At 36.3% G+C, this 55,375-nt stretch overlaps 2 protein-coding genes and 2 pseudogenes across 2 annotated transcripts; 3 read left to right on the plus strand and 1 right to left on the minus strand.

Annotated features, from left to right (window-relative positions):
* The window catches only part of LOC146947046 (uncharacterized), a 1,065-nt pseudogene extending 648 nt beyond the window's left edge, over positions 1 to 417 (minus strand).
* Positions 418 to 27,784: 27,367 nt separating this feature from the next.
* LOC146947047 (uncharacterized) lies at positions 27,785 to 28,348 on the plus strand. The gene has a single exon (XM_085748368.1). It carries the CDS (start codon positions 27,785 to 27,787, stop codon positions 28,346 to 28,348), a length of 564 nt encoding a protein of 187 aa, XP_085604494.1.
* A 14,346-nt stretch (positions 28,349 to 42,694) lies between these two features.
* Positions 42,695 to 45,846, plus strand: LOC146947048 (cytochrome P450 72A68-like). Its single transcript, XM_085744767.1, has 5 exons — positions 42,695 to 43,036; positions 43,864 to 44,078; positions 44,373 to 44,617; positions 44,707 to 45,094; positions 45,193 to 45,846. The coding sequence occupies exons 1-5, from the start codon at positions 42,754 to 42,756 to the stop codon at positions 45,622 to 45,624; spliced, it is 1,563 nt and encodes a 520-aa protein (XP_085600893.1). The 5' UTR covers positions 42,695 to 42,753; the 3' UTR covers positions 45,625 to 45,846.
* Positions 45,847 to 51,547: 5,701 nt separating this feature from the next.
* LOC146947049 (uncharacterized) lies at positions 51,548 to 54,365 on the plus strand (annotated as a pseudogene).
* Positions 54,366 to 55,375: the final 1,010 nt, after the last annotated feature.

A 55,375-nucleotide genomic window follows, 5' to 3' on the forward strand; every position in this document is an offset into this window, starting at 1 on the left:
CAAAGTCCAAGGCTGATTTTCCACATAACTTTGTGTTGCTTCGACCAAAGAATGATCGACTATGAAGTCGGCAACAATTTGCCCTTCGACAACTTTCAAAGGCTGATAAGTTAGTGAATATTTAGATAAAGCTAAAGCCCATTTCCCAACTCTACTGTGTAAAATTGGCTTTGACAACATATGTTTAATAACATCGTAATGCGAATAAACATAAACAACTACCGACTTTATATATTGCTTAAGTTTAGAACATGAAAAATACAGACATATACACAATTTCTCAACAGGACTATATCTAGTTTCGGCATCATTCAAAACTCTACTAAGGTAGTAGATGGATCTTTCGACACCATTTTCATCCTCTTGGGCTAACATGCACTCTATTGTTAAGTCAGATACTGAAATGTATAACTTCATGCTTTTATTCCTAATTGGAGGTAACAAAATTAGAGATTTCGTCAAGTAATCCTTGATCGCATCAAAAGCTTTTTGATGTTCCTGCCCCAGTTAAAACTGTCCACTTTCTTCAGTCGGGGTAGTGGTGAAAATGCTTGTGGTTTTCCACTTAAGTTAGAAATAAATCTTCTTAAGAAGTTGATTTTTCCCAACAAAGACTGAAGTTCCTTCTTTGTCAAAGGAGGCTTAGTTTCCAAAATAGCCTTAGTTTTATTTTGATTGATTTCAATGCCTTTTTTGTGCACAACAAAACCTAAGAAGTCGCTTGCACACACGCCAAAGGAACATTTCATTGGATTCATTTTCAATCCATATTTTCTAATTCTTTCGAATGATAACCGAAGGTGTTCCAAATGATCATCTTCTGACGAAGATTTTACCAAAATATCATCAATGTAAATCTGCACGAATTTATCAATGAAATCATGGAACATTAAATTCATTGCTCTTTGGTATGTAGCACCAGCGTTCTTTAGGCCAAAAGGCATTACTACCCATTCGTAAGTACCTAAAGCTCTTGGGCATCAAAATGCCATTTTTGACACATCTTCGTCAACAATGAAGATTTGATTGTAACCGGTATAGCCGTCGAGCATACTCAAGTATTCAAATCCTGCTGCATAATCAACTAGGATTTCTGCCACCGGAATAGGATATTCATCCTTTGGTGCAGCATTGTTCAGGTGTCTAAAGTCTATACAAACTCTAAGAGTTCCATTTTTCTTAATTACAGGAACTATGTTTGCTAACCATTCGACATACCTTGCAGTTCTGATGAATTTTCTTTTGAGGAGTCTTTCGATTTCCTCTTTAATCTTCGACATGATCTGTGGTGCAAACCTTCTTGGAAATTGTTTTACTGGTTTCTTCAATGGTCGAATCGGTAACTTCAACTCTACTACGTTTCTGCTTAATCCAGGCATTTCGTTATAATCCCAAGCAAAACAGTTTTTGTACTTCTTTAGAAGTGCAACTACTCGAACCTTGAACTCTGGGCCAATTTTAGAACTTATGTAAATTGGCCTTTTTATTGATCCATCTCCCAAATCAATATCCTCCAATGGATCTTGAGCCAGGATCTTTTTGGCTTCAAGAGAAGGGTCTTTCTCAAAACCTAACGGTTCATCATCAAATATGCAATCAAGTTTTTGGCCTTCATCCATTATTTCTTGTGGTTCGTCACCAAATGTTTCGATTGCATCTTTTCCAATGGTTCCTATGACCATCTTTTGTTTTAATTTAGCCTCTAAGGCTTTCTTGATCTTATTCTAGGCCAAGTAAGTCGTAATCCTATTCCAAGCATCTTGCTCGGACATGATCATCATTTAATCATTCTGCCTAGTAAAGGGAATTGAATCTTTCGCCAAGGATTCTGTGTTAGGGACCTCCTTTTCCCATATGAAGCCATGGATTGGGTCGAGCCTTACAGAACTCGTATCTATTTGGTCATTACAACCATCTTTAGCAAAAGAACATGGCACTATTTTTGCCAAGTTTTTTTCAAAGGTCTTTCCTGTTACATGATTAACTTTAGTAAGAAAGTAACTTTGATATGCCTCGACATTTTCAACCGAGCCATCATCCTTCCGTATTACAACTCTCTGGTGCAAAGATGAAGGAACAACACCTTTTACATGTATCCATTCTCTTCCTAAGAGCAAGTTTAAGTTTGCTTTTTGATATAGTAAATCCGCAAGTGCACGGTTTACCGATGTAGTAATAAAAAGAGTATCGTTCTGTTTTATCTTGGTTTTCGGGTGTCAAACATTGATTACGTTTGAACCTTTTTAACCTTTGATATCTCATTTTTTCTTGGGAAGGGAAAAATAAGAAAAACCCTTGAGAATCGAGGTCCGGGAGTTGTTTTCGCTACGGGAAGGTGTTAGGCACCCATAACGACTATAGTATCCTATAGGAACCGTCTTTACTTTCTACGCGCGCGCTTTATTTTTAAATGCTATTTGAAAGTGTTTATTTAAGCCTAAGAGTTTGCTAAGTGAAGAATTGGAGGGAGAAGAAGATGTTTGAATTTTGTTTTATTGGACTTGGAGAGGTTTTGGCCTCTTGCCTACATACCCTTTTAAGGGATCAAACTCCATGTAGTTCTCTTCAAAAAAATGTTTTTGTTTTTGTTGGTTGATTTTAAGTTTGAAAATTGGAATTTTGAAGAATGGAGATTGAGAGGCCTTAAAGGCATGAGATTTTAAGAAAAAGTGAGGTTTGATTAGTTATTTTGAAATAAAGTCAAGTATGATTAATTTTCATTGAAATTTGATTAAGAAAATAAAAGAGAAAATGCAAAGGAGTTTTGACTCCTATATCTTTTGGAAAAAGGTTTTCAAGTGATGTTGTTCAAGTTTTTTTGGAAAATTGATTTTTTCTAAGTGTAAATCCTAAGCATTCATCTAAACATGCAATCCTAAACATACATCTAAACATGCATAACCTAAGCATATATCTAAAGTAACCATATGAGGTGTGTGCTAGTGTCGGTGTGAGTGTTGGTGTACATATTTAGAGTCCATAGTCCATATTACATCATTTCCCTACATAAACACTACTTTGTGAGAACTTAGTCTCACATAAATGAATTAAAAGCAAAATAAAAGTAAAGAAGTAAGATGAGAAAGTGTGATGGAGAGTATGCTTATGATGTATGAAACATGAAACAAGAAAATGTTAGTAGCATAGGGTAATATCAAGGAAAATAAAGCAAGTAAAATATCATGACAAAAGCATGGAAAACTTTCACAAAATAAGGCCAAAAAAGTGCAAAATATAACTAAAATTTACTCATAATATGCAAGAATCCTATTGCCTAAAATTCTCACATTCTAATACATTTTTCAAAGGTTTAGAATCAGGTTTTAGAATGAGAATCAAGGCAACATGATGAACTTGACATTTATAAAGTAAACTAAGGCATTTTGGCATTTATTTATTCACAAATGTAACTTGTAATCTAAGCAATTAACCAAAAATCACACACATGCATCAAAGTCAAACACAAACAGTAGTAATAAACTCACAAAATCATATTATGTAAACCACGAACATTTATCAAGTCATTGGAATGGAATTTGAGCAATTTTTCATAGATTTTTATCATGAAAGTAAGTAATAAAGCAAAAAAATATATCAATATTTTTCATCTGGATTTTTAGTAAACAAAATGTATAAAAACATTACAAAAATGACAAGAAACACATACAAATTTTTATAGAATTTTTCCAGTAATTTTGAGCATGATCAGCGGTGTAAATAATGAAACAGTGTTAGGAAATAGCAAAAAATATAGCCAAAAACGCAGGAAACAAAGCTTGCAGGCCCAAGCCCAAGGTTAGACATGGGTATGGACTATCCATTGGCTTCACAGCCATTGGATTGATCCAGGTCCAAGCTTGACCTAGATCTAAAGGCTTGCAGACATGAGGCGCATGGTAACACAAGCAGGCACACAGGAACAAGTCATCAGGACCAAACACGTGGCAAGCCGGTGATCAGACGGTGGAAACGAAGGGAAAGCCGAGCCGGCTATGAACCAGACCGGTCCAGTGCTTATAAAAGCACAAGGACACCGGTTCAGTCCATTTCCTTCTCTTCTTTCTCTCTCTACGTTGTTGTTTAGTGAGAGAAGCTCTCACTTCTCTCTTCGTGAGCTTCATCTTCAACCTCTGGTTTTCTGGAAAAAATGAAGGACACCGATGAAGTTTTCGGCGACAGTTAGGTTTCCGGTGACGGAACCACCGCGTCGGAACTCCATACTTGAATGTTTTTGAAAGCTTTTTACACCGGTGTGTTCGTTTTTCCTTCCTGAGTTTGAAAATCTACTCCGTTTATTCTAAAACTCACTGAATCAGTGTAGATCTACATGTGAACCTTTCGGTTTTAATGTTTTTCAAAAGTTTTCTTCAAATCTTGTTCGATCTACACCGGTTTAATGATGAACACTACACATATTGTTGAAAACTGGAAAATAACAGTGAGTTTGAGGAATTACCTCTTTGAATTTTTGGAGATTCGAACGAAAGATCCAGAGAAAGCTTTTGAATCCAAAAATGAATTGGTGTTCTTCTTGTTCCTTTTCACCAGTTCAGAATTCACTTCGTTCTTTCTTCTTCTCTTCGTACGATCAAGTCTTCGTGATCGTGTTTGGATTCGTCACCGTAGGTGATGAATTCGCAAGGGAATTGCAAAGCGATGGTTCAGTGATGAGAATCCAGCAATGGATCGCTGAGAATCGTGAGGAATTTCATGAATTTGTCTTGAATTGTTGATCCTGGAAAATTAGGGTTTATATGTGATTTTGCGAATTTCTTGTGTTTTCTGTGAAATTGAAACGATTTTGATGATTGTGATGATTCTGTGATGTTGAATTTTGTGCGAATTGAAGTATTTGATGGAGAATTGAAAGGATTAGGGTTCGGAGAAGATGAAGTTCTGCGAAGTTCTTGATGAACTTCAAAGAAATTCTTCAGATCCTTGAACCTTGATCTAACCGTCAAGAGAGAGAAAATTGTGATGTGTTTGTGTGAGTTGGCAGAGAATGAATGGCATTGGTCTGTTGCATTGATGACACAGCCTTATATATGCTGACATGTGGACTTGCTGGCCAATTGAAACTGGACACGTAATCTTGGACTGATGATTTGGACAAAAGGACTTTGAGGACTTCTCTGCAATTTTTAAGAACTTGGGACTAATCTGCAATTATTTAGAAACAAAGGACCAAAATGCAAAAGACAAAAGGGACTAAAAAGCAAAAAACAGAATTATTAAAAAGGACCAAAATGGAAATAACTAAAATTGAATTAAAATTGAATTAAAAATGAATAAAATGGAAAAAACTTAGAGTGAAATGAAATAAAAAACACCAAAAGGACTAAAATGAACCAATTACTTAAATGAGGTACTTCAAAGTAACCTCTCTCTGCCAAAATTTCGTGTGAAAAGACCAAAATGCCCCTAGGGACTAAAACGACTCAAAATGACTCTGATGCAATTTTAAAGTGGTTTTTAACAGGGAATTAAAGCAAGAGTTTATACAAACTAAATGAAAAGACTCAGAGACAAGTTTTTTTTTTAGGGATTAAACAGAGTTCTAATACTGGAAATGACTAAAATGCCCCTAGGGGCTAAACTGACTCAAAATGACTTCAAATGCAATTTTTGAAATGGATTTTGATATGAGATTGAAACATGGACTTATACAAACCAATTGAAAAGACCCAACAATTTTCAAGGACTAAAATGAGTTTGAATGCAGGAAATGACTAAAATACCCTTTTCCATGAATTTTGCAAACAATATTGAAATAAAATGCAGAGAAAGATGCAATTGATCAGAGACAAATTCAAATGACTTGAAATGCAAGAAAAAGTTTTGGATGACTTGAAATGCAAGAAAACATGGACAAATACATAGTTGAAAAGATTTGTAAAGCTAAGTTGAGAGATAAAGCAGAGTAAAATGTCAGTGTAAACAATAGCAAATTGGCAATTCTTCAAGAATAATAGACATATATCAAAGATGAAAGAAAATTTTGAACAAGTATTTTTAGGTCCAAAATTAGGGTATAACAGCTGCCCCTATTTAAGTTTCTTTGTCCGGAGAGTCAAGAGACGAAGTCTTTGATTTGACGGGACGAAGATACTTAAATATTAACATTTGCACTGTTTTTGGACATAAAAATACGCTTCTCACATTTTCAAAAAAAACATGAATGCCATGCAACCTTTTGATTATGAATGCAAGACAAACAAATTGGAGTCTATAGAGCATGTCATATCACTGGGGATTTAGGTAGACATTGACAGGGTAGACAAACCAGGAAACAAAAGATAGGTACAAGCTGTTCTTTGGATCGAACTTGCCACTTGACCAAGAGATACAAACAAGAGATGGGTACAAGCTGTTCTTTGGATCGAACTTGCTACTTGACCGGGAATAGAAGTACAAGACAGGTACAAGCTGTTCTTTGGATCGAACTTGGCACTTGACCGGAGACATAGTCATATAGGAAGATACAAGCTGTTCTTTGAATCGAACTTGTCGCTTGATTGAAAACACAAACAGATAGGCAGGTACAAACTGTTCTTTGGATCGAACTTGCTATTTGACCTGGAGGCATACACAAAAGGATGATACAAGCTGTTCTTTGGATCGAACTTGCTGCTTGATCAATATCACAACATGTAGATAGGTGCAAACTGTTCTTTGGATCGAACTTGTCGTTTGACCGTTAACAAAACATAAGCAAGGGTACAAACTGTTCTTTGGATCGAACTTGTCGTTTGTCCGGAAGTATAGGCATATAAGCAGGTACAAGCTGTTCTTTGGATCGAACTAGCCACTTGACCCATAACAAGATACAAATTGGAAGTTTGATTTGAAAAGATACAAATTGAGAGTAAGTTGATATTGACTTGATTTGAAGATAGACATGACCATTTTGTTGGCCCAAAAGCAAATTGAGAGTGGATTAACATTGATTGAGGCATTTAATTGAATTGAAAGTTGACATTGAAAGAGACATTGAAAGTTGAAAATAAACAGAGACATAGACGTAGACATTGAATTGAGAGCTGAAATTGAATTGAATTGGAAATTGAGACTGAGTTGAGTTGGAAATTGAAATTGAGTTGAATTGGAATTGAGATTGAGTTGAGTTGGAAATTGAAATTGAGTTGGATTGAAAGTGGAGATTGAATTGAATTGAAAGTTGAAATTGGAAATGCAACGTATGTATGGTATAACAAGATTATCAAATGTATGAGCACATAGAATGCATGATTATGCATGTATGAATGCTTGAAATGCATGATTGGTTTGTAGTTTGACAGAGACGTTTCACAGAGACAGACGAAACATTGGAAGATTGGGCACGTAGTGGCTCGCCCTATAACATATTCACATGGAAATCCTCTTTGGAGAGACCGTCGTTGAAAGACGTATCAAAACCATGGCTGAGGGCAACAAAAACTTGTAGAGGAGGGACCTTTGGAAGATTCTTTGATACAGGTCGCCGTTGTTAGGCGTGTCAGTGCTGGGTAAATATTGGATATTCGCATCTGTGGTCAATGCTTTTATATCACTTTCATTCTTTCATTTTTCAATCCCATTTTTGCCTGAACCGCCCTTTCGGGTTTTCGATACACCGGGAATAAATTCTTTTCACTGCCCCATTTTTGCCTGAATTGCCTTCATAGGTTGTCAATCAGCGGGGTGCTCATTTTTGCCTAAGCCGCCCTTTCGGGTTTTCAACTTAGCGAGCTTTTATTTTCATTTTCATTTCATTTTTTTTTTTACTTTCATTCTGTTTTTTCATTCTTGCCATTGACCACAGATCATCTTGGGGAGTAACCTGCTCGTAACATGTATTGAAGTAGACATTAACACCCATTTATTCATGCATGTTTCACTGGAATGTACCCTATTACTCAGGTTTGCTTTCAAAATAGACAAAAAGATTTTTCAATTTTCAAAAATGTTTGTTTCAGACATTGACATTATCAAATAGAAAGGAAATATTTTGTATATAGCAAAAAATAGAAAGAAAAATGGAGTTTCAAACAATAGCATAGGCTCAAATTGATGTAGAAGAGTGAGAGTCAGCCAAAGGCATGACTCCACGGATTTACAATGCTTGGAAAATGGTAATTTTATTGGTTGGTGATACATTGAACACGATGACCGCTACATTTCATGGAAATTTTGAATTCACAAGTACAGAAGCTTCTGATGAAGACCATCATTGACAGCTGCAGATGCCCCAAGGGGTGATGGTGGTTTGCCAGATATAGTTACTTGTCTTCTATTATCAATCTCATTTTTGCATGAACCGCCCTTTCGGGTTTTCGGCTCATCGAGACGCTCATTCTTGCCTGAGTTGCTTACAATCTCAGCGAGCTTTTTCATATTCATTTTTTTGTCCCTAACTTTTGCCTGGATCGCCCTTTCGGGTTTTCGATCCACCGGGAAGCGCATTTTTGCCTAGGCCGCCCTTTCGGGTTTTCGACCTACCACGCTGTTCTTTTCTTTTTAGACAAGGTATTTCTTGACTATATCGGCATTTACAGGATTCGGAAGTTCAACACCATCCATGTGTGTAAGGATCAAAGCACCACCAGAGAAAGCCTTCTTGACAACATAAGGACCTTCATAGTTAGGTGTCCACTTGCCCCTTGGGTCGGGTTGCTGGCTTATCCTTCTTTTCAATACAAGTTCGCCTTCCTTGAATTCACGAGGTCAGACTTTCTTGTCAAAAGCATTCTTCATTCGCACTTGATACAACTGTCTGTGAGCCATAGCATCCATACGTTTCTCTTCAATCAAATTCAACTGATCGTACCGACTCTGACACCATTCAGCCTCAGTTAGTTTTGCTTCCATGATCACTCGAAGAGATGGAATCTCCACTTTCAGGGGGAGAACTGCTTCCATACCATACACCAAAGAGAAAGGAGTTGCCCCGGTTGAACTGCGCACTGTAGTACGGTAACCATGCAAGGCAAACGGTAGCATCTCATGCCAGTCTTTGTAAGTAGTGACCATCTTCTGAACAATCTTCTTGATATTCTTGTTAGCGGCCTCAACTGCACCATTCATCTGGGGCCTATAAGGAGAAGAGTTGTGATGTTCGATTTTGAATTCTTCACATAAAGCCTGCATCATGCTATTGTTCAGATTGGAACCATTGTCAGTGATGATCTTGTTAGGAACACCATATCGACAGATGATGTTATTCTTGATAAACTTCACTACCACTTGCTTGGTCACATTTGCATAGGAAGCAGATTCAACCCACTTGGTGAAGTAATCAATTGCCACTAGAATGAAACGATGTCCATTGGAAGCCTTTGGTTCAATTCTCCCGATCATGTCAATACCCCACATAGAGAAAGGCCATGGGGAAGAAATAACATTGAGGGCATGTGGAGGCACATGAATCTTGTCAGCATAAATTTGACACTTGTGGCACCTCTTGGCGTGCCTGTGGCAGTCACGCTCCATAGTTATCCAGTAATAGCCAGCTCTTAACAGTTTTCTTGACATGGTGTAACCTGTAGCATGGGTCCCAAAAGTACCATCATGTACATCATGCATCAATTTCTCAGCTTCCTATTCATCAACACATCTCAACAGGACCATGTCGTAATTCCTCTTGTATAGGATTTCTCCGTCCAGAAGGAACCTACTAGCCCATCTCCTCAAAGTCTTCTTATCCCTGTTGGAAGCACCAGGTGGATATTCATGATTCTGCAAGAACGGTTTGATGTTATAATACCGAGGTTTTCTATCATTCACACCTTCATCAGCTTGATCTGGCATATTTTCAATAACAAACACATGAGCGGGTCTATCAAGACGCTGCACTTTGATTACGGGCACATCATTCCAGTGGTTCACACGAAACATGGAAGACAAAGTAGCAAGAGCGTCAGCCATCTGGTTTTCATCCCGAGGGATATGGTGCAGCTCAACCTTGGTAAAGTATGTGGACAGACGTCTTGCATAGTCACGGTAAGGGATCAGCTTCTCATGATGAGTCTCCCATTCACCCTTTATCTGATTAATAACAAGTGCGGAATCTCCATAGATGTCAAGGTGCTTAATTCTCATATCAATGGCTTCTTCAATGCCCAAGATGCATGCTTCATATTCAGCTATGTTGTTCGTGCATTCAAAAGTTATTCGTGCAGTGAAAGGAATGTGGTGCCCCTGCGGAGTTACAATAATGGCCCCAATCCCTTTACCATAAGCATTGACAGCACCATCAAATACTAATCCCCACTTGCTATTGGGATCTGGCCCCTCATTGATCAATGGCTCTTCACAGTCTTTTGCTTTCAGATACATAATCTCTTCATCAGGGAAATCAAACTTAATTGGCTGGTAATCATCAAGAGGTTGACAAGCAAGATGCTCGGCAAGGATACTTCCTTTGATTGCTTTCTGAGCTTTGTACATAATATCATATTCAGACAACAACATTTGCCAACGTGCAATCTTTCCAGTAACAGCAGGCTTCTCAAAGATGTACTTGATTGGATCCATTCGGGATATCAACCAAGTTGTATGATTCACCATATAATGACGCAGGCGTTTGGCAGCCCAAGCTAAAGCACAACAAGTCTTTTCAAGTATTGTATACCGAGTCTCACAGTCAGTGAATTTCTTGCTCAGATAGTAGATAGCGTGTTCTTTCTTTCCAGTCTCGTCTTGTTGACCGAGAACACAACCTACGGAATCATCTAACACTGACAGGTACATAATCAAAGGCCTTCCTTCCACTGGCGGGACAAGGATAGGTGGTTCCAACAAGTATTCTTTAACGCTATCAAAAGCTTCTTGGTATTCATCATTCCATACAACAGGCTGATTCATTCTGAGCAATTTGAAAATTGGTCCGCAGGTAGTAGTCATGTGAGATATGAATCTTGAAATATAATTCAAACGCCCGAGGAAACCTTTGACCTGCTTTTCAGTTTGAGGGGCCGGCATCTCTTTGATGGCTCGGACTTTGTCAGGATCCTTTTCAATGCCTCTTTGGCTGACAATGAAGCCTAGCAACTTTTCAGATCTTACACCAAATGTGCACTTGTTAGGATTCAACCGCAGCTTGTACTTTCTTAGTCTTTCAAACATCTTTTTCAAATACACCACATGCTGCTCTTCATCACTTGATTTCACAATCATATCATCAACATATACTTCAATTTCTTTGTGAATCATATCATGAAATAGAGTTGTCATACCCCTTTGATAGGTAGCACCAGCATTTATCAAGCCAAACGGCATCACTTTATAACGGAACGTTCCCCATGGAGTGATGAAGGACGTCTTTTCTCTATCTTCAGGAGACATCTGTATTTGGTTATAGCCAGAGAAACCATCCATAAAGGAGAACACCTTGGATTGAGCAGTACTGTCAACGAGCACATCAATATGAGGCAATGGGAAGTTATCTTTTGGACTGGCTTTGTTCAGATCTCTATAATCGACGCACATTCAAACTTTCCCATCTTTCATCGGTACTGGTACAATGTTTGCAATCCACTCAGGATATTCAGCTGTCATGAGAAAACCCGCATCAATTTGCTTCTGCACCTCAGCCTTGATCTTAAGAGCCATGTCTGGACGAGACCTTCTTAATTTCTGTTTGACAGGAGGACATTCAGGTTTTTTCGGTATCCGATGTTCCACAATCTTGGGATCTAGACCCGGCATATCTTCATAGGACCATGCAAAGACATCTGGATAATCATGGAGAAGCTGAGTAATCTTCTGTTTCACCTCAGGCTCAAGTGCAGCACCAATCTTTATCTCTCGCTTGTTCTCTTCAGTACCCAGGTTGATGAGCTCAATCTCTTCCTGGTGAGGCTGAATGGCTCTTCTTTCTTGCTCAAGCAGTCGAGTGATCTCATATGGTATCTCTTCATCATCTTCCTCATATTCAGCTTCATACACAGGGAATTCAAAATTTGGAGGAACCATAGGGTCACTGTGTTCAACTGGTTTATTGTGGTTCAATCTGCATAATATGATTGGGATGATTTTTAGATAAATGTTTTTCATGCAGATTTTTGAAATTAATAAGAAAATACGGATGTTTTGGTTTTTTCTGGCATTACCATTATTTCCAAGAAAAAGGCACTAAAAAGTATAAAAACAAAGAGTCGCGAAAAAGACGACAACTTTTATTGATAACGGCAATGCCGAAACAAACATGCCCTTACAAGGATATCACTTTCGCCTTGGGCAGAGCGAAAGGATTGTTATTTTGAAAACAAACAAAAAAAAACATGAGCAACAAGACACGTTACATGGAAGCATGCATGACTAAAGGAACATCAATGGCCTCCCAATTTCTCACGGTGCCTCCTGGTACCACAAACGTAGGCATGCAGCTACTTTCAGCAGCATCTTCAGCAATAGCATTGATAAACCCAGCACTGTAGAAAGTTCCTGTTGAAATACCCGAGGTCGGGGAGAACCCAAGGCCTTCTTTGCGCTTGTTTTCCAAAATCTGTATCACTTTGCCCCAGCCAGCAGCTTGCCCTTCTTGAACGGCTTTCTGGGCGTCTTTCAATGAGGCCATAGTAGCACTAGCTCTCCGGGGTTCTGCACCTTCAACAGTCAAGCCTTGAAATGACGTCCCTTCAGCGGACCCCGCTTCTACACAAGAGAAAGATGACACTTGGCTAACCAGATACGCTTCTTCACCATGTACAGTGACAAGCTTACCATTCCTCACAAACTTGAGTTTCTGATGTAGAGTAGAGGTTACTGCCCCAGCATCGTGAATCCATGGTCTTCCGAGGAGACAACTGTAGAAAGCATTGATATCCATGACCTGGAAAGTGATCTGAAATGTCTCAGGACCAATGGTAATTGGTAGATCTACCTCCCCAAGAACATCCTTGCGAGATCCGTCGAAAGCCTTAACTAAATAGCTACTTCCCCTTAGAGAGAGTCCATGATGACTCAACTGTCTCAGTGTAGACTCAGGCATTACATTTAAGGACGATCCAGTGTCCACCAGCACATTGGATATCATGTCAGACTTACAGTGTACTGAGATATGCAAAGCTAAGTTGTGGTATTTCCCTGCTTCGGGGAGCTCATCATCACCAAATCCCAAGTTATTGCAAGCAGTAATGTTACCCACTATTCCATTGAACTGATCCACGGAGACTTCATGATCAACATAGGCCTGTTCCAGTACCTTCATTAACACTTTCCTGTGCGCTTCTGAGCTCAAGAGCAGAGACAAGATGGATATCTTTGACGGAGTTTGCAGCAGTTGGTCTACAATCTTATAATCGCTCTTTTTAATAAGCCTCAGAATTTCGTCCATATTAGATTCTTCAATGAACTGGCCTGATGGGCCGCCGTTCTTGTCAATAGGAGGAGCAACTGGTGGAGTTATTGTAGCAACATGTGTAACCATCTTCTTTTGGAACAAGGGTGGACGGACTTTTCCGCTTCTCAGAGCTGTAATTTCTCCGGCGACGTTATCAACTGTAGCTGGGGATACCAGAGGTACTTCCACCCCGTTCTCAATCATAGTTGCATCATACTTGTAAGGGATTGCCTTCGTAGAGGCATAAGACACCGGGCCAGGTAGCCTGATCACCAAAGGTTCAACATTCCTTGTCTGAGATGCCCTTTCAGCCGGAGAATCATGAAACACTGGCACAATCACGCAAACATCACTGGCAATCAAGTGCTTGTCATCCATCAGGCTCTGTATATCATCTTGCACCACACCGCAACCCATAGGATTTTGAAGACATTCTGAACAAGAAGCATGATCGTGATTAAACAAAGAAGCTTGGCAAAGCTTGACATGTAGCAGTATCAAAGGAGTAGCAACATTAGGGACATCTAAAGTGGGAGCCTCTCTAGGAACACGAACTCCTTCGAAAGCCTCGATCATGTTAACAGCAGCATGGTTTGGAAGTGGGTTGTCAAGAACATGAGGAACACTATTTTCAAAAGTCAACCGTCCTCGGTCTATCAGGTCTTTCACCACATATTTCAGAGCATAGAAACCCTCAACATCGTGGCCCTGAGCGCCCTGATGGAATTCACATGTGAGGTCCTGTCGGAACCTGGGAGGCAACGGTGTAGGCGGAGGCTTGCCTGGTCTGGTGACGCAGTGGCCTTTGGCGATTAGGGTTGGGAGCAGATCAACATACTGCACAGGTGCTTTAGAATGGGGAACAAAAGCTTTCCCTCGACCATTCTTATAAAAATAATTAGTGGTCGAAGAGTTATTGATGAAAGGAATATAATTCTTAGTAAAAGAGAACTTTTGTCTATGATCTGCAGACCGTTTTCCTATTTTCTTGGATTTTGTAATAAAACCCTGAAGGCTTTTGGTAGCCACTTTGTTGAACACAAAGCTACACATGGGGCACAGCATGAGCTCAGAGTTTTTTAACCTGCACCGATCGAGAAAATTGACTAGTTCCTCTTCAGCCATGGGATAGGCCACTCTCGCCTTCTCGTCAAACTGAGATTCTGCGATGACTTCGTTGGCACTTTTGGGGCCTCCATAAGCTTCTACTATCTGGTATTCAACAACATCAACTTTTGCTTCAACAGATATCTTTTCGACAGCGTCCATAATGGCTTCCACTACGTTACAACTTGCAACTTCAGTGTACATTGCATCGACGGGTCGTAAATGTGAGGTCTTATGTCCCAAGTCCCTGAAAAGTACACAATGTGAGATCTTATGTCCCAAAAAATTATGACACTTACAAAACCCTCTCTTTTTACGATGCTCTAGTGGTGGAATTTTTAGACTGTTGGGTACCGCCACTTGACCATCAGCAACTAAGAGATCAAAAATCTAATCGCATTTGGTTACGTCGAACGTATAAATTTTGGGAGTGCACTTATCATTTTGTGTCTCGACGAGATTTTTCCCATCCGACGGCCTCAACATTTTGCATGTATAAGGAGGCCCGTGTTTCAGTTCAGCAACATTAACCTCACCGTCTTTGACATCTTCATAAGCTATGTCGAATTCTTGATCACTTTCATTTGTGTCTATGTAAGCAACCTTTTCTCTTCTATATTTGTGAGTTTTGGCTTTTTTAGCCCTCAGTCTTTTGACCTGTTGAACTCTATCGGCCAATTAGGCTTGCCGCGTCATTTTTCAGAGGTCAAGCTATTTGATTAGCTTTTGACTCACTTTTTTATTTCACGACTGAGCATTTAATTTTTTTTAAGAAAAGGGGAAAAAAGTTCAAACCACCCCATATTGAAAAGATTAAGGGCTCGGGGGTTGGTTATATTTAGGGAAGGTATTAGCACCCTAAATATTCGTAGTACTCTACGAGAACCTCTTGATTTTATTTAACTTTTTGTGCTTAAACTTGCTTGCTTTTTTTAAAAGAATTTAGAAAATGGAATTAAAGGGGTAGTGATTAATTAAAAGAAAGAAAGAATGGTTTTTTATTTACACTAGATTTTGGACCCGTGCGATGCACGGGAAGTTGATTATCTCATTGACAAATAAATGTGATAGTTGATCATGAAAAGGATAATAGTTGTTGTTGAGCATGAGTTAATGCTTCGAAAAGATGATGACAACAACAACAACAACAACAACCAAACATTATCCCATTAGGTGGGCTTGACTACACGGATTGAAGTAAGTCATATTGTTCTATCATAAACCATATTTAAATTCAACTCCTTAATCTATAAACCTTTCATGATAGTTTCTCTTATAGTTCTTCTAGGTCTTCCTATACCTCTTGTAATATGACTATACTTTATTTGATCTACTCTTCTTACTATAGAATCTACAGGTTTTCTCTATACATGTCCAAACTACCTAAACCTATTTTCCACAATATTTATACTATAGGTGCTACCCCAACTATCCCTACAATGTTGCCATTTCCACACACTTACTTTATTCTCGTGTTGGTTCTTAACCGCCAATATTTTGTTCCATAAAACATCTTTGTTCTGACAACTGTCTGGTATTTTTTCATTTCAACTTAAACGACACGTTTGTATAACAAAAAACACATGAGGCTCTTCTACATTTCAACCATCCAACTTGAATACAATGAATTACATCTGATTTTATTTCTCCATTATTTTGTACTATGAACCCAAGATTTTTTTGTTGAAAGAATAAACCCAAGATATCTAAACTGTGTAACTTCTATCATATGATCTCCAAAAAAGTCTTACGCTTCTAAGACTTGACTCCAGGTCTCCTACATCCCATTCAATTCCTGCCTCGACTCTCCAACTAAGACTACATCATCTACGAAACCCATACATCTTAGTGCTAGCTATTGAATGTGTTTTATAAGTACATCCAAAACTAATGTAAAAAGATAAGGGATTAAGGTTGACCCTTGGTCCAATCCTTGTTATGAAAAAAAAAATCACTGATAATAGTTCCAATAGACAAATCCTAAAACCCCCGAAGTAATTTAGACTTCAAGAACATTTTTGGGTCCAAAAAGATGTCTAAAAGACTTCAGAACTTTTATAAATAAGATAAGATATGTGAATTATAAAGAAACAACAAAAAATTAGAAAAGAACTGCGGATCAACTTTTTCGGCTGCAAAAAGTTGTCTAAGAGACTTAAGACCTTTTATAAATAAGATAAGATACTCGATCATTTTCTAAAAATATAAAGAAACAACAAAAAAATTAAGAAGGAAATGTGCAACAACTTTTTTGGCTACAAAAAGTTGTCTAAGAGACTTAAGACCTTTTATAAATAAGATACGATACATGATCATTTTGCTAAAAATATAAATAAACAGCAAAAAAAATAGGAAGGAAAGTGCAACAACTTTTTCGGCTCCATAAAGTTGTCTAAGAGACTTAAGACCTTTTATAACTAAGATAAGATACAAGATCATTTTCTAAAAATATAAAGAAACAACAAAAAATTAGGAAGGAAAAGTGCAACAATATTTTTTGCTCCAAAAAGTTGTTCAAAAGACTTAAGACCTTTTATAAATAAGATACACGATCATTTTCTAAAAATATAAATAAACAGCAAAAAATTAGGAATGAAAAGTGCAACAACATTTTTGGCTCCAAAAGGTTGTCCAAAAGACTTAAGACCTTTTATAAATAAGATTTTTTATTGATTTGGAAGGACATGGTCCTTTGCCTACGTACCCGTTTAGGGATCAAAACCTCGTAGTTCGGGGTAGAAATCGACGTTTGATTTGTTTTTGTGTTTTTTATTAGTTTTGAAAAAGTTTTAAAACAAAAAGCCAAGTGGCAAATAAGAATTGTTTTGTATTTTTTATATTGAAAGAAAAATGACTCAAAGTAGAATTAAAATTGATTTTAAATTTGATTAAGAAAGAAAATAAAAAGAACGATCACTTGATTGAAAATCAAGATTTATTATGAAAATATTTTTGTGTATTTTGGTATTTGCATGTTTTTGTTGTTTTTGAATGATGAATGAAAATTAAACTAACGGAGCAATAAAAAATAAAAGCGTGAGAATTTTGTAATGACGTTGAATCACCACAAAATCTCCTAACCTAAATCTAATTTTTTGTATTTTTCAATATATATAAAGCACAAAAAAAAGGACACAGACACGCACGCTTTTCGCATTTATATTTGTACAATTGACCTAGATACATTCTAATTCTGTGCAGCAAAATAAATTACAAAATTTTAATATGCATATGATAATAGTAACTAATAAAATGTGATGCAAAATAAAATAAAAAATGCATGGAGGGCATAAAGTAAAATAGAATAGAAAATAAAAGGAAAGGGTGTAGGCAGTAATATGGGGGGTGCAGAATTAAAGAAAAGATTAAATTGGGCTTAAAACAGGCTGAAGGGCATATGGGCCTTAGGAGGGTGGATCAAGGCCGTTTGGCGGGGGAAGATAAGGAGGCGGCCAACGATTGGTTTTCTGAAGGGGTGGTGAGGGTGGTTGGGGACGGGCGCTCGACTCATTTTTGGCATGACCCGTGGTGTGGGCCGACTATCCTCAGAGTTAGGTTTAGAAGGTTGTTTCATCTCTCCCTACAGGTAGACGGCAAAGTGGGGGAGTTAGGTCACTGGGAGGGGGGTACTTGGGTTTGGGATCTTTCCTGGAGGAGACCCCTCTTCGTCTGGGAATTGGACCTCTTTGCTGAGCTTCTCGTGGTAGCGGCTAGATTCCCGACAGTTGTGCGGGAGGATAGGTGGTCTTGGGCTAGTAATCCTGATGGTCGTTATTCGGTGAAGTCGGCTTACTCTAATCTTATTCAGGGTCTTCCGGTGGACGGCGCCCCTGAGGGGGTGGTTTTGCACGCGGTCTCCTCGGTTTGGAAATCCTTGGCTCCGTCAAAGGTGATTGTTTTCTCGTGGCAGCTTCTCCTAGATAGGATCCCGTCTCGTCGTAATCTCTCTAGGCGTAGTGTGCCGCTTCCTATCGGTGGGGTGGGGTGTGCTTTCTGCGACTGTCCGTCTGAGTCTGCGGTGCATCTGTTCCTTTCCTGTCCTGCCTTCTTTCCAGTTTGGTACCAAGTTTCTAGGTGGCTGGGTTGGGAGTTTGTGTCGCCTCTGGGGCTACCCCAGCAGTTTCAGGCGTTTACTGGGTTAGGAGGGGGGAGGAAAGTTAGGTTAGGTCTGCTTCTTGTTTGGCATGCTATTATTTGGACCATTTGGGCATCCCGGAACGATCGGATTTTTGCTGGTGGTTTACTCCGTGAGGAGCCTGTGGTGGATAGAGTTAAACTCTTAGCTTGGAAGTGGTTCCAGGCTAAGTGCCCTGCTAGTCCCTGTTCTCTCTTTGAGTGGGAGGTGCAGCCCATCCTGTGTTTGAGTCGGTAGGGTTTTGTGGTGGTTGGTTGCTTGGGGCTGCCGATTGGGTTGGGTGGGGTTGTATCTCCCCTTCCTTTCTGGTGTGGCCTTGGGCTCTTTCTTGCTGTTCTTTGTGCTTACAGGTGTTTGCTTGGCTTGCTGCTTTGGTGGGCGCTTGGCTTTTGGTGTTTTTGGTCCTTTTGGTGCTTTTATTATTTTTGGGGCTTTCTCCCTGTGGGTTCGGCCTGGCCCCGCCTGTGGGGTTTTGCGCTGTTGCCTTTGTGGAGGTTGGGTGTAGAGTCATTTGTTGGCTCCCCTTGTGTATATTGTTACATTCTATTGCGGTTGTTTCTATCGCTTTATATATATATATTGCCATTCAAAAAACAAAAAAAAATCTAAATCAGGTGGCCAAGGAGGTGAGGGTGCACGTTATGGCGTGAACCCACACACACCAGATCCAGAGACGCCTATAAATAGGCTATGGTTTGCAAAAACTTCATTTTTCAAGTTAATTTCTCTCTCTTCCTCCCTTCTCTCACTGAAATCGCTTTCTCCTCTCCCTACTCATCTTCCCCGATGGAAAAGGCGGCGGCAGGTAAGTTTTCCAGCGGTGGTTGGCAGGTAAGTTTCCTTTTTTTTTAATTTTTTCGAATCCGATTTCCTCCCTCTCTTCTTCTTTTTTTCGATTTTTTTTTATGTTAAACAAAACAAAAAATAAAATAAAATCCTAAATCTAAAACTACCTTTTGAAAATGGATCGGTTTAGAGGCTTTGAGTTTGTTGTGTTGGCTGGAAGATATGGGTCGATGATGATGTTGGTTTGATGCTAGGTTCGGTTTTGTTGAGGTTTATGTTGTGTGGTTTTTTGTTTTTGTCGATGCAGGTTCCTGATGTTGAGATGTTGTGTTAATTTCGATTGCAGATTGTTGATAGGAAATTGGGTTTTGAGAATCTGTATTTGGATGTGTTGTGTGTTTGGCTGTGTAAAATTGTTTGTGTTGAATGGTTCACCGACTTCACGACTGTGATTTGTGTTTAGATTGAATTTTTTTGCAGGTTGTGATTTGGTTTTTTGTAGGTTATTAGTATTGAAAAACGGTTGTATAAAATTAGGGTTCTTTCTGGTGTCCTTTCTGTCTGACGTTTGTGCAGGTTATATAGCATTAGGGTTGTGTTGAAGATGGAAAGAACTTCTCCAGGAAGTAAGCGTTTGACCCTGATCTCATACCTTGGATTGTGGCGAACCTTGGAGACAAAAGAACAGACCTTGGAAATTTTTTTTGACACTATTGGACAAGTTGTTTTTTGGATAATTTTTGGACAATACGTAAAAAAAAACTAAAATAGAAAGTAATAAAATAAATAAGACTAAATAAAAATAAAATTTAAAATTAAAATTGAAATTAAAAATGGAAATTAAAATTAAAAGAAAAATTAAAAGATGGAAATTAATTAAAAGACTAAAAGATAAAAATAAAATAAAAATAGAGAGAAGAGGGCCCGACTCAGAACCAAAAAAACGCTCAATTTTTCATTGAAAAGTCAAGTGAACATGGGATGTTAGGTCAAAAATTGGGGTATGACAGATGCACCTATTTAAGTTTCATCGTCTGGAGATTTGAAGATGGAATCTTTGATTCGATCGGACCGAAGAGACTTAAATAAAAAGTACACCAATTTTGGACCTCAGATGCTATTTATGCTCGTGAAATGCTTGTATGAATGCAGGACGACAAAGATGACTTGACTGGGAATAGCAACAACAACGGGATACCCAAATTCGTTGAAGAAAAGGGGTCCGACTCCGCTAGGGGGTAATGTAGTTTCACTGGGGAAAAGATTGTATACTACCGTATTGGTTTGGGACGATAGCTTAATGAAGACTAAACTTTTTAGCGACATCTCTTTAACAGTTATGTTGGGGATGACACTTTTGATAAAAGGGTTCAAGTTGTCCTTTTGTTGGAACTAGCCACTTGAAATTGATTAGCGACTTCTCTGGAATAGAAAAACTGGGGACGACACCATTGAAATTGACTTGATTAGTGACACCTCTAGAACAGCTATGCTGGGGATGACACCATTGAAATTGACTTGATTTGTGACATCACTTGAACAGCTACGCTGGGGATGACACCATTGAAATTGACTTGATTAGTGATATCACTTGAACAGCTATGCTGGGGATGCCACTTTTGAAATTGACTTGATTAGTGACATCACTTGAACAGCAACGCTGGGGATGCCACTTTTGAAATTGACTTGATTAGTGACATCACTTGAACAGCTACGCTGGGGATGACACCATTGAAATTGACTTGATTAGTGACGTCACTTGAATAGCTAAGCTGGAGATGACACTTTGGAAATTGAAATTGATTAGTGACATCACTGGAACAGCTAAGCTGGGGATGACACTTTTGAAATTGAAATTGATTAGTGACATCACTTGAACAACTATGCTGGGGATGACACCATTGACATTGACTTGATTAGTGACATCACTTGAACAGCTAAGCTAGGGATGACACCATTGAAATTGAAATTGATTAGTGACATCACTAGAACAGCTAAGCTGGGGATGACTCTTTTGAAATTGACTTGATTAGTAACATCACTTGAACAACTACGATGGGGATGACACCATTGAAATTGACTTGATTAGTGACATGACTTGAACAGATAAGCTGGGGATGACACTTTTGAAATTGAAATTGATTAGTGACATCACTTGAACAACTATGTTGGGGATGACACCATTGAAATTAACTTGATTAGTGACATCACTTGAACAACTAAGCTGGGGATGACACTTTTGAAATTGAAATTGATTAGTTACATCACTAGAATAGCTAAGCTAGGGATGACACTTTTGAAATTGAAATTGATTAATGCCATCACTGGAATAGCTAAGCTGGGAATGACACTTTTGAAATTGAAATTGATTAGTGACATCACTGGAACAGCTAAGCTGGGGATGCCACCATTTGAAATAAACGACAATTGCCAACTGTTCATTTACAGAACTTGCCGCTTGGCACAATGATAAGTGAGGACCAGACTGAAGGGACAAAACAAAGTTCTAGATGACAAACGCAACCTTGCATGAATGATGTTGTGTATATGTTGTGTATGAATGAAAGTAATAATGCACGAATGTATGAATGGATGTTTGGATGTATGAGTGTATAGACTGGATTGTGATAGGTGAACTCGATGAAACGAGACAAGGACAGGTAAGATGGGAAGCGGATTGACGTTGCAGTACAAACACTTGGAAAACTTCCTTGGAGATGATATTATTGTGAATAAATCGAGCCGTTGACGGGGTGACACCTGGCACAAGGTAGCAGCTGATTCCCCTGGGGTTAAAGCCCATTGTTGACCAGAAGTCTGGGAGAAGTCGCCATTTGTAAACCGGCACAGAGTGCTCTTCCACTGCCTCATCAATTTTTTTTTCTTTTTGAAAATCCCTAACTTTTGCCTGGACCGCCCTATTCGGTTTTCAGTCCACCGGGAATATATTCCTTTTTTGTGCCCCTAATATTTGCCTGGACCGCCCTTTCGGGTTTTCAGTCCACCGGGACGCTCTCTATTGCCTAAGCCGCCTTCTCAGGTTTTTAGCTTAGCGAGCTCTTTTTTGTATATTTTTTTATGGACCGTGACAGCATCTTGTTCGAAGCAGAGGTCCTCTCCATAGTGCTTAGCCATGTTTCTCTTCCAGAATGTAACCGTTCTCGAGGCGGATGTTGATGTACGCTTCATCTACTCACAAGTTCAAAGAGAGTGTGTTTGTTGTTTACACTTTTCAAAAGATGTAAAAAAAGTTTTGTATTTTGAAAAAAAATTGCTTCAAGTATTGTCATCGAAAATAGAAGAAATTTTGCAAATAGAATAAATGAAAGTTCCAAATAAATGGGCACAGGCTCTAATTTGATGAATTGAGTGGTGGCCTACCAATGGCGTGGCTCCACGGATCTTTGAAAATTTTGGAAAATGGTAAATATATGGGAAAGGTACATTGAACACAATAACTGTTATTCTCCCTAACAACTTTGAATGCCCTTGTTCTTAGTCTTTGATTTGCAAATGCTTCGAATCGGAGGTCTTTTGATAGCTGGATGCCCCAAGTGGACTGTGTTAACTGATGCAGTTACTTGTCATGATCCTTAAATTTTGCATAGATTGCCTTTTCAGGTTTTCAATCTATCAGGATAATCATTTTTGTTCATGTCTCTAATTTTTGCCTGGACCGCCCTTTTTGGGTTTTCAGTCCACCGAGACGCTCATCTTTGCCTAAGCCGCCTTTTCAGGTTTGCCACTTATCGAGCTCTTATTATTGACAGAGTATTTCTTGACTCCACCGGCATTCATAGGACGTGCGAGTTTGTCACCATCCATAGCTGTAAGAGTCATTGCATGTGAGCCTTCATAGTTAGGCGTGCACTTGCCCCTGGAGTCTAGTTAGAAAGATAGTACCTTTTTGGGCACAATGTCTCCTTCTTTAAATTCATGAGGACGAACCTTCTTGTTGGAAGTTTGTTTCAACCTCTTTTAATATAGTTGTATAAGGTTGTCATGTATTTTAAGTTCCATCAAGCTTGGACTTTAGCAGAACTCATATTTACGGGACTTTCGACCTCCACGGGAAGCATGGCCTCCATGTTGTATACTGAAGAAAAAGGGGGTTGCCCCTGCTGAAGTGTGTACTTGGAGTACAATACTCATGAAGTGTAGACGATAGCATCTCAGGACAGTCTTTGTAAGCGACTGCCATCTTTTGGACAATCTTCTTGATTTTTGTTTGCAACTTCGACGGCTAAGATGCCCCAGTATGCAAGAGATCTTGTCGGGAGTCTCTTCATTCTCCTCTTCTTCAGTTTCAGACAAAGGGAACTCAAAGTTGGAAGAGAGTGCATGGTTAATGTGTTCAATGGGTTTTATCAATGCTTAATCTGCACATATGATTGATTTTAGAAAGTGAGTGTATGCAAACATTTGGAAAAGATTATTCATTTAGGTTCTTTGTATTACCATTTTTGGAAAAACACAAAATAAAACAAAGTCGAGATCAAAACGACCTTTTTATTAATGATGACAATACTTAAAGCAAAAAGCCCTACACAAGTTCACTTTCATCTCGGGCGGGACGAAAGGATTTTTTTGAAAAAACAGCAAACAAACAAAACAAACACATTATTTAAACTATTAAGTAGTAGAAGGAACATCAAAAGCGACCCAATTACGGCTATCCACTCAATGTGTCACAATACTAGGTAATATAATCTGACAGTGGATTAACTTGCACGTCCGAATTCAATTTTTGAAAAGCAAGATATTGGCTTCAATCAGCTTCTGGACCTCAATCTTCAAAGAGAAATAGTGCTCGATGTCATGGCTGGGTGCTCCTTGATGGAAGGCACAGGAGAGGTCAGATTGATCCCAAACCGACAAATCGTTAGGCACCCGAGGAGGCGTTCTAGTTTGGACAAGGTTCTCCTGGAGCAATATGGGAAGCGGCTCCACATATGTCATTGGGATTGGGTCAAACTGCATCCTTGGAGCCTGTTGTCAAGGCTGCTATTGATGTTGGTGTTCTGGCCCTTACTGGAACTGCGGCTGATCCTACGAAGCTACAAGTGAAACCACAGGGTACTTAGTCTCTCTAACTCAGCCTAGAGTGTTATGATCTCTTGTTCAAACTGATATGTTCTCTCTTTTTGTTTGCACAAGTGTTGTAGGTGCGATTTGGGTTTGGACGAGGAAAGTCGGACCACTTTTGAAACGAGTGTTGGTGTAAGCCCTAGAGGCCAATAGTTTATGTTAAACATTATCTTATGTATCATGACTTTTATTATTGAATAATATATGGCACTCTTTATTATATTTGTGTAATGATAATAAAGTCCTTAGAATAGATAGTTCGTGTAATAATATATTAAGTGTGACTTAATCATGAGATTACATTATCATGAAGAACGCTATTCTTAAATGTATCCATAGTCAAAGCTTTAATATGAATAAAGGATAATAATAAAACGTCGAGACTATTATGTACGTATGGGTCATAGATATGAGATATTAAGTCTATACATAGGTATAAATATTAGGAGTAATATTTATACTGGATTGACCCACCGTGAGAATACTACATAGTAAGTTATGCAATTGTCATAAGATATTCTCACAGTGATAATAGTGTATATCTCTCTTAGACCTGAAACCACTATGATCCCTAGATGTGGACTCAAGTGCTTTGTTGCCATTCTAACGTTCTCTGTAAAAGGATAACCATAACGTTGGTTGATGGGTACTTGATGAAGCATGCTGAGGGACATGAGTGTCCTAGATGGGATTTGTCCCTCCTCATAAACAGGAGATATATCTTTAGGCCTCTTGATGAAATATGACTGTAAAACTGCATGGCCATGCCGAACTAAGTCAATATAAGATATTGGACTTTTTTGTTATTCAGTATATTTTGGAATCAAGAAATATAAATATTGATCTATACAAGGGTGACAATATCTATGCCTTGGGATCAATAAAGATATCGAGACAAAGGAGTAATTGTACACATGAGTATTATCATGGAAAGGTTTCGTCAGATCACTTGACATTCTTGTCACTTGGGTAGCAATGATGTGTTACTAGATACCGCTCATTGTTTATGATATTAAATATTAGATTTAATATTATTGCCAACGTGACTAGAACCTATAGGGTCACACACAAAGAACAGTCAAAAGAGAAATATATAAGTATGACTTATATAAGAGGTGCGTTTAGTAAATAATGCTAATTAGTTAGCAAAATTACTAAACTCGTTGTTGGGCTTACTGAAGCCCAATAGTGGCTTCTGACTTGCAGAGCACACTAGAAGTTCTATAAATAGAACTCTAGTGCTGAAGTTTTTGGTTACACGTTTTGGAGCAACCCTTCTTCTCTGCACTTCCCATTCATTGGCTAGCACCGAGTTTTGGAGGAGCACTATTCGTGTAGACTTGCTAGAGGCTTTGCTGCTTGCTGCTTGCTTAGCTGTGATCGAGATTCCAGTTTCCAGTTTCCAACGTTCAGATTCCAAACTTCGAGGTAACAATCGAATCACTGATTCATGTTTGAATTTTGTAATGATCCCAGGAAAGAAAATCGAAATTATTCCGCTGCTTCTACTCCTTTCTTCCATTAGATTTTCCTTCAACGAGTTGACCTTTATTGAGGAAAACAATGTGTGAGACATGGACTTGAAACTATGAATACAAAATGATGCATGATGTGTATGCAAAAATGGACAATTTTTTTTTTATCGAAGGATTTGTCAAAGTAATTGTAAACATCATAAGGAACATTGTTTCACTTGATAATTGAAAATATTACAAACAGTTCCTTTTTAAGAACAAAAGCAAAGCCAAGGAAAAAGACCCTAACAAACCTAAGGTCTAATTAAGACTTTTGAAGATGTGTTTATTGTGTCCCTCTTTACGAGGTCCATACCTTTGATATTTACAAGACGACTTATCTAAGTCCTTCGATGTTTTAATGAGAAGAAAGTTTTTTTTTTTTTTCTGAATGAATGCATGTATGCATAATTTATGTTACACAAACAGTGAAAACATGGTGAGGTTAAATTCCATGATGTTGGAGCTTAGGGGTAACAACGCCATTTGGTAAGGACTATGTTTTCATTTGCACTTGAAACAAGGGTTCTACCAAGTTCCCAAAGTTCTCAACCACTTCCGAATATTATCGGATTAGCGGAACCACCGTCTAATCTGCGTAGGGTGATCATATGTCGAATTTTAATTTAATTTATTTAATTATAAGGTATAATTAATAATAATAAAAGTGTGTTTGTTATTATTGTCATGTGAATGATTATGGCCTTAGTCCTTTTTATTGCTTTTGGATATTGAAATACGGCCTGCGTGTCGTGCCTCTCTCTTATATCTCTATTGTACATTCTCTTCTCATCCACTCCCTCGTATGTAAAACGAGTTTCTTTCATATGTAATGTAAATAGAATACAAGGAGGTAATAGGGCTCAAGACGTTAGGATAGTCCTGGAAGTCAAGCTTGGAGAAGCAAGGTCGTTTCTAGGATTTGTTTAGATTCTCTCATTGGCTTGAGAGAATCATAGCGTTAGGATGGCCATAATCATGTCACTTTATTATTGTATAATTGTTATGCATGTTATGCATGTTATGATTGGAGTGCTAATATATGTGATATATAAGCCGTGGTGAGGTGAGATCAAATTTAATAAAAATCCTTCAATTCAAAATATTAAGTTCAATGTTTTCCAAAAGTTTAACACCCTTCAAGACTAATATCGAATATGTGGGTTTGGCCTCCGTGAAGCGTATATTTTGTACTAGTAAGTTGCGGTGCGGTAATCCAATTTACCCAAGTGTTATTCTTTTGGGTCTAACTTAACTAAATTAATTTTAATAAGATTAGAATAAATTTAGAAGCTATAATTGGGTAACGTCTATATGATAGATTTGAATAAAGAGTTATTCACCTAATTGATTTGAAAGTTGTATATGATACAATTGGAAATGTTCCTACCTAAATAGATGAGTTTTAAGTACAGCCCCCGTTGACTTAAAGCAAGGTGAAATAAGGATTTCAATCCACTAGAAAATCTTCCAACGGGATTTTCTGAGTCAAATGTTTGAAGGTCATTTGATTTGAGTAAAATAGTGGGAGTGTATTTAATTAAAGGCCAAGTTAAATATGTTATTTTCATGATACTTATTTTGTATATTTTAAAATTGTAGATGGCCAATAACGCTTCAAACAACATTTTGCGATCACTCATTGAAAAGGAAAAATTGACTGAAACAAATTTTATTGACTGGTATCGTAACATGAGGATTGTCCTCACCCACGAGAAAAAGATGTATGTCTTTGATGGACCCGTTCCTGAGGCACCACCTGGTGGAGCTCCTGCGGCTCAAAGAAATGCTCATACCAAGCATCTCAATGATTCCGTAGAAGTCTCTTGCATCATGCTAGCCACCATGACTCCCGAGCTGCAAAAACAGCATGAAGGGATGGCTGCGTTCGATATGATCGGACATCTAAGGACTCTTTATAAAGAGCAGGCTAGGCATGAGAGGTTTGATGTCTCTAAGGCCCTTTTCTCTACCAAGCTGTCAGAAGGAAGTCCCGTAGGACCTCATGTGCTCAAAATGATTGGGTACTCTGAGAACCTAGCTCGATTGGGATTTGTCCTTGAGCAGGAACTTGTTGTTGATCTTATCTTGCAATCGTTGCCTGAAAGCTTCAGCAGTTTTGTCCAGAACTTTCTCATGAATGACATGGACAAAACACTTCCACAGCTTGCAGCTATGTTGAGAACTGCTGAGAAAAATATGAAGGGAAAGGGAAAGGTTGCTGCCGTTTTAATGGTTAATAATGGCAAGTCCAAAAAGCACCATAAGAAGCCTAATAAGTCTAAGGGAAATGGCAAAGGCAAATCTGTTGCCAAGCCATCAACCAAAGCTTTGAAGCCTACTGGAGGCGTGGCTAAGGAGGGCAAGTGCTTCTACTGCAACAAGCAGGGGCATTAGAAGCGTAACTGCCCAAAGTATCTGGAAGACAAGAAGAATGGAAATGTTCCTACTACTTCTGCAGGTATTTTTGTTATAAAAATTAATATGTCTACTTCTACATCTTGGGTATTAGATACTGGATGTGGTTCTCATATTTGTACTGATGTCCAGGGCCTGAGAACGAGTAGAGCATTGGCAAAAGGCGAGTTCGATCTTAGAGTTGGCAATGGAGCAAAAGTTGCTGCTTTAGCTGTTGGAACTTATGTATTGAACTTACCTAGTGGTTTTTTAATTAATTTAGAAAACTGCTATTATGTACCTGCCATTAGCAGGAATATTATTTCAATTTCTTGTTTGGACAAGGCTGGTTTTTATTTTACAATAAAGGACAAATGTTGTTCCGTTTATTTGGATAATATTCTTTATGCTAATGCAATTATGATTAATGGACTTTATATCCTAGATCTTGATATGCCTATCTATAACATTAATGCTAAGAGGATGAAACCAAATGAGTTAAATCCGACTTACCTTTGGCATTGTCGTTTAGGCCATATAAATGAGAATCGCATTTCCAAACTCCATAAAGATGAAATTTTGGACTCTTTTGATTTTGAATCATATGAAACATGTCGATCTTGTTTGTTAGGGAAAATGACAAAGGCTCCATTTACCGGTCAAGGTGAAAGGGCTAGTGATCTTTTAGGTCTCATACATACTGATGTGTGTGGACCCCTAAACATAACTGCTGGAGGAGGTTTTCACTACTTCATCACATTCACTGATGACTTTAGTAGGTTTGGATATGTGTATCTAATGAAACATAAATCTGAATCATTTACTTTATTCAAGGAATTTCAAAATGAAGTAGAAAACCAACTAGGCAAGAAAATCAAAATGCTTCGATCTGATCGAGGTAGAGAGTATTTGAGCTTAGAGTTTGACAATCATCTAAAAGTATGCGGGATCTTGTCCCAACTCACACCTCCTGGAACTCCACAATGGAATGGTGTTTCCGAAAGGAGAAATCGAACCTTGTTAGACATGGTCCGCTCAATGATGAGTCATGCTGAACTTCCAAACTCCTTATGGGGATACGCCTTATTAACTGCAGCTTATACACTTAACCGAGTTCCATCCAAAGCAGTAGAAAAGACACCATATGAGATATGGAATGGTCGAAAACCCAAAATGTGGGACATTTAAAGATTTAGGGTTGTGAAGCTTATATAAAACGACTTATGTCTACTAAACTTGAACAAAGATCTGATAAATGTTTCTTTGTGGGATATCCTAAAGAAACTAGAGGATACTACTTTTACAAACCTCTGAGGGAACAATTGTTGTTGCCAGAAATGGAGTCTTTCTTCAAAAGGATTTTGTCTCCAAAAGAATCAGTGGGAGCAAAGTAGATCTTGAAGAAGTTCAAGACCCACAAAGTGAAGACATACCGATGGAGGAATAGGAACAGGATACACAAACTGTTGTGACAGAAATTCCTATTCCAGTAACACAAGAACCACGTAGGTCTAGCAGGATACGTCAAGAACCCGAGAGATATGGGTATCTCATATCAAAAGAGGGTGATGTATTGCTCATGGACCAAGATGAGCCTGTGACTTACACAGAGGCCATTACTGGTCCTGAATCTGAGAAGTGGCTTAAAGCCATGAAATCTGAAATGGATTCCATGTACACATCAAGTTTGGAACTTGATCGAAGCACCTGAAGGAATTAATCCTATAGGATGCAAGTGGGTTTTCAAAAAGAAAATCGACATGGACGGAAAGCTTAATACCTATAAAGCGTGATTGGTTGCTAAAGGCTTCAAACAAATTCATGGTCTAGACTATGATGAAACCTTTTCACCAGTTGCAATGATTAAATCCATTCGGATCTTACTTGCTATCGCTGCATACCATGATTATGAAATCTGGCAAATGGATGTCAAGACTGCTTTCCTTAATGGAAATCTTCTTGAGGATGTGTACATGACACAACCTGAAGGATTTGGCGATCCTAAAGCACCCAAGAAAGTATGCAAATTACAGCGATCAATCTACGGATTGAAGCAAGCTTCCAGAAGTTGGAATCTTCATTTTGATGAAACTGTACAACAATATGGATTCATTAAAAATGAAGATGAGCCTTGTGTTTACAAGAAGGTTAGTGGGAGCATAGTCTCATTTCTGGTTTAATATCTGGATGACATATTGTTAATCGGAAATGACATCCTTACATTACAAGGAATCAAAACTTGGTTAGGGAAATGCTTTTCTATGAAAGACTTAGGTGAAGCCTCCTATATACTAGTAATCAGGATCTATAGAGATAGATCACTAAGATTGCTTGGCTTAAGTCAGGGTACATATATAGACATAGTCCTGAGACGTTTCAATATGCATGATTCCAAGAAAGGATTCATCCCTATGTCGTCAGGTATAAATCTATCAAAGACTCAATCCCCTTCAACTAACGAAGAAAGGGATCGAATGCGTGATATTCCATATGCTTCAGCAATTGGGTCTATCATGTATGCTATGTTATGTACTCGACCAGATGTCTCGTATGCTTTAAGTGCTACGAGCAGATACCAGTCTAATCCTGGCAATGATCATTGGATTGCTGTCAAGAATATTCTTAAGTACTTGAGAAGAACTAAGGATACTTTCTTGATCTATGGAGGTCAAGAAGAGCTCTCTGTAATTGGTTACATTGATGCTAGTTTTCAGACAGATCATGATGATTTTAGATCACAATCTGGATATGTGTTTTGCTTAAATGGCGGTGATGTGAGCTGGAAGAGTTCAAAGCAAGAAACAGTCGCTGATTCTACAACAGAAGCCGAGTATATTGCTGCATCTAATGCCGCAAAGGAAGCTGTTTGGATTAAGAAATTAATTTCTGATCTTGGAATAGTTCCAAGTATTGTGGATCCCATTGCATTACTATGTGATAACAATGGAGCAATCGCACAAGCCAAAGAACCTAGATCTCACCAAAAATCCAAACACTTACAAAGGCGCTACCATCTTATTCGAGAGATTATCGAAAGAGGAGATGTTAAAATATGCAAAGTACCAACATTAGAGAATGTTGCTGATCCACTTACTAAAGCTCTTGCCCAGCAGAAGCATGATGGTCATACTAGATCTATGGGTATTAAGTTTATGCCTGATTGGCTCTAGTGCTAGTGGGAGATTGTTGGTGTAAGCCCTAGAGGCCAATAGTTTATGTTAAACATTAACTTATGTATCATGACTTTTATTATTGAATAATATATGGCACTCTTTATTATATTTGTGTAATGATAACAAAGTCCTTAGAATAGATAGTTCGTGTAATAATATATTAAGTGTGACTTAATCATGAGATTACATTATCATGAAGAACGCTATTCTTAAATGTATCCGTAGTCAAAAGCTTTAATATGAATAAAGGATAATAATAAAGCGTCGAGACTATTATGTACGTATACTGATGACCGCATCTCATGGGTCATAGATATGAGATATTAAGTCTATACATAGGTATAAATATTAGGAGTAATATTTATACTGGATTGACCCACCGTGAGAATACTACATAGTAAGTTATGCAATTGTCATAAGATATTCTCACAGTGATAATAGTGTATATCGCTCTTAGACCTGAAACCACTATGATCCCTAGATGTGGACTCAAGTGCTTTGTTGCCATTCTAACGTTGTCTGTAAAAGGATAACCATAACGTTGGTTGATGGGTACTTGTTGAAGCATGCTGAGGGACATGAGTGTCCTAGATGGGATTTGTCCCTCCTCATAAATGGGAGATATATCTTTAGGCCTCTTGATGAAATATGACTGTAAAACTGCATGGCCATGCCGAACTAAGTCAATATAAGATATTGGACTTATTCGTTATTCAGTATATTTCGGAACCAAGAAATATAAATATTGATCTATACAAGGGTGACAATATATATGCCTTGGGATCAATAAAGATATCGAGACAAAGGAGTAATTGTACACATGAGTATTATCATGGAAAGGTTTCGTCAGATCACTTGACATTCTTGTCACTTGGGTAGCAATGATGTGTTGCTAGATACCGCTCATTGTTTATGATATTAAATATTAGATTTAATATTATTGCCAACATGACTAGAACCTATAGGGTCACACACAAAGAACAGTCAAAAGAGAAATATATAAGTATGACTTATATAAGGGGTACGTTTAGTAAATAACGCTAATTAGTTAGCAAAATTACTAAACTCGTTGTTGGGCTTACTGAAGCCCAATAGTGACTTCTGACTTGCAGAGCACACTAGAAGTTCTATAAATAGAACTCTAGTGCTGAAGTTTTTGGTTACACGTTTTGGAGCAACCCTTCTTCTCTGCACTTCCCATTCATTGGCTAGCACTGAGTTTTGGAGGAGCACTGTTCGTGTGGACTTGCTAGAGGCTTTGCTGCTTGCTTGGCTGTGATCGAGATTCCAGTTTCCAGTTTCCAACGTTCAGATTCCAAACTTTGAGGTAACAATCGAATCACTGATTCATGTTTGAATTTCGTAATGATCCAAGGAAAGAAAATCGAAATTATTCCGCTGCTTCTACTCCTTTCTTCCATTCGATTTTCCTTCAACGAGTTGACCTTTATTGAGGAAAACAATGTGTGAGACACGGACTTGAAACTATGAATACAAAATGATGCATGATGCGTATGCAAAAATGGACAATTTTTATTTTATCGAAGGATTTGTCAAAGTAATTGTAAACATCATTAGGAACATTGTTTCACTTGATAATTGAAAATATTACAAACAGTTCCTTTTTAAGAACAAAAGCAAAGCCAAGGAAAAAGACCCTAGCAAACCTAAGGTCTAATTAAGACTTTTGAAGATGTGTTTATTGTGTCCCTCTTTACGAGGTCCATACCTTTGATATTTACAAGACGACTTATCTAAGTCCTTCGATGTTTTAATGAGAAGAAAGTTTTTTTTTTTATGAATGAATGCATGTATGCATGATTTATGTTACACAAACAGTGAAAACATGGTGAGGTTAAAGTCCATGATGTTGGAGCTTAGGGGTAACAACGCCATTTGGTAAGGACTATGTTTTCATTTGCACTTGAAACAAGGGTTCTACCAAGTTCCCAAAGTTCTCAACCACTTCCGAATATTATCGGATTACGGGACTACTCCCGGTCCAACAACATTCGTAGGAAAGTCTCGTTTGAGTGTAGCATCGCGTATCAACTAAATCAAGACTATTCTTGATTAGCCACCGCACTACGTCCTAAAAGGCCAAGATGGGTTAAAGGTAACTAAAGGTCCTCAACTTCGACGGTCACTTGAAAATAACAATGCCAACAAGACTACTCATGCCAACATAAATTACCTCCAAGATCCCTCCATTGAGCTGGGTTATACCACATGAACCAAAACACGAGACTTTACTCTCGGAATGGCGCTTTGGTTATACCACCATCCTATCTTATGTTTTCCTCAAGCCCGGGTGTAGGACTTATCTCACCACTCACGTTAAAAGAAAGAAGAAAGAAGAAGGAAGAGAACATATATACAGGTATTTCCATCTTTTATTTTTTTGATTTTAAGCAAGTTATAGCACAAAGAATTAAATAAAGTCAAGTTAGGCTCAACCCTCTTAGGAGGATCCCCCAGTGAAGTCGACATTTCTGTCGCGTCATTTTTCGAAGGTCAAGCTATTTGATTAGCTTTTCACTCACTTTTTTATTTCACGACTGAGCATTTAATTTTTTTTAAGAAAAGGGGAAAAAAGTTCAAACCACCCCATATTGAAAAAATTAAGGGTTCGGGGGTTGGTTATATTTAGGGAAGGTATTAGCACCCTAAATATTCGTAGTACTCTACGAGAACCTCTTCATTTTATTTAACTTTTTGCGCTTAAACTTGCTTGCTTTTTTTAAAAGAAATTAGAAAATGGAATTAAAGGGGTAGTGATTAATTAAAAGAAAAAAAAAAGAAGGGTTTTTTATTTACATTGTTTATTGATTTGGAAGGACATGGTCCTTTGCCTACGTACCGTTTAGGGATCAAAATCTCGTGGTTCAGGGTAGAAATTGACGTTTGATTTGTTTTTGTGTTTTTTATTAGTTTTGAAAAAGTTTTAAAACAAAAAGCCAAGTGGCAAATAAGAATTGGTTTGTATTTTTTACATTGAAAGAAAAATGACTCAAATTAGAATTAAAATTGATTTTAAATTTGATTAAGAAAGAAAATAAAAAGAACGATCACTTGATTGAAAATCAAGGTTTAACATGAAAATATTTTTGTGTTTTTTGGTCATTTGCATGTTTTTTTTGTTTTTGAATAATGAATGAAAATTAAACTAACGGACCAATAAAAATAAAAGCGTGAGAATTTTGTAGTGACGTTGAATCACCACAAAAGCTCGTAACCTGAATCTACTTCTTTGCATTTTGCAATATATATAAAGCACAAAAAAAAAGGACACACACACAAGCTTTTCTCATTTATATTTGTACAATTGACCTAGATACATTCTAATTCTGTGCAATAAAATAAATGACAAAATTTAAATATGCATATGATAATAGTAACTAATAAAATGTGATGCAAAATAAAATAAAAAATGCATGGAGGACATAAAGTAAAATAGAATAGAAAATAAAAGAAAAGGGGTGCAAGCAGTAATATGGGGGGTTCAGAATTAAAGAAAAGATGAAATTGGGCTTTAAATAGGTTGAAGGGCGTATGGGCCTTAGGAGGGTGGATCAAGGCTGTTTGATCTAAATCAGGTGGCCAAGGAGGCGAGGGTGCACGTTATGGTGTGAACCCACGCACGCCAGATCCAGAGACGCCTATAAATAGGTTATGGTTTGCTAAAACTTCATTTTTCAAGTTAATTTCTCTCTCTTCCTCCCTTCTCTCACTGAAATCGCTCTCTCCTCTCTACTCATCTTCCCCATTGGAAGAGGCGGCGACAGGTAAGTTTTCCGACGGTGGTTGGCCGGCCAAGGGTGGCGGCGCCACCGCCGAAAACTGGAAAAGTTTCCTCCTTTTTTTCGAATCTGATTTCCTCCCTCTCTTCTTCTTTTTTTCGATTTTTTTTTATGGTAAACAAAACAAAAAAATAAAATAAAATTCTAAATCTAAAACTACCTTTTGAAAATGGATCGGTTTAGAGGCTTTGAGTTTGTTGTGTTGGCTGGCAAATGTAGGTCGATGATGATGTTGGTTTGATGCTAGTTTCGGTTTTGTTGAGGTTTATGTTGTGTGGTTTTTTGCTTTTGTCGATGCAGGTTCCTGATGTTGAGATGTTGTGTTAATTTCGATTGCAGATTGTTGATTGGAAATTGGGTTTTGAGAATTGGTATTTGGATGTGTTGTGTGTTTGGCTGTGTAAAATTGTCTGTGTTGAATAGTTCACCGACTTCACGACTGAGATTTGTGTTTGGATTGAATTTTTTTGCAGGTTGTGATTTGGTTTTTTGCAGGTTATTGGTATCGAAAAATGGCTGTATAAAATTAGGGTTCTTTCTGGTGTCCTTTCTGTTTGATGTTTGTGCAGGTTATATAGCATTAGGGTTGTGTTGAAGATGGAAAGAACTTCTCCAGGAAGTAAGCGTTTGACCCTGATCTCATGCCTTGGATTGTCGCGCAGCTTGGAGATAAAAGAACAGACCTTGGAAATTTTTTTGACACTATTGGACAAGTTGTGTTTTTGGATAATTTTTGGACAATACGTAAAAAAAAACTAAAATAGAAAGTAATAAAATAAATAAGACTAAATAAAAATAAAAGTTAAAATTAAAATTGAAATTAAAAATGGAAATTAAAATTAAAAGAAAAATTAAAATTAAAATATGGATATTAATTAAAAGACTAAAAGATAAAAATAAAATAAAAATAGAGAGAAGAGGGCCCGACTCGGAACCAAGAAAATGCCGACTTTTTCCTTGAAAAGTCAAGTGAACATGGGATGTTAGGTCAAAAATTGGGGTATGACAAGGCCATATCTATTAAGTATTGAGTATCTAAACTGAAATTAGCTTTCCAGTGCTTCCCAAGGCAATGAAGGCCAAGGTTCCCTTAGTTATGGCCATCTATGAATCTTATGACACTCATAGCACACTCTATCTACAATTTCTTAGTAGTTCTACAAACGGGCAGCCCTAATCTACGTCTACCTTACTAAGGGTTTCAAGAGAATGGTTCTATTCGGTTACAACTTATTTCGGACAGTTAGGTACTTGTTTCCCTAATTACTAACCATTTAATTCCGAGGTTCGGTAAGCCACCACACGACCCAATGAGTTCTAGCCACTGGGTACCTACGTCTAGGGTCAACAATTCCTATGGTATCTTTGGCTAATTAATAATCACTTACTTCCTAGATAGATAGTTATCAATAAAGGGATATAAATATCAAGATATAAATATCCGATTAGTGATAGCAATTCCTAGGGTTGCACCTCTTACAGAAATAAAGACTATAATCTAATAAAACTCTATAGTGGACAAAAGCATAAATAAAATAAAAGACAAATTAAATTAAATAAATGTCCAACAAAAATATACAGAGGTTCATCTTAGAACTCTAACCTAAAAAGATTTAGTTACACATGGTAACTAAAAACAAATTACTAAAGATAAAAACATACCTTGGAAAATCAAGGAGAAACGAGAAATTATGAATAAGGAAAGATGATATTTATAGTGAGAGTTTCTACCTAGGTTTGGGCTAAAAGTGCGGGCTTTAGCCAAAACGGAAGCAGGAAAAGATAGTTGCGCCCCTACTTTTAGCATGCACGGGGCGCATAGTTAGCACCCCAAAGCATGCCCTATGCGCATGAAATGTAATTTTCATGCCCAGTCGCATTTCAAATGCCCTGGCGCATTCTGCCTTCCTTCCGGACCCAATCTTCGATTTTCTGTCATTTTTAGGTCTTTGTCTTCAAATAACTTGCCTCGGTACTTTGGGAACATAATTCCTCCCACTTGTAAGTCTTCCGAGGCCTCTTGAATCTTTATTCTTGTTTCTTGAATCTTTACAATTCTAAGGATGTTCTTGGTTTGTCAATTTGCATGATTTCTTCGTGAATTACTTCAAAAACCCCCTTAAATTGCTATGTTTCGGGAAAACTAGAATTATAGAATCAAATATAGAAAACATTACAAAAGTCCTGAAATCATAGGCAATCGTTCTAATACTCCTCCTTTTTGCTACTATTTCAACGCACAAGACAAATAGCACAACATGTCCTAGAATCTCTGATTTAGTCCTACTCATAATAATCAAAACCAATTCGTATTGTTTACCAAAAACACCGGTAAACAAAAATACACCATGTTAATTTGCCTTGAATGATCAACATCTCATGATTAGGCGTTGATGAGCATATTGAACTATTTATGTGGCTACTAAAATATTATTTAACACACATTAAATTTCTCTTTGTCCCTCTCTCATTTAGTTCAACTGTATATGGGTCCACCTAATCTTGAGAGTCCATTATATAAATTTTAACTAAAAATAGTGAGTGTGTTGAAAACTGTTTACTAGAAATACTTCCTCTGTCTCAGAGTGAATGATCATTTCACATATATTAATTTTTTATCATTCCACACATATTAATTGAGTCATGTTAACTTGTGTCTTTATGTTACTCCCTCCGTTTCAAAATACATGTCCAATTTTTGCAATGTGCACTATTCACTTTACTTACTTTGACCTTACTTTTTTACTAATGTATAAATACAAATATTAGCATGTATGATGTTGTTTGATTTGTCTCGACAAATATTTTCAAAATATTAAATTTTTATAATTTTTTACTTTAGATAATTAAAGATATTAACGGTCAAAATTGCGCATTGGCATATGTAAAGTGATTGACTTGGACATGTATTTTGAAACGAAGGGAGTACATGTTAATGAACTCAAAAATAGAAATATTTTCTCAAATTATGTGCATTCTATTTATTACAAATTCAAAAATTAAATTCAATGCACACATTTTAATAAAAATTATTATATTTGATTCATTAACTTGTGCCTTAAGGGCACAAGTTAGCTTTTCCCTAATTTTGTTTTTTTTTTTAAAAAAAATAATGATAAACAAATGTTTTTATTAAAGTATCATTAGTAAGTATTGATGTATTTAACCTCATCATAACTATAAATTGGAATATATAAAATTGAGAATGATACAAATATTATTAAATAAATGATACAATTGAAAAACTGTGATTAATATTATTACATTGAGGGTGTGTTTGTTTCAAGTGTACCAAATTTATTTCTAGGAATAACATTCCTTGGAATATAAAAATAGGAATTTTATTCCAAGGTATTTAGAAAAAAGATGTTTGGTTAACATTATAATATTTCAAGGAACCTTAAAAATAGAGAATATAATAGGTAATTACACATAATTTTATTCCCATCTCCATGGGAACTTTATTCCCACCATTTTCTTTGGGAAAACTTTTCTATTCTCAGGAACATTTTATACCTGAGAATTTTTTTTAATAAACTTGTAACAAACATAAGCATATGCATTTTTATGATTTTATTATCAAGAATCTATAAATATAACTTAAAACAAACACAACATGAAAATTAAACGGGCTCATTGAGATTGGGACAATTTTTTATTTTTATTTTTACAAAAGAGCTAGTGGAATGGAGGGAGTATTTTTAATTGTTTAATGTTAGCCTATGGCCAAACCAAGAAGAAAAAAGTGAATAAAATAGTGAATCATGCATGAATTCTGTCAATGATACAGTAAGATTCCGCTCTTCGGTCGAGTTCAATGAGACAAAATTAGTATGCTAGTCATTAATATTACCTACCAATACCAAACTCGTGTACCTCGGTAGACATGTAGTGGTAGCGGTAGACATGTAGTACTCGCGCTACTTCATCATCTCGTGCAACTCGTGGATAAAGAACGATGTAGTACGCGCTTTATATTATAGTGCCAATATGTAAATGGCACCATCAAAACTATTACTCTCTCCGTCCCTCAATAGATGACTTAGTTGACAATATACATTATTGATTTGACATACTTTGATCATATTTTTCTACTAATTCACAAAGATAAATGATATCATATAAGATGTTGTTGAATTCGTCTCAATGAATATTTTTAAAATATTAAATTTTCATAATTTTGTTTAGTAGAGAATTGAAGATATCAAAGATAAAACATATGCATTGGTAAGTGTGTTGGAATCAACTAGGTCATCTATTGAGGGACAGAGGGAGTAGTTAAGAAGAATCACGCATGAACACCCATACAAAGAAACAGGTGTCGTCACCAGTCATGATAACAATACGAGAACGTATTCTGATTTGTTTTCAACCACAAAAAGGAATTAAGTTTAACTTTGTCAAGGAGAGCGTAAGGATCGGAAGCCGTAACCTGATTTATGGTTTGTATTAGGAAAATGATTAATCGTGCGATTTTAATAATAAAATGTTTTTTTATTATAATATGTGTTTTATTTACTAAAATATTTGTATTAATTGCAGTTAATGAAATATATAGATAAAATACAATAAATAAAAACATAGTAGAAAAATAGTTAATGGTCGTGTAAGTGCAACTTGAATGGTAGCTCAATATATTGGTATATAGACGTTGAGGTTTGAATATCGAATTCTCCACTTCTACAAACCCTGAGTTTTCCACTTATATACATTTATAATGTGTGAGTCTAAATATTAGGCTCTTTTTTTTTTGGTCTAGAAATATTAGGCTCTTTAACCTTATAAATATGCAAATTCCTTTCTAAATGAAAAAAATAATTATTAATAATTTATTGATATTTTAAAGTGACAATAATGGTGGATTCTAGGGTGTGGAATCTACAAAGTCCCTTACCGATGGACCATTATAAAAAGGGTTAATAGTGTTTTTCACCCCTGTAATATATGTCATTTCCGGTTTTAGCCCCTATAAAATTTTTCGGTTTGGTTTCCGTCCTCGCAATTTTTTTTTCCGGAAAACCCCCATCCAATTCAGCAAATTCGCTTATATGGCGTTGACTTCGCTTTTTTTTCATTTTTTTTAATTGGCCACATCAGATTCTATAATTAAAATTTCTGAAATTTTATTTTTAAAAATTTTAAAAAATCCAAAAAAAATATAAATTCATTTATATTAATTTAAAAATAAAAAATTTGAAAATAAAAAAATTGTAAAAATTAGAAAAAAATTCAGGAATTTTTTTTAAAAAAAAATCTGGAAATGTTTTTTATTACCAAATTTTGTTCTTTGTATAAAAAAAACCAACTTTTTAATTTCGAAAGAAAAATCTGAACGTTTTCGTATTATTTTAGAAAATTTTGAAATACATTAAGTTCCATATAGATAGAAATTTTTTATATGATTTTATGATTTCAGCCTCCTCTAACGAAGAGCTTAATTCTAGGAAAAATAGAATTTCCACGATGATGGCAAAAATGAAAAAAAATCGTAAAATCTTCATAATTTCGTAAAAAAAAATATTTTTTTCCAATATTTTAATTTTGAAAATGATTTTATAAAAATTATGGAATAAAATTTTTGAAAAAAAATTGAATTTTTCCTAAATTTGTATCCATATTTTTAAAAAATAAATTCTTTTCCAGAAATTTATTTTTGTAGAAAACTTTTTCGAAAAAAATCTGATTATATTTTTAAATTTTGAAATTTAAATTCCAGAATTTTTTAAAATATTTTTAATTTCGAAAAAAATCTGATTATATTTTCTTATTTTTTTCTAATTTTTTAAATTTAAAAAAAAATTATAGTTATTTTCTGATTTTTTAAATTTTAGAAAAAAAATCTATATACAAAAAAAAATTGGTAATTATTTTTTTCTTTCAGAAAACAACTTATTAAATTCCAGAATTTTTTAAAATCTTCTTAATTTCGTAAAAAAACAAATTTTTTCAATTTTGAAAAAAAAAATCTTAATGTTTTTCTGATTTTTTTATTTTAGAAAAAAATCTTATTTTTTTTTCGATTTTTAAATTTTTTGGAAAAAAGTATGAATATTTTTCTGATTTTTTTTTTTTGTAAATAATCTGAATATTTTTATGATTTTTTGGATTTTTTTATTAATTATATTTTTGGTCCCTACAAAATTGCAACCTTGTAAGTTTAGTCCTTACTTAATTTTAATAGCATTTTTAATCCCTACAAAAAAAAATTTACTTATAATTTTAGTCCCTGCTAAAATAAATTTTGTTTAATTATCCTTAAACTCTTAAATTTTTTAACGATTCTTTTTATACAAGTTTAGAACACTATGAACGGTTCATTTACTAAAATCTATAATTTTTTAACATGAAATAAATTAAATATGAATTTTTTAAAACGACAAAAGTTTAAGATATAAGTAACAAAAATATGGACGTAGAAATCAAATTTTTGCGATATTTTTTTCGGAGGACCTTTTAATAACGTTCTTAACACGCCTGTAAAAAATTGTTGAAAAACTTAAGAGTTTAAGCATAAATTAAACAAATTTGGATTGAGTAAGGACTAATATTGAGTGTAGAAATTTTTTGTAGGGATTAAAAATGCTATTAAAATTAAGTAAGGACTAAACTTACAAGGTCGCCATTTTGTAGGGACCAAAAACATCCCTTTTTTAAAATAAAATCTGATGTGGAAATGTTTTTTTTTACATGTGGCCAATTAAAAAAAATAAAAAATGAAAAAAAATGCCAACTCAACGCCACATAAGCGAATCTGCTGAGTTGGATGGGGGAGGGGGGTTTTCCGGATTTTTTTTTTTTTTACGAGGACGGAAACCAAACCAAAAATTTTATAGGGGCGAAAATCGGAAATGACCTATATTACGGGGGTGAAAAACACTGTTAACCCTTATAAAAACATTCATATCCATCATATCAATCTCTTCTTTTGTACTTTACACACCACATCACACTTCTTTTGTCCCTCTCGCTCTAGCCTCTTCCTCCCCTTTCTCTGTCTATGCTCTGTCTTCATAACTTCATGTCAAGGGTGGTTTTGGAAAATCAAACAGCTTCAGCAAATCAAATGAGGCTTCATATTCTTCTTCAGCTGCTCCAGAAAATAAAATTTGAGACATGTTTTTGACATATCTGAAATAACTTATTTAAAAAAATAATAATAACTTATTTGAATAAATAAATTTCCATTCAATTATGTCTTTTTTAAATGCAAAAAAAAATAATTAAAGAGATTAAAATATGAAGAGGGTCCTCGTCCTCGAATCCACCATAATTTGATACATAAAATATTCAAAATAAGTAATTTATAATAACACAAGGGAATTAAGAAATACCAATATCTTCTATAAATTTCATGGTTCTGATTTCATATGTTCACAGTTTTCTGAAAAACTTATTACACACTTAGTTTGGTTTTATTATTACAAACAAAGAAATGGAATTATCTTGGGCAACAAATTCAGCCATAATTCTCATCACTGTGACATTTGGTTTGGTATACGCATGGAGGGTATTGAATTGGATGTGGTTGAAGCCAAAGAAGATAGAGAAGCTTTTAAGAGAACAAGGCCTTCAAGGGAATCCTTATAGACTTTTGCTTGGGGATGCAAAGGATTATTTTGTGATGCAAAAGAAAGTTCAATCCAAACCCATGAATCTGTCCGATGATATTGCACCACGTGTCGCTCCTTACATTCATCACGCTGTTCAAACTCACGGTATTTTTCTTTTTTCAAACTCAATCTTACCACTAGAATATTGATTTGAAGTGATAGAGAAAATCTATCACTAATTTATTTGTCTGTCAAAGTTTATTGACTGTTTTTACTAAAGATTTATCATTAAGTGAATAAGTGGGGTGTCTGGAGTTCGGACTCAATCTCGTATATATTACGCAATGTCTCTAGCAACCGAGTTAAGCTGACAGGGACTTCGACTTTTATCTCGAAGCAGTGTGAAAATGAAAATCAACTGAATAAAGTTAATTATTTTCAAGCATATAAATTTAGTAAGATAAATATGAACAACTATTAGTTATGTCTGGTCTACTTTGATCACTAGTACAAATAATAGTAGACTATAAAAGAAACAATGACAAGACTGTTTAATTGGTGTCGATGACAATTATAGAACAACTTGCTTTCACCACTTCATGCTATTTTGATTTTTGACAAAGATTGAAATTAAGGAAAAAGCAATTGAACCCCACTTAGATTGGTATGGTGGTGCTGACTTGGGACCTTGAAGTGTGTTTCTCATGAAGGTCTCAGATTCGATTCTTCTAGATGAATTTGGTCGGGATAGTTTAGCTTTATAAAAAAAAAACTTGCGTAAAAAGTTTCACTGATGGAAGATATTTAAATTGCAAGTCCTCAGTAAAAAAAGAGCTGTTGTTTGCGTAAATTTACTCTGAACCATATGTGGTAATCTAGCTATAATGATCATTGAACTCATCATCAACATCCTGAGCCGATTAGCGACAACCTCATTGAAGTCATGTCGTGGTACAATTGATCTTCACTAATATTCCACCCATTGTATGCAGGGAAAAAATCTTTTATTTGGTTTGGAACAAAACCATGGGTGATTCTCAATGAACCTGAGCAAATAAGAGAAGTATTCAACAAGATATCTGAGTTCCCAAAGGTTCAATATAAGTTTATGAAGTTAATAACTCGCGGTCTTGTTAAACTAGAAGGAGAAAAGTGGAGCAAGCATAGAAGGATAATCAACCCTGCTTTTCACATGGAAAAATTGAAGGTTATTTCTTTTTTTCTTTTTAATTTTTTTTGCACTGCTCTACTAATGAGCTTCACTAAGGATGAATCGTTCGAGAGAACCCGAGTTCAATTCGTAGATAGAACAATTCTTCGTCAGACTATCCTTAACTCGCGGATGAACTCCGGATTACCAGGGTTTCTTTTCCTAGGTACCGGATGGTTAACGCCAAAAAAATAATAATTTGTTTTTTATTATCTTGCAAATTACACTTCTACAATCTACATAGTTTTGTTTATTTGAACTCTTAGATGTTTCTTTTTTATTACACCCTAGATTATGACACCAACATTCTTGAAAAGCTGCAATGATTTGATTAGCAATTGGGAAGAAATGTTGTCTTCAAATGGATCGGGTGATATGGACATATGGCCTTCCCTTCAGAGCTTGACAAGTGATGTTATTGCTCGTTCGTCATTTGGAAGTAGTTATGAAGAAGGAAGAAAAGTATTTCAACTTCAAATAGAGCAAGGTGAACTTATAATGAAAAATCTAATGAAATCTTTAATTCCTTTATGGAGGTAAGAGTATTATATCATAGTATCAGTTCATTTTTCCTTCTCTAATCACTAAGATGCTAGTTTTACATGACTATTCTTTTTACTTGTAGGTTTTTACCTACAGCTGATCATAGAAAGATAAATGAAAATGATAAACAAATAGAAACTACTATTAAGAATATAATTAACAAGAGGGAGAAAGCAATAAAGGCAGGTGAAGCCACTGAGAATGACTTGTTAGGTATCCTTCTAGAGTCAAACCACAGAGAAATTAAAGAACATGGAAACTTCAAGAATATGGGATTGAGTCTTGAAGAAGTAGTGGGGGAATGCATGTTATTCCATATTGCAGGGCAAGAGACTACTTCAGATTTGCTTGTTTGGACAATGGTGTTGTTGAGTCGGTACCCTGATTGGCAAGAACGTGCAAGGAAGGAAGTATTAGAAATATTTGGCAATGAAAAACCAGACTTTGATGGACTAAATAAACTTAAGATTGTGAGTATTTTAAATTCATCTTCTTCTAATTGCAGCTTAGTTATGTTTGTTTAAGATGATATCTTCCAATAGCCTTAACATCAATTGTTTTGTTATAGATGGGCATGATTTTGTATGAGGTTTTGAGGTTGTACCCTCCTATAACCGGCGTTTCTCGAAAAGTTGAGAATGATATAAAACTTGGAGACTTGACATTATATGCTGGAATGGATGTTTACTTGCCAATTGTTTTGATTCACCATGATTGTGAACTATGGGGTGATGATGCGAAGATGTTCAATCCTGAGAGATTTTCTGGTGGAATTGCCAAAGCAACAAATGGTAGATTTTCATATTTTCCATTTGGAGCGGGTCCTAGAATCTGCATTGGACAAACCTTTTCCCTATTGGAAGCAAAGATGGCAATGGCATTGATTTTACAAAAATTTTCATTTGAACTTTCTCAAACATATGCTCATGCTCCAGCTGTGGTGCTTACTGTTCAGCCACAACATGGTGCTCATGTTATTCTACGCAAAATCAAAACATAGAAACAACATCAGAGAAGAAATATATACCTAGAGCTTTCACTATCTTTCATGAAGTGTGTCTGGAGCTTAATGGAGCTATTACCTTCTATGTCATCTAGATTTATCTAAATTTCAATATTCATAATGTATGTTTTTAATTTAAATTTGAAAAATTATTGTAAGGCCCGTACTTTAGAAATAGCTAGTTCAAGGGGTTTTGACCGTTGGACTTGTTTTAAAGGATCTATCCTCTGTTCTCATGTGAAGAAACATGAATAACTTCTCATTTACCTTGATCGTATGACTATTGGACATCAGACGATCAGTTAGCCTCTAGTCTAAAAGGTCAAAATGAAGTCTTGCCTCCGGTCAACATGATCATAACTAAGCCTCTGATCCTTTGAGACCTTATCCTCTGATGAATAATATATTTATCTTGTGATAAAGATTTCTCTCCAAAACGGTCAAATTACAATAACAATTTCAAATTGGAACGATGTATCAATCATATATATTTATTTTTTTTTAAGGAAATTTATCAATCAATTATTAATACACATTATAGTCCACAAAACCAATAATTATTTCAAGGGTTAATATATGTTTATCCTCTGCAATATGTTGAGTTCCGGTTTACCCCCTGTAATTTTTTTTTTAGATTTCAACCCCTATAACATGAAGATTCTTTAGAAATAAACCCTAACCCCATTTGACTGTGTAATAATGCTGACGTGGTGTTTACTGATTGTTTTGGTAAACAAGAAGAGTTGGTTTCGGTTATTACAAGCATGATCAAACCAGAAATCATAGGACATGTTGTGCAAAGTTTTTTCAGAAAAAAGAGTGTGCGTTCATCAAATTCATAGGTTGCTTTATGAACAAGACGAGACTGAATGGTGTCTTTTGACAGAAAAAAGGTTTAAAATAAAAGGAAACGCAGTAAATGCAAAATAAAGGCTAAAAGTTTAAAACGCAGAAACTTAAAGAAAAGATAAATTGCATTGCATTAAAATAAAGGTGGTTCGACAAATCATTTTACATATATTATGTATAACTCTTTTCTCTCGCACCGGTACTTCGAGTGTTTTAGAATTTCTATAAGTGATTTGCGACCCGTTTTCCCTATGGAAAACTACTATCTATACATAGCAAGAAAACTGGAAAAAGTCTAACTCCACGATCAACACTTCTTCCATTTGGACAACCGCTTGTCTACCACATTTCCATTGAGGAAACCACTTCTCTTTGAAATTCAAAATCTTCATGTCTCAACAATAATTGCTTGGCTTCGACGGTCTTGCATTCCTGACTCACGTCTTGTCGAATTCTAGGGCTTTTATACCCTTTCACACTAAGTCCACATCTTGTCGAACTCCTCAAGTTGAAGGAAAAGACTTCGATTCCTGTAAAGATAAAAGTCAACTAATGTTGACCGTATTAAATGAGCATGTTGAAATTACAACATAACAATTTGCCCCCCAAAAAATGTCATTTTCGACTGAAAAATTTCGAAGGAGAAGATTGATATTTTTGAAAAACTCTATTTCAAAGCATGACGTCATGGTAATCATGACTTTCAAGAGTAGTCTTGTCAAATTTTCTTTCACCACACGACTTCGAGATTTAGTGGGCCATTGCTTCTGTAGTTGAAAAGTTAGTGGGCCTCTCCATTTTCCTTAAGGTGCCAAGTTGATAAGTCAATAATTAGGTGGTTTTTAAGTGTTTATTTTAGTAGAATTTTATGTGTTTTAATTTCTTTTTAGAACTTTGGTACTTCAAATTTGTTTGTTTTTATTTTAGGATCAAATATGATGAAAGATCGAGTCTTTGAGCAAAAGAATGGATTAAGATGCATGATTAAAGCTTGTTTGAGAAGAAAGCTACAAAGAGGGAAAATCTGCCATATTTATGTGCTGATTTGGTGCATATTTATGTGTTGATTTGGTGCAGATTTATGTGGTGATTTAGTGCATATTTATGTGCCGATTTAGTGCAAATTTATGTTCCGATTTAGTGCAAATTTATGCCGTTCCTCTTGCTATAAATTGAGGAACCATCAGACTTGTAAATCATCTTTGAATCTTGGGAATTCTTTGTGACAATTATTTCTATTGAATCAAAGTTCTTTATTTTCTTGTTCTTTACAATTCTGCACTTTTACTTTCAGCCTTTTACTTTCATGTCTTTCTATTCCATCTCTTTAATCTCTTTGTCTACGATGACCATGTGTGAGTAGATTTCTTTGCCTTGGGATTGTTGGATGAGTCTAATGGCCTAATCCCAATCAAACCAAGCCTAGAACCCTAATCTTATTTAAATATATTTTCTAATCTAATTTCATCGTTTTCAAACTCAGTAACAAGTATTAAACGAAGGACCGAAAGGTTAAGTTTAATAGTTGTTATTTCATCATCTCAAATATCAAACGAAGGATCGAAAGATAAAGTTTGATATTGGAACAAATGAAATTAGACAAGACGACACAAACCTTGATGGGAACACCCCAAGGGAATAGTTTTGTGAAGTATTGAGGCAATAAGTTTTGCTCTTAAAGGGTTTCAATAACAATCAACCATGATAATAGACGTGATTGTTATTGAAACATGTAACAACTCGATTTTTCGCTAGATTTATTTTATTATTTATTTATGTGTGTTTTATGTGCTCTTATGTGATTGTTTGCCTCTGTGTGTATTTTTGGTCGGGAATTGTAGAATTCGGTGTTAGAAGGGTATTTTAGTCATTTTGGACTCATGGGTATTTTGGTCATTTTGTGAGTAAGGGTAGTTTAGTAATTTTGATGAGGATTATTTTTAGTGCTTAGTGAGAGTTGTTATTTTACTAAGTGCTAGGGAGTTGTAGTAATTTATTTTATTACCGATAGGTGACCGTTAGTATTACATTTTACCGTTAAGTGAGTAGTAACATTTTGGTTAGAATAGAAATGGGTTAGGCCTATTGAGGTGTTGTGAGTTGAGCTCAATTAGATAGAACCTATATAAGCTCTAGTTGGTAGAGAAAATAGGGTTTTTGCCAACATTTTCAATTGAGAAGAGATAGAGATAGAGAGAAGGAAAGGGTTTGAAGAGAATGATCTAGAGAAGGCTAGAGGGAGGTCAAGCTTCAAGGATTGGAGCTAGGATTGGAGCAAAAGTAAGCCTTAGTGTTGATTTTGAAGAATTAAGGTAACGGGGTTAGAATTCAAGCATAATCAATAGTTGTAGTTTATCCCTAGTTCTTTGCTTAAGTTGTTAATTTGGATTTTGTTGTAGAAATTCGTGCTTAATTATGATGATATGATTATATGCATGAATTGAATGATAATTGTGTTGTTGTTGTTGAATTTGTATGTTAAAATGGGTAGATATGAACATGATGAGTTTTTGTATGAAATTAATGATGAATAATGTTGTAGTTGTTAGATTGATGATAAATTCATGTTCAAATGTTGTTGTTGTTGTTGTTTTAACATGTGTTGTTGATGAATTGATGCATTGGGTATCATGAATTGATGAATTGGTGATGAGAATTGTTGTTGTTGATTGAAAGTTGTGGAAGTTTGGTGAAGTGATGAATTTTGTTGTGTTGATGCTTTAATTTCACAACTTGTGCATGTTTAAGTGTTTTGGAACATATATGACCTATAAACATCTTTGGGATTAAGTTTTAGGGTTTGGAATGATCAAAATTGGGATTTTGGGGTGAAATGGGTTTGAAACCCGAAAGTTGGAGACTGAACTGATGAAGCCTCGCTTAAGCAAGCCATCAGCGAGCTCTAAGCGAGCCTGCCCAGAACCCTCTGGACACAGTTCGCTTAAGCGAGCAGTAAGCGAGCTGTAAGTGAGTCTCATTTGCAGGTTCTGGACGCAGTTCGCTTAAGCGAGCTCCAAGCGAGCGAAGTCCAGTAGCCTCTGTAAGCTGGTCGCTTAAGCGAACCATACCTCGCTTAAGCGAGCCATGCCCTGTTCAGCCATTTTGATTCTTTTGTTTCGTGTACTTGGGAACCAATCCGAGCTTTCTAAAATGTTTTTTTTGACTTGTTAAACCTCTGTTTATGCACTTGATCCTACTGGAACATGGTTTGAATCGAATTGGACTTGATTTTGTGAATTTTCACTTAACTTTGGAAAAACGGTCCAAACGTTGATTTTTCCGAAAACTTGTTTTTCTCTGGAAATTGAAGTGGGATTAAGGTTGTATAATGTTTATATGATTTCTAAAAATGGTTGTGATTGGTTTCATCAAGTTTTAACTTGTTTTGCTTTGAAAATTGCATTCTTTTATAAAGGTGAGAAAGTGAGACGAACTTTGAGTTTTTCATGAATTCGTCGTGTTTGGCCGGTGAAACGCCAAAGTATCCTCTACTGCACCCACATGTGGCCTAGAGGTATACTTAGTTGAGGCATTGGAACTTGTTTTCTTGGTTTTGGCTTAAATGCACAATTATTTCTAATGTTGTGATTTTGAGAGACGAACTTTGTTGAGAATGTTTTTGAGAGCCGATTGCTTTATGAATCCCTTGTGGATAGTTGATATAATTTATGTGGAGATGTTTGATGATGTATATATGTGACAACTATATGTTGATTGAATTATGGATGTTGTTGGTGATTGTATATATGATGGTGAATTGTTGTCGATTGCATATATATAAATGTTGGTGATGGTGAGGTGATTTGTTTGTGTGAACATATGCATTGTAGTCGAGTCATATGTTCATGCATCCATGACTTATGGTGGCGTATTTTATATCCAATTGAGGTGATTACGATGTTTTTGTTGCATCGGAGGTGACGACCTTGAGGTGATTTGGTACCACATGCATGTATGTGTCGAGTTTAGGCATATCACATGGCATGAGTCTTGATTGTTGTATTAAATGATGATGATGAGTGTGCTAAATGATCATATACTTGCAATGATTGAGGTTGTTATATGAATGTGGATGTGGAGGTTAAATGTTCATGATGATTAATTGAGAATTGAACTGTTTATCTATATCAAGTTATTTATATTGATTATGAATGATGTAGTACTAACCTCCAGTGGTTTTGGCTGCCTACCTGTCTGAATGGATGGGTAGACACTGTGCAGGAGTAGTCCGCTTGCGGTGAGTGCTTGCATAGCTGGAGTTAGCCTCCGCTATCATTTTGGAGTTATAGTTTAGGGCTCTGATTAGGTCGAGTCATTGTCTTTTAGTTGTGTTGGACTTATTTTATTATTTGAGATGTACTGTCTGTTGAGATTTGGAGAATTTTATGTTGATGATGTATTTGACCATGGTATATTTATTGATATGATATGGAGATGTATGATTATATGTCCGCTGCGACTGTTGAGATTTATATCTATGCATGTAAGTTGTTGTTTAGTTTGAGACGTAGTGTCTATTTCTTGAATATTTGCTATATTCGCATGTTTTATCGCTTAAATAGAAATAGGGCGTTACAAAACACACTTATGAATTCTGAAAGGAACCATGAAATACATTAGAGAAACTTGTTTTTAGAAACGGATTTAATTTAAGAGGAAAATATAGGTTTGGATTGTAAGTGATTTGTCATTATGATGAACCAATAATCCCGAGGCGTTTTTTATTATTTTATAAACACCAAATTTGCTAAACTTCTAAACCTAAACTTTTCGGCTAATCACAATTGAAAAGAAAATCAATAATTACAATAACTCCCTGTGGAACAATATTTTTACTACTTTAATAAAACCGTGCACTTATGGATTTCACACATCAAGTTTTTGGCGCCGCTGCCGGGGAGTTAGTAATATTGATTAATTTTTTAGTACCGGTTAGACTAAAATTATTTTTTTTTTAATTTTTCTACCTTCAACTGCTTTGATCGAGGACATAGTTCAAAACCACTATCAATGGACAAGTGAAAGAGCCATCGCCGCTGTTGCTCCTTCACCCTCTAAAAAAGAGGCAGGTATGTATGAAGTTTTTGCGCTTGATCACTTAAATGCTAAGGTGGACGCACTTTTTCAAAAATTTGATAAGTTAACTGTTAGTGCTATCACACCTGCTCCTGTTTTACCACCTTATGAAGTTTGTGGAATATTTGGTCATACTAGTGTTGAATGCCAACTAGGTAGTGCTGTTGGAAGTCATGAGCAAGTAAACTATTATCAATATAATCAAGGAATGAGGAACAATCAAAAAAATTATAATAAAACCCCTCAAAACCCTTTTGGACAATAAACAGCACCACCAGGTTATGCAAACAACCAAAGAGGCCCTCAAAAATCCAACTTGGAACTTTTGCTAGAAAATTTTGTAATGGGTCAAACCAAGCAAAACCAAGAATTTAAAAACCAAGCTAGATTTTTAAATGACTCTCTCTCTCTAAGCTTTCATCAAAAGTGGATTCTATTTGTACTCACAACAAAATGTTTGAGACTCAAATTTTTCAAGCAGCACAATAAGTGGCCACTTCCTCACAAACTCCTGGAATCTTTCCAGGTCAGCTTGAAACCAATCCCAAAGGCCAAATAAATGTTATTACACTTAGGAATTGTAGGCAACTAGAGGACCCCGTTGTGAAAACAAGACAAATGAGGGTGAGATAGAGAGTGAAAAGCCATAAAGTGAGAAAGCCATAGTAGAGAGTGAAAAGCCATATGTTCAACCACCATATAAGCCTAAAATTTCATTCCCACAAAGGCTTGCTAAATTTAAGTTAGATGAGCAGTATAGGAAATTCGTTGAGATGTTAAAGAAACTATACATTAACATTCCATCTGCGGAAGCACTATCACAAATGCCCTCCTATGCAAAAAATTTAAAAGAAATTTTTTCTAACAAAAGAAAAATTGAGGAGGATGAGACGGTGAACCTTACGGAAGAATGTAGTGCAATTATCCAAAACAAATTTCCACCTAAACTTAAGGATCCGAGGAGTTTTTCCATACCATGTGTTACAGGTGTTAGCCTACATTTTTAAAGGCTATCTTAAATGCAGTCAAACTAGAGTTGACCTCATGATCGAAAGAATCAGCATTGCTTTCACATTTAGGTGATTAATCGAAGGATTGGACTTAATGGAAATGCTCAAAGCATGGTTTCGGTTCGACAGGAAGGAAAGTATCGAAGGAGGTTTGGTTCCACATGAGGTCAGACAACGGATACTTCCAAGAGATAAATATTTGAAATTCAAATCGAACAGATATCTTTTATCCGTATTTAGCAGTTGTAGTTTCAAATCTTAATGTAGGTAGTTATTCTTCTGGTATAAATAGTAGTTTTTCATAGGGAAAACAGGTCACAAACCAATCATACACAAAACTTATGCTCAAACTATCCGCATTCAAGAGAAATTCTTGCAGAAAGGCACGTTAATCAAGTGTTTGAAAATGGGGCCCAACAACAAGTGGTGCCACCACAGGCCCAAGAGAAGCCTGAAAGGGCCCCAATACTGGTCAATAGACACCAAGATGCAGACCAAGTGGTCATGCAGGCCCGTCGAAACAATTACGAGGGCCAAAACAACATAGCAAATGTGGTCGAAGCCTTGTTAGCCCATAATGGTTTTAACATGGGTTTACATAGACCCAATTTTGTGTCGGCTTTGTCTGAATACATATTAATGACTGAATTGCCGAGAAATTGGAAAGTCCCAAAATTTACCAAATTTGCTGGAGAAACTAATAAATCCACCGTCGAACACATTGCTCAATATCTGATAGAGGCAGGTGATATAGCAAATAATGAGAATTTGAAAATGAAATATTTCCCAAGTTCTCTAACAAAAAATGCTTTTAATTGGTTTACCACATTGCCTCCTCATTCTATTTTTAGTTGGAATCAATTAGAAAAGGCTTTTCATCAGCAGTTTTATATGGGACAATCTAAAATCAGTATGAAAGAACTAGCCAGCGTTCGACATAGAACGCACGAGTCAATTGATGACTATTTGAATAGATTCTGACTCCTTAAGGCTAGGTGTTTCACTATAGTGCCTGAACATGAGTTGGTCGAAATGGTCGCTGGTGGCCTTGACTATTCCATTCGAAAGAAATTGGATACTCAATATCTAAGAGACATGGCACAATTAGCAGATAGAGTCCGCCAGGTCGAAAGGCTTAAGGCTGAGAAATCTAGGACAAATAGGTTAGTTAAAAAAGAGAAAATAGCCTATGTTGATGCATACGACAGTGATCCAAAATTCAATTGGGGATCAGATACTGTCGAAGATAATGAGATTAATCTTGCAGAATTAAATGATAGGCCTCCTTGTGCATGTAAGCTATTAAGGCCATCAAATGGAAAAAATCCTGAAGAACCAAAGAATGACAAATATCCTCCTAAAACATATACCTTTGATGTCTCTAAGTGCGAGGAAATCTTTGATCTTTTGGTTGCTTATGGCATAATATTAGTGCCTAAAAATCTAAAGTTGCCTCCTTTAGAGCAACGGAAAAAGAGAGGATTTTGTAAATTCCATGGTTTCTTAGGTCATAATTTGTCTCGTTGTACTCGTTTCAGGGATTCTGTGCAGAAAGCTCTCGATGAAGGTAGGCTGAAGTTTGGAGACAAATCCAAACAACCAATGCAAGTTGACGCTGACCCTCTTAAGAAAGCTGATTCCATGTACATCGATGTAGCTGACATAAACATAATGGAAATCTCTGAAGAAATTGTTGCTGGAAATTTTGTTAAAACATCAATACCCAAGGAGAAATTGCAAATAGATGCTGAAATGGTTACTGAAGACCATCAATCTGACAATGCAATGGTCACTGAGGACTAGTTTGATGAGAAAATGAAAGTAGCATATCCAAGGGTTGAGGAAGATCTGATCGATTTTCTCAAGAGATGCAAAATTTCTAACACAAATTCTATGCTATGCCCCAGATGCAGTGCAGTTTTCGACAAAGAAGCTGTGAAGTCTATGGAAGGTTTTCGACCTCAGTCGAAAAGGAAAGGCAAGTGGGTTGACAACCGTCCAAAATTTGGTTTCAACAAAAGAGGCATTCCCTACAAGATAACATCTGCAGAAGGACACTCAAACAAAAACCAAATGAAAACTTTCAATCCTCCTGCAAAGTCACCCACAGACACTTGGGTCTTTTTTGGTGGCAAAAAATCTTGCTATTATGCCTCTCCAACTAAGTGGGTTAAGAGAATTGCCACAACACCTAACCAAAAAGAGGCATCGAACTCCAAAAAATATGCCTACAATAACAACTAAAAAGGGAAACACCCTATGACCAAAACGCAATGGCGTAGGCATCAAAGTCAGAAAAAGGCAGAAGCCTTAAGAGACGTGACCAATATTGGCGAGGACAAGGGAAAACAAGTGGCAGTCTTTGAGATAGTTAAGAAACTAGCCACTGAAAGGATCTTTCCTCCATTGTCAGTCATAATGAAAGATCTTCTAAACGAAGACGAAGAGATGACTTCGAATTTTTCTGACTCCGAGCCCAGTCTCGACATAGTTTGCAATGTTGTCTCAATACTCCCAGTTGAATATGACATTATGTCAGAAGTCAACGGAATCGAAGATGACTTCACAGAAGAAATGGCTAATCACAAGCCATTATGTTATTATGTAATGAACAATGGCTGCGTTGAAAACCGGCATGCCGTGTTCGAAAAACCTGACTTTCAGATGATGCATCATCTCAAGCCTTTGTTCATTCCAGCTAAAGTGATTGACGTTGGAGTAAATAAAGTCCTTGTAGATGGTGGTGCTACTGTGAATTTGTTGCCTCAATCTTTCCTGAAAAAGATTGGCTTTGCAGATTCTGATCTGAAACC

The sequence above is a fragment of the Medicago sativa genome, chromosome 2 (assembly GCF_051527215.1).
Source record: "Medicago sativa cultivar Bolivia chromosome 2, Bolivia_mono, whole genome shotgun sequence".
Taxonomy (NCBI): Eukaryota; Viridiplantae; Streptophyta; class Magnoliopsida; order Fabales; family Fabaceae; genus Medicago; species Medicago sativa.

Coding starts and splice junctions, on each gene's coding strand:
- LOC146947047 (XM_085748368.1), top strand. CDS start 27,785: ATGCTAGCCACCATGACTCCCGAGCTGCAAAAACAGCATGAAGGGATG.
- LOC146947048 (XM_085744767.1), top strand. CDS start 42,754: ATGGAATTATCTTGGGCAACAAATTCAGCCATAATTCTCATCACTGTG. Junction 44,618..44,706: donor TCTTTAATTCCTTTATGGAG/GTAAGAGTATTA, acceptor TTTTACTTGTAG/GTTTTTACCTACAGCTGATC. Junction 45,095..45,192: donor GACTAAATAAACTTAAGATT/GTGAGTATTTTA, acceptor GTTTTGTTATAG/ATGGGCATGATTTTGTATGA.